We start from the raw sequence: 72,089 nt of genomic DNA on the forward strand, positions 1-72,089 counted from the left end.
ACAGTCGAACACGCGCTCGACCTAACACACCACTGAACTTAATTCATGGCTAGAATCCCAACCTGATTTCCCCAAGTTCTGCTATCACGCACCGAGAAGACGCGATTCACATGCTGGGGAGTTTACCGAACTCCCAACTCACACAACACTCAAACCAAGCAGCCACTAGGGTCGTCTTCCCTCCTGAAAATGATGCGAAACTTATCCTAGTTTCAAAACCGATCCTGCTTTTGCATTCCGGGACGATTCTCCCCCACTTAGATTCAACTAAGTCTTCACAATACATGAAATTTTGAGAATTCCCAATCCTTTTCACTTTCCAACGATCGATCTGATGACCACCAGACCTTTCCAACTAGTACTCCTTTACTAGCCAACCCCAAATGATCACACGCTTCTAACAACTAGATGAACACTTTCTGAATCCCAGGGGAAACCAACAGTCCCTAAAGCCCGAATGATCCCACACCCAAATCTTGAAGTCCAAAAATAGATGCTCCAACTAATGTCTCAACAATAAGCTACTTCCCTTGGCGCTTTCCCCTGCCAGTCAATAACGGTTACTAAAACCACTGAATCCTGACAATGTTGAATAACCATCCTGTGGGACCCTGTCCGCAGACCTCCCACATAATACCCTTCTTCTCAAAGTGTTCCAACAATCCTCCCGCTCTCGGCTCTAGAAATCATATCATTCAGGGCCTCGCACCCTGTCTCACTCACCAGCTCAATCATCCACAACTGAACTACAAACAACCTTTTCCCCAAACCGGGCTACAACTACTCCCAAGACATAGTCTACAATCCCAAAAGTGCAATACATCGCACAATAAATCCTTACCGCCCGATACAATAGATCCAAGGCGAAGCGGACCTCACAACACACTTATGCCACATCGACCCACCTGCGCTCACCGGCGCTGAAATGATGTTGTCTATCCCTACAACCAACTAACCCCGAGCTGGAATACAACTCGATCCTGGGGTCACAAGCCTGCTCACTCCTTTGAGCTCGAAAAAGATGAGAGGGCACAGTTCTTTCCCTACAAAACGACAATCCAATCCATCAATTAACCATTCCACTTCCAACTGCAAAACCCCAGCTGAACATAGTCATCCCTCCTTTCCGGAGTCCCCGCGACTCTCATTCCGGCCTCGAGCAAACCCCCGAGCCTAAAATCTAGAAACTCATGTACTAGCCTCTCCCGCTCAACCCGCGGAAATATAACGAGTACAGATCATCTTCCTGATCCCAGATAACTGCAGCCCTCTGCTCATCAGAATACGTCCCAGTAACAAGTTCCCACCAGCCCTTCGCCCTGAACCTCAGCAGGTTCAGAGCGTGCCTGACCTTCTGGTCAGTAGGACATGAACATGTGAAGCAATATCCCTCCATATCATATGGACACCTCATGGCTATAACTGGGTCCTAAACCCTACCGAAGGTCGGGGCTTCGCGTTATCGAAGTCCCGATACTGGAAAGCCCGACTGGCTCCTCCCCCTGCCGACGTTACAGCTGTTGAAGCTGCTGCGGCAGCCGTCTCAACAATGGTTGCATAGCGCTCGTCGAAATACTCAACCGTGGCAGTATTGATAGACCCAAACATCTCCAGCAACTGTCCCCGGACAGTCTCAATCACCTCCTCCCGGATCATCTCACTGACACAATCCTCTGACAATGTTGGCCTATCCTGGCTGCCAGCTCCCGATCCTAACCCGGATCCGTTCTCAAGACGTCTCGTAACCAACATTCTGGTAAGATACCAGAAAGATCTCTGATAACCCATATAATGATAGGGGATCAACTCCCAAACCCAACCCTAGGGGTTGTGACTTCCTTGCTACACGTATGGGTCCTATGCTTTCAGTAGTATGGGCCCATACTACCTTCCACACCTACCCATATTTGTCTCAAGTATCATCACAACGCCCTAACAATATACATAATCATAGTGAGCGCTCAATCCTCACTCCTAGAGGAATTCTAAATATCTCGTAATTGGCCTATCGGCCTCACACAACCCACCCACCCATGAAACTTCCACCAACCCTGCAGCATTAGTGTATGCTAGCCATACATAACGCTGGACCCTATAGACTTTCGAATATCCAATCCTACCCTAAGCTCCCAATCAAACAAGAACAGAACATAAGGCCAAATCAAACATTCTCAGGCTATAAGATCTTAATTATGTATAACCATGATGCATACACTAAGCAACTACAGTAATGATGTCAATCTCATGTAAAGGAAACCCTAGGCTAGCAGGCATCATGTAATCAGGCAATTCTATCATGCAATTCCTGAAGATCCCTAGCCTAGTACTAGCATGCTGTTCTAACATATCGCAATATCAATTAACTGTATGGTATTTTGGGGTCTATTTACTGGCTCCGGCTGATCGTACACTTCGCATCCTCTTTTACATATTTTGAAAACCATTTAAATTTATTTTGAAAATCTTTCCTTGATTTGAGACTGGATTCACACGAGTGTTCCTCCAATTCACTCAAACCAAGGCTCTGATACCAACTTGTAACACCCGTAAAATTCAAGCCAATTTAAAACTTTTTAAAACATTTAAAACCATTAAGTTATTATAATTTGTTTTCAAAATAGTTTAAGCATCAGAGTATCCCCAGAATCAATCATGAAAATATGAGGAGGTGCACGATCACGCCTTCGCCTTCCTGCGATCATCAGAAATACCTGAAATAAAATCAACAACTGTAAGCCCGAAGCTTAGTGAGTTTCCCCCAAAATACCAACGCCATACAAATATAACCATATCATATAACAAATACAGACAGCATGCATAATGAGCCTTCATCCTGACTGGAGCACCTCGCAGGCCTTCAGTCTATCTGGACCGCTCTCCGAGCCTTCGGCACGTATGGACCTCCTCGTAGGGCCTACAGCCTATCCGGACCGCTCGTCGGGCCTTCGGCCTGACTGAATCCCTTTGCAGGGCCTTCAGTTTATCCGGACCGCCCTGGGTATATTGGCCTACAGCACAAAGCAGGACCGCCTCTACCCAACCCCCAACCAAACAAATATGTGTACATAAATATCATACGCTAGCTCATTTCATATAACAGTCAAACCGATCTAACAGATCACCAATCATAGCAACATCCCAATCACCGGGATACAGACCTAACTGGTCACTAACATAGCATCATCCTATAACCATGACAATCATGTGCACATAGATATTATATAACACTAGCATGTATATATATAACAATCAAACCGATCTAACAGATCACAAAGCATAGCAACAATCCTATAATCAGGATATCGACCTAACAGGTCACTAACATAGCATCTCACCATCCTAACTACCAGGATGTAAATCAGTAAGTATAACATGCAATAATCCGAATACAATCCATAAAGGGCCGGCCTTGGTGCCTTAGACCCTGTTGATATAGTGAGGATAACTCTCCTGGCACTGCTGAAGTCCCGCAGGTAAAGCTCCCGCTGCTGGTTGACAGGTTCCTGAACTGTCAACATCAAAAAATACCCAATTAATGATTGGGTTCCAAGCCCAAGGTCCAACTCACACTACAAAAGCCCAAAAGTCAAATCATGGCTAAAGCCCAACACATGGCCCAGTTTTCCAAATTGGGCCCAGACATGTACATGGTCTTACCTTAAGGCCCATCCATTGATTCTAGTCTAAACTCTTGGTACTCCAATGGCCCAATATCACATAATCATAAAGACCCAGTTATGGCCCATCTATGGCCCAATTTGCCAAATTGGGCCCAAGACTCTCAAATGGGCCTTGTCCTAAAACCCATATAATTATTTAGTCCATTTGCTTATTCTTGGAAAGCCCATTAATAGTCCAATCGCCAAAGCCCGATAGAAAGGCCCAACACAAAGTCCAAGTGAAATTAGGGTATCACATAAAATGACAATTAGGGTTAACTGTTTCTCACTTAACCCATTAAGGACTTAATCCATTAAGTCCCTTACTTTACTACATAAGTCATATGGTGTGATTGGGATTAATGCACAATTCCATTCCAATGGCCCAAATGTGGGTCCCGATAAGTCCAAGCCCATAATCCCAAAATTAGGGTTTTCTCATGAAATGATGATTAGGGTTAAGTGTTTCTTACTTAACCCATTAAGGACTTAATCCATTAAGTCCATTCTTGCCTTAAGTTAGTTTGCCAATGATTATTAATTATTATTTTAGGTTTAATAATTAATTCTCGTGTGTGTCCCAAGCAATTCCCACATTTAGGGTTTTATGCTCTTAGGGTTTTCCAAACCCTAATTTGGGTTTTTCCAACCCAATACTAGCCCATTAGTCCATTGGTTGGGCTTTTAGGTCACATTGGGCCTTATTGGCCCCTTAGGGTTCCATTGGGCCCACTAGGGTTTCTTTGGGCCCATTAGGGTTTCATTGGTCCCACATTGTCCAAACATCCCCCAAACGAGATCCAAACGCAGACAATGCATACCGCCACCCGACACGGTGGCCGGTGGCGGCAGCCACCACCTTATGGTGGTGGTTTAGAGTTCTCTTACTATCCCGATCGGTTACAAAGTTACAACACGATATCCAACACACACGACACACACTACATCACACTCACAGTAAATAAAAACACGCACATCCAACCACCTAGCGGCGGCAGGCAGTGGTAGATGGTGGTAGCCTTGGATTTCCGGCCACACAAAACAGACACTCACAGAACCAAGGTCGCTCGTCGGCGGCTTAATCTTCAACGGCTGCAGTGTAGCGGCGACAACAACCCCGTCGATCAGATCTCACGCATCGACGTTTCCCACTCCGCCTACAGTCATTAGAGGGTTCTCGGGCGTCACGATGGCGAAGCAACAACGCGTTCGGCGGTCTTGGTTCTCAACTATGGTGGTCGCACCTCCACCGGAAACGACCACAGCGGTATCACTCCTGGTTTACCCATCAGTCTTCGGTATCTCCGGCCATGGCAGGCGTCATTGGCGGTCTTGGTTGGTCTGAACAACAAGCGATTCGAGTGGGAAGGTTGGTGGCAACCGGTCGATGGAGGAGGGAGAGGGTGGCGGCTGGAGGGTGAAGAAGGAATGGGGGGTGGCGGCCGATGCATGATTAGGGTTAGGGTTAGGAGGCGGGTGCTAACGTTATATACCAGCTCCCCTTGAAACTTTGAACCATAATGACAGGATTAGTCCCCCCCCCCACCATATTCTTTCGAAACAAGTCCTTAATTTACCAATTCGACCCTGCCCTCTTAAATTCCTTTCAAATCAAACCCACAACTTACACTTCAGCCCCTGACCCCATAAAATCTTTTCAGCTTTAATCCAATATTTACCAAACATACCCTTGCCTTCAAAAATCCTTCTCAATTCAACTTCGTAATTTACTAAACAACCCCCAACTATCAAAATTCTTCACAAATTAGTCCGGGACTTACATTTATTAATTTATTTAAATAAACGGGGCGTTACAAACTCCTCCAATATAATATCCCATAAACAAATCCCAAGCAGTATCTCCGGTCCCGTGTGCCAAACTCTCTCAAATAACACGAAAACTCTCGTGTTTATAGCCAGACACAACTCACGTCATGACCACTTAGGTGTCACGTCGTGAGGATCTTATGCACTTTGATCTCTACACATATTCTACTCTTTTGCAAAGTGTCTCGTTGATCTGACTCATCTCATGTCATGACCATGCATGCCTCACGTCGTGAGGGTCAATAGGCTTTCTTTTTGACACGTATGAATCTCGAACGTTCTGATGACTCATTACTCTTCATGTCGTGACAAGCTTACTATCACATCGTGACATACTCAATACCACGTTGTGGAGAACATTTATTCACGTCGTAGGAGTCAAAAGTTTTACCTTTGAATTTGACTCCGTTGACTTTCTCAAAATAGCAATGTACTTTCATCTAAACTTCACACAGTCATAACTTTCTCATACGAACTCCGTTTTCGATGATCTTTATATCCATGGAATCCTCTCAACCAGCTCTACAACATTTCTTAACTATCGTTTGCTAAATAGAAATTCTCAATTTAAAGTAACTACATGCTCTATTCGTCATACTTTCCTCACATCATTTTATATCTTCTATGATGATGTTTGATCACGAAGGACAGTTATTACAGTCCCCTTATCATATCGATAAACTTATAGGGCCTCGTTTAATATTGTTGCATATTTGCACCACTTTTCCAATCGCACTTGAAGTTTATAAATAAGTCGTTAAACTCCATGATAACTTTATTGCTATTCCTCTATTTCAAGTAAAATTGATATTATTTTTTCGGTAGTTTCCACGCTTCATTTCAGAGAGAAAAACACATTGTAACTTTTTTATAAAAAAATAGGCTCATTTTGGTCATTAAAGATCTTTAGGTCTTCCGAAACATTAACCCATGCACGTGTAAATGCTCTCTCTTCCTATGTGGTCCAAGGCATATTCGGTGTCTTTCTATTTTCTTTGGGATCGGAATTAGTTTTAGGTAGGATATAGAGTTGGGGTTACGATAGGGTTTGAGTTTGTTTAGGGATTGGAGTTAGGGTTGGAATTGGAATTGGAATTGAGTTTATTGAACAATCTCAAATGGGCTACAATCAATTTGGGATTGGAATTGGCTAGGATAATAGAACGCAGGCGATGAAAAAATAGGACGATCCATTTGAAGTTAGTAAAAAATAGGTGATGAAGGGTTTGAATTGTTTGTGTTTGGATTTTTTTTTTACTTGTGGAGAATTATAGGAACGATAGATTCTAAAATGTAAACATCATAAGAAAGATTTGACAGGATGAACACAAAGAGGTAAATAAGATATGTTTGCATTAATGGATAGGAAGAACAATTCGATACAATGTGATCGTGCAGAACTATTCTATGTGCCAAAAACTATCCATTCTACCGACTAATGCTCCTATATATAGGCGTCATAGGAGCACTAGAAAGGAATCATAAGTCGACAGTTCATAACTTCAAACCTAAGATTAAATACATACCGAAATCGGAATTACAACTACATATCTCGGAATTAAGAAAAGAAAATAAACATAACAACCAAGCTGCAAACAACACATATAACTAGACACAATATATTTCCGAAACCTAACAATATACCCCTTAGTGTCAAGTTGTTGTTGCGGTCTTTTCTTGCTCTTTCTTTTCAACTACAAACACCTTCAGAATAGTCTTCAATAAAGTCATCTAAATGACAGTCCACCATTTAATCATACCAGAAACACACTTTACATCTCCTTCATTATTTGACTTGTTCGCTTCTGCTTTTGCAAGGATTTGATTTAAAGTTGATGTAGAAAACAAATGCTTATCTCTTAAGAACATCATACAATGCAACACAATTTCATTTTCTTTCATCTTGTAAGCCACTCCCTAATGATCTTTTTCAATAAAACCAAACTTGAATTTTTCCAAATTCTCTAGAGGAGGAAATGGCTTCAAAATAGGCTTTCTTCTAAGAACATATGCAATTTTAATATCCATCTTCGCAAGTTTAGGAATATATGCACGTATCATACTTCTTAAAATTTGATAGTGGTGGTTGTCGAGGCCAACAAAATAAATACCCTAAATATTACACACTAAAATAGTGTATAGTGGTAAAGGGATCGTATCCACGGAGATTGGTTCAATTTACGTCTCTATGTAAATCACTTGTTCAAGTACTTGTAAAACAAAAGTGAAAGTAAAATGGAGGGGGGTTTAATTCTTTTGGATTGTTTGACAAAATTAAAACTAGCTAGAATGTAAATATGACAAGTAAACAAGTAAAAGATTTGATTAAAATCAATGAAGTGCAATTGGTTGATTTTGGGATACACCACACGAATGACATAGTTGACTTATCATTAGACTAAAAGGAACAACACTTGTGAATTGGTTTAACTTGGCTATAGTAATTCATAAGCACAAATTACCTCAAATGGGCTACAATCAATTTGGGATTGGAATTGGCTAGGATAATAGAACGCAGGCGATGAAAAAATAGGACGATCCATTTGAAGTTAGTAAAAAATAGGTGATGAAGGGTTTGAATTGTTTGTGTTTGGATTTTTTTTTTTACTTGTGAAGAATTATAGGAACGATAGATTCTAAAATGTAAACATCATAAGAAAGATTTGACAGGATGAACACAAAGAGGTAAATAAGATATGTTTGCATTAATGGATAGGAAGAACAATTCGATACAATGTGATCGTGCAGAACTATTCTATGTGCCAAAAACTATCCATTCTACCGACTAATGCTCCTATATATAGGCGTCATAGGAGCACTAGAAAGGAATCATAAGTCGACAGTTCATAACTTCAAACCTAAGATTAAATACATACCGAAATCGGAATTACAACTACATATCTCAGAATTAAGAAAAGAAAATAAACATAACAACCAAGCTGCAAACAACACATATAACTAGACACAATATATTTCCGAAACCTAACAATATACCCCTTAGTGTCAAGTTGTTGTTGCAGTCTTTTCTTGCTCTTTCTTTTCAACTACAAACACCTTCATAATAGTCTTCAATAAAGTCATCTAAATGACAGTCCACCATTTAATCATATCAGAAACACACTTTACATCTCCTTCATTATTTGACTTGTTCGCTTCTGCTTTTGCAAGGATTTGATTTAAAGTTGATGTAGAAAACAAATGCTTATCTCTTAAGAACATCATACAATGCAACACAATTTCATTTTCTTTCATCTTGTAAGCCACTCCCTAATGATCTTTTTCAATAAAACCAAACTTGAATTTTTCCAAATTCTCTAGAGGAGGAAATGGCTTCAAAATAGGCTTTCTTCTAAGAACATATGCAATTTTAATATCCATCTTCGCAAGTTCAGGAATATATGCACGTATCATACTTCTCAAAATTTGATAGTGGTGGTTGTCGAGGCCAACAAAATAAATACCCTAAATATTACACACTAAAATAGTGTATAGTGGTAAAGGGATCGTATCCACGGAGATTGGTTCAATTTACGTCTCTATGTGAATCACTTGTTCAAGTACTTGTAAAACAAAAGTGAAAGTAAAATGGAGGGGGGTTTAATTCTTTTGGATTGTTTGACAAAATTAAAACTAGCTAGAATGTAAATATGACAAGTAAACAAGTAAAAGATTTGATTAAAATCAATGAAGTGCAATTGGTTGATTTTGGGATACACCACACGAATGACATAGTTGACTTATCATTAGACTAAAAGGAACAACACTTGTGAATTGGTTTAACTTGGCTATAGTAATTCATAAGCACAAATTACCTCAACTCTTCTTAGATATTAAAATGGTTGGAGGAGCTCTAACACATTTCCTTAATTAAAGTCACAAAATCAATGAAGCATATAATCTTGTGAAAATCAATTAGCTTTGAGTTCTAAGAGTTACTAAGTCCATAAGATAATCAAATGCTTACATTATCATTATGGAGGAAACATTACCATGGTTTAAATGAAATGAAAACAAACATAGAAACCATTTGTTGCTTACCAATCTCAAAGTCTATTACTTAACCAAGAAATTGATCAACAAAAATGTATATTTATTCATCTAGGCTCATGATCAAAGATAAACAAACATAAAAAGATGTTTAACTAGAAAACATTTCCATAAACTTCAAACACAAGGTAATAATAGTCTTCAAAACAACCAATCATCCATGGGATTAAACCGTAATCAACCAAATGAAAATCTAGCCCAGCATGGCCAAGATAAAAGAAATACAAGGTAGTTTAGAAATACCAAACATTGTTCTAAGTGAAAGATGGAAAGAAATAACACCAATCTTCAAATTCTTCAAATTCTTCCCAAGTGTTCTTGAGAGCAAAAGAGTAGTTTCCCCAAGAGATGATGTGAAGAAATGCTTCCAATCTCCAGCAAAAAGATGCTTATTTCCGGATTCAAAAAGTTCACAAAAGCCATCCACCAACCTTCCCAAAATAGAGTCAACAAGTCAAACCCTGGAATTACCTCAGCACCATTCACGCGGACCGCGTATGGATCCATGCGGACCGCGTGGGTCTCGCTGATTGAATGCTTTGGCCCATTAAAAATACAATCCAGCCCAATATTCTAATTTATGCTCTAGCCCACATGCATAACTCTTGAAAGCCCAATTGTGCTATTCCAAAGCCTCCAATGATGATCCAACGCTCCTTCAATCTTCCATAGCTCGAGTCCTTGTCCAAAGATTAAGCCCAACGCGCTTCTTGCTTATATTGACACCGATCCCAATTGCACCACCTCAAGTTCACAAGCAATCCACAAGCCTCCAATTGTCCCGTACTCCTTCCATACCTCTAGTAATGAATAGTCTTCAGTAAATCCTGCAAAATAAGCTCAAAAGACTGGAAAGCACCCGGTAAAGGAAAAAAATAATAAAAAGAGAAAATATGCATGAAGCTTAACTAAAATGAGATGGTTTTAACTAAAAATAAACTATGAAAAGAAGTAATAAAAACAAAACTATCAGATAGATAGGATCGTACTTCACAACATCCTTTGCAACAATATTAAACAAGGAAATCCAATCATAAGGATTCATAAATGAATATCAGCCAAAGAGAATTCATGCACCTCATGATTATGACTCCTGAAAACCTTAAAAGTGATATTTGTGAAACCATCAACAACTATAGGTTTTCCAACTTTCAATACAACGATCCTTTTCAAGCTCCAAGATTCGTATTGAGGCTTGGAGTTATTCACATAAAAACTAAATAGCTTCTTGTTTATTGATTTGTTTGCCAAAGGAACTTTCACAATCATATCAAAACATCATAATAGAAATGATTTAGCAGTAATTGGAAAATCCAATTGACAATCCATTTTATTCTTAACTGAAAAGAAGTCTGAGGCTCTAACCAAAACATATTTGGATTATCAATTGCTTCTTTCTGAATCCGGTCAACAGTCCACTCTGGAAACATAGCTTTCTTTGAAGAAAGAATTACCTCAAAATTCTTCTCTTCAGCTTCTTCTGCTTCAATTTTTGCTTTTAATGCATTCAAATCATCAAGCTCTTTGTCACATTTTTCTCTTTCTTTCAAATCTTTTTACGATACATTAGGATTCATATCATCATCTAGTTCTGAAACAATATTAACCTTTCCTTTCCCTGATCTAAAAGATACATTACCCTTCCGACCAGTTTTCACATCTCTAGGATTTGTCATCTTTTCTGTTAAGGTTTGTTTTTCTAGAATAGCTTTTGCAGCATCTAACTTAGCCATTTTCCAAGTTTCATAAGAATTTCTCAAATTAACTTCTGGAATCTCATCCTTATTAATAGGAATTTCATCTTTATTTCCTTCTCTATCACCTTCATTTCCCTCTTGTTGTCCTGTAGCCAAACTATGTGTAACATCTAAAACTTCATTTAACTTCGCAAGAATAGGATTCATCTTTCCATCAATAAGTTGCGAACTGTAATTAGCATATGGGGTATCCTTGGTTTCAACAATTCATACAAGACATTGATTAATCTCAAAATTTTGACCTTTCACCAAAAGTAACTCTTTACTCATCTGGGCAAGTTGAAGTGAAGCATTCCTCAATTGTTCCTTGAGAACATTCACCTTATAAGTGGATTCAGCAAGAGCCATGATTCTGTTTTCATGAGCAAGATCATTATGCATTCTCAAGATAGAGTTTGCAATAGACGTATGATGATCTGCATTATCACGTTGAAGACCAAAGCGAAGACTGGATAGAAATTCCTTCTCAGTTTGAAGAGATAAATGAAATCCTCCAATCACTTTATTAACTTCAAAAACATTCTTATAAGAGAATTTTGAAAGTCAATCATGAACTTTTACATGTTGGAAGATATTTTCTTAACCTCAGAAAAAACTTTTTCAATCTTCTCATTTGATTCCACAATCTTCTTAGCTAAATCTGCTGCTAATGTGTGACATCCCCATTTTCTCGGCCAGAAAAGACCGATTTCATTTATGCTTTTTAAAATAAAATCAGAGTAATCTTTCAAAAGGTGTTGCGGAATTTGTCCCCAAAACAAAATATGATAAAAATTTATCAATGCATTTCTTAAAGAAATGTATTTTCATTGTATTATAAAACCTTAGGATGTCATGTTCCGATACAGATCAAAAGCATAAACAGTACAATATAGGCCTTACAACATTTATTTATATCTACTGGCCTATAATCCAAAATCCCTCGCCATCTTCCAACTATGCTCTTGTTCCACTATCAGTAATATAGAAAACTAAGTAGATCAGACTTGGGAGCCTGGTGAGCATATAAGGTTTTCAACCCACAATAAATAAATGTATTAATTTTCATCAACCAACAATAAATTTATTAATTTCATCAACCAACAATAAATTTATTAATTTCATCAACCAACAATAACCGTGATTACCCGTTCTCGTTATCCTCACTTTACGTCCTTAAACACCTATACAATGGACCTAGCGTAAGGATTTTCATCGGGGTGACAACACTGCTTTTCCTTAGCAATTTATGTCAAATAAGGCAACCATCGGGGTGACAACACTGCTTTTCCTCAGCAATTTATGTCAAATAAGGCAACCATCAGGGTGACAACACTGCTTTTCCTCATCAATTTATGTCAAATAGGCACGAAGTACATCGTCGCCAGGGTTTATACAACAGGCACTAAATTCATAGCTGCCAGGGTTTATACAACAGGCACTAACTCCATAGCTGTCAGGGTTTATACAACAGGTGCTAAGTCTATAGCTCTCATTTATCGACAACATTATTCACGGGAATCCACCTGCAATGCATGTCAATGGGTTTTTAGAGTACATCTGATGAACATATAGTTCACAGCACCTACAGGTTGCGAGCCTGCTAGTGTTCCACAGACCGTCTAGAATACTCCATGGTTGTCATCCATACTCTGCTGAATGACAAGGGCCAACGTTTGGGTAAAGGATTTTCTCACTTTTCACCTCTCACCCTTATCTCATGATCTATATCACCTTTCTTCTCATCATCCAACTCGTTTTTCATCACACACCAACTATTTCATCTACCAATGTTTTACCCAACATATATGTAGATATGAAATACATATACAGTTTAAAACCTGTACAAAACATTTATTCAACATTCATCTCAAATAAACAAACAACATATATACACATAGCAAGTATTTTATATAAAATACTTCATATCTATGTGTAAGATGAAAGTGACTATACACTCACTTGATAAGACGGTGGTGGGACAGCACTTCGTCCCTTAAAACTATCTTTTTCGATGAAACCGGGGTTTTTTCTCAAAAACCGGGCTCTACGCGGTCAGAGTTTCGACTCGACAAACTCCTTTTCTTGGAGACTTCGGGGCTCCGCGCTTGCTTCAGGTGCTAGGGGTGTTCCCGAGGCTTCGGGGGGTGTAGGATAGGCTAAAAGTGGTATAGAGAGTGAAAGAGAATAAGATTTGTAAACAAAAATCTGGAGGTCTCGCTTGCTATTTATAGGAGGTTGATGCCTCGCATTACGATGGGCGTAATATCCTGGTACGCGGGGCGTACTGCCTTGCGAGCCACTATGCTGGGCGTACTTCGGTACGCTGGGCGTACGAAGGGATCATCTCGGACGCGTCAAGGCTACGAACACGTGTGCACCATGCGGAGGAGTAGGCGATGTGGCTGACTCCGGATCGAATACGTGCGAAGTACGCTGGGCGTAATATTTATGTACGTTGGGCGTACTCCTTCGGACCAGCCTCGAAATTCGTGCCAGAACTTCAAAAATCCATATCTTTCGCATACAATCTCCGTTTTCGACGTTCTTTATATCCACGTGTAGGTGAGATTATGCTCTACAACTTTCGTTTAGACTCTGTCGCATAATTTTGACTTTATTTTTAAAGTTATATTTTTAACAGGCCGGGACAGGAAAAGTCCGTTAAAAATTCATAACTTCCTCATCCGACGTCTGTTTTCGTCTGTCTTTTTACCGTTGAACTACTATCAACAAGATCTTCGATTCTCGTTAAGGCTGTGTTAGCTAAAAATCGTCGATCTCATATTCGAACTTCGGGCTGCATACTGCTAAGCCGAAACTTAGAAAAATCATAACTTCCTCATACGAAGTCAGATTTGGGTGTTCTTTTTATGCACGCTCTTGGTTTTACGAACACTACGAATTTCGTTTAGATCACTAAGGCTAAAAAGCAATTTATCGTAAACTTATATTTTACGTCACACAGCGTCGTGACGGTGCTGTCGCGAAACTTCGACATGTCATAACTTCTTCGTTATAACTCGGATTTCGGTTTTCTTTATATCTCCGGAATCCTTGTTTCAACCACTACAACTTTCTTCATAGATACCGGGTTCATCTAAAATTTATTTTCGGCGCTTATTTTTATCCTTAACTTATTAAATTATAATAATTAAGTATAAAGCACATAAATTCACATAATTTATTCTTATTACTTCAAAACACGTTACAATAGTTGACCTAGACTATTACATCGTCTTTAATGCTTAGCCCAGAAACACGGGCGTTACAATTCTCTCCCCCTTAGAATGATTCCGTCCCTGGAATCATATATCAACAAACAACTGCGGATAGCGACTCATCATGTCACTCTCCGTTTCCCAGGTGAGATTTGGTCCATTCGTATGTTTCCATCGCACAAGCACTAAATTGATCATCTTGCGTCGTAACTTCTTAGTCTTACGGTCAACAATTGCCTCTGGTGCTTCAATTAACCTCTTGCTTTCATCCAACCTTAATTCAGAAATTGGAATTATGTCGGGAACTTCTCCCGTGAACTTCCTCAAATAACACACATGGAAAGTGTTATGAATACCATCTAGTTCTTCTGGTAGTTCTAGCTTGTAAGCTTGGTTCCCAATCCTCTGAAGAACTTTAAACAGTCCAATAAACCTTGGACTCAACTTTCCCCTTTTACCAAATCTTATAAGTCCCTTCCATGACGAGACTTTAAGTAAAACCAAATCTCCAACTTCGAATGTTATCGGTTGTATTTTCTTGTCAGCATAGCTCTTTTGACGATCCTAAGCTGCTAACACACTTTCCCTAATCACTTTCAGCTTTTCAGCAGTCGGATGGACTATCTCGGGTTCCATAAACTGCTTTTCTCCAACTTCAAGCCAACATAACGACGTTCGACACTTTTGTTCATACAAAGCTTGATAAGGTGCCATCTTGATGCTCGAGTGAAAACTATTATTGTAGGAAAAATTCTACTATAGTAGACTGATGGGTCATGTTCTAATGACCTCCCATCGTATTATGTACTGCTTAGACTCAAGTGTTTTAGATTCAAGTTTCTGAACATAATATACCTTCCTTCGTGTTCCAATGTGATCACATTCTAACTTGTAGTACTTCTAGCTACAAGCCTCTTACTTTAATAATGATTGGGATACTTCAATCTTCCCGTTTGAGTGGGATACTACATCGGACTTGGTTCTCTGAACCATATGACTAACTCATATTGGTCGGACTCGATTCGATATAACCTCTTGGGTCGGAATAACAATCATCTTCTTAGTCATTACCGAAACGATGGTAACGACAGACTAGAACAAAACAGAATCAATTACTAGCTCCTTGGTAACCACGTGACTTTCCCTGATCCAAGTGCGAGTCCTGTGCTTCCGGTAGTATAGGCCTCTACTACCATTCACACCTACTCATACTCGTCCCAAGTATTGTCTCGCAGTTCTCCAAGTCACATTACAAGGATTCCACATAGTCATTCAATACATCAGATAACAAAACCAGGGTTTGTATTATTTCTTGAAACGATTACACAGAGGTTCAAGTTTACCCTATATTATGCCTCTAATAGGCTACACCACATGTTACTATTTACATTGCTACTTCATAACTTGTCTTCGGGTATCAAGTCCTTACTTCTAATTCTTAGCGTTGTTATTTGCTTCATCGAGGATATTCTGAAATTCCCTTGGCGTTGGCGATGCGCTTGGCCTTGCTACTTCATTTTTCTTCGGGCATTCCCTAGAAATATGTCCTTCTTCCCTACATCCGTAATACACTCTCTTGGGAAACATACACTCATCGGCGTAATGCCCAGTCTCTCCACACTTAAAACAATTCACCTTCCTGCCATAATTTCCAGAGTGTTTATTTTTTCACTCCCCGCACCATTTTCCTTTACCTCCTCTTTTACCAGACTTTGAGAACATGTTGCTCTTGTTGGACCTTGAAGACCCCTCAAATTTCCTCTTCTTGCCAACTTCAACCTTGTTGGTGGTCCTGTCATTGATCATTTCTTCAATAGACTTAGCAACCCAGATAGTTGCCTCAAGAGCAGATGCCTGACGTACTGGCACAGTAAGTTCGTCCTTACTTTGTTGAAGTAAACATTTTGTCTCTTCCATCTGTTGATCCAACATCGTACGCACCATTGCCTGTACCCCTGCCATTGAAATTGGCTCGGGCTACAGGTTATCGATTCCCAATCCACTTTGAGTGCTTGCCATTTCGATCTACACACCAAAGTAGGTGAATTTAGATCTTTATTTTTGATAGACGTTTAAATCTTCGTTATCACTCCGAAACGTTTACATGCTAGTTCTAATATCGTAGTCATACGTTTAGAATCCTGAATAAATAAGGTTTCCAGATCTGGTCGGCAACAGACCGTAGATCCAAACAAATAATATCATATATGGCAAACATATAGCATTTAGCACATAAAAGCATTTTAGGCATCTTTCCTAAAATATACTAGTGCTCGTGTCTAAAATATAGTAGACACTCATCTCACAATCATTGCTTAGCATTCCAAGTTTAAGTCTAGAAATCTTACAAATTTCCTAGTTCGCTTAAACTAATGCTCTGATACCAACTGTGGCATCCCCATTTTCTCGGCCAGAAAAGACCGATTTCGTTTATGCTTTTTAAAATAAAATCAGAGTAATCTTTCAAAAGGTGTTGCGGAATTTGTCCCCAAAACAAAATATGATAAAAATTTATCAATGCATTTCTTAAAGAAATGTATTTTCATTGTATTATAAAACCTTGGGATGTCATGTTCCGATACAGATCAAAAGCATAAACAGTACAATATAGTCCTTACAACATTTATTTATATCTACTGGCCTATAATCCAAAATCCCTCGCCATCTTCCAACTATGCTCTTGTTCCACTACCTGTAATATAGAAAACTGAGTAGGTCAGGCTTGGGAGCCTGGTGAGCATATAGGGTTTTCAACCCACAATAAATAAATGTATTAATTTTCATCAACTAACAATAAATTTATTAATTTCATTAACCAACAATAAATTTATTAATTTCATCAACCAACAATAACCGTGATTACCCGTTCTCGTTATCCTCACTTTACGTCCTTAAACACCTATACAATGGACCTAGCGTAAGGATTTTCATCGGGGTGACAACACTGCTTTTCCTTAGCAATTTATGTCAAATAAGGCAACCATCGGGGTGACAACACTGCTTTTCCTCAGCAATTTATGTCAAATAAGGCAACCATCAGGGTGACAACACTACTTTTCCTCATCAATTTATGTCAAATAGGCACGAAGTACATCGTCGCCAGGGTTTATACAACAGGCACTAAATCCATAGCTGCCAGGGTTTATACAACAGGCACTAACTCCATAGTTGTCAGGGTTTATACAACAGGTGTTGAGTCCATAACTCTCATTTATCGACAACATTATTCACGGGAATCCACCTGCAATGCATGTCAATGGGTTTTTAGAGTACATCTGATGAACATATAGTTCACAACACCTACAGGTTGCGAGCCTGCTAGTGTTCCACAGACCGTCTAGAATAGTCCATGGTTGTCATCCATACTCTGCTGAATGACGGGGGCCAACGTTTGGGTAAAGGCTTTTCTCACTTTTCACCTCTCACCCTTATCTCATGATCTATATTACCTTTCTTCTCATCATCCAACTCATTTTTCATCACACACCAATTATTTCATCTACCCATGTTTTACCCAACATATATGTAGATATGAAATACATATACAGTTTAAAACCTGTACAAAACATTTATTCAACATCCATCTCAAATAAACAAACAACATATATACACATAGCAAGTATTTTATATAAAATACTTCATATCTATGTGTAAGATGAAAGTGACTATACACTTACTTGATAAGACGGTGGTTGGACAGAACTTCGTCCCTTAAAACTATCTTTTTCGATGAAACCGGGGTGTTTTCTCAAAAACCGGGCTCCACACGGGCAGAGTTTCGACTAGACAAACTCTTTTTCTTGGAGACTTCGGCGCTCCGGACTTGCTTCGGGTGCTAGGGGTGTTCCCGAGGCTTCGGGGGGTGTAGGATAGGCTAAAAGTGGTATAGAGAGTGAAGGAGAATAAGATTTGTTAACAAAAATCCGGAGGTCTCGCTTGCTATTTATAGGAGGCTGATGCCTCGCATTACGCTGGGCGTAATATCCTGGTACGCGGGGCGTACTGCCTTGCGAGCCACTACGTTGGGCGTACGAAGGGATCATCTCGGACGTGTCAAGGTTACGAACATGTGTGCACCATGCGGAGGAGTAGGCGACGTGGCTGACTCCGGATCGAATACGTGCGAAGTATGTTGGGCGTAATCTTTATGTACGCTGGGCGTACTCCTTCGGACTAGCCTCAAAATTTGTGCCAGAACTTCAAAAATCCATATCTTTCGCATACAAGCTCCGTTTTTTACGCTCTTTATATCCACGCATAGGTGAGATTATGCTCTACAACTTTTGTTTAGACTCCATCGGCTAATTTTGACTTTATTTTTAAAGTTATATTTTTAACAGGCCGGGACAGGAAAAGTCCGTTAAAAATTCATAACTTCCCCATCCGACGTCCGTTTTCGTCTGTCTTTTTACCGTTGAACTATTATCAACAAGATCTTCGATTCTCGTTAAGGTTGTGTCGGCTAAAAATTGTTCGATCTCATATTCGAACTTCGGGCTGCATACTGCTAAGCCGAAACTTAAAAAAATCATAACTTCCTCATACGAAGTCAGATTTGGGCGTTCTTTTTATGCACGCTCTCGGTTTTACGAACACTTCGACTTTCGTTTAGATCGCTAAGGCTAAAAAGCACTTTATCGTAAACTCACTTTTTACGTCACACAACGTCGTGCCGGTTCTGTCGCGAAACTTCGACAGGTCATAACTTCTTCGTTATAACTCGGATTTCGGTATTCTTTATATCTCCGGAATCATTATTTCAACCACTACAACTTTCTTCATAGATATCGGGTTCATCTAAAACACGTTACAATAGTTGACCTAGACTATTACATCGTCTTTAATGCTTAGCCCAGAAACACGGGCGTTACATAATGTCTTTTGAGCTTCAAAAACATTAGCATTGGAATTTACTAACATTTCGATGGTTGCTTGATGAGTAAGAACCATATTTACCCAATTTGTTGTGGAAAAAGTATTTGTATGCTTAAGAATTTGATCCATCTTTTTGTTTAACTCAGGAAATTCACCTCGAGTTATTAGAGCAGATAAGTCAACATCATCATCACTTTTAATTCGAAAATTGAAATCAGGAATAGAAAAATCATCAAGAGAATCAAGTTCATCACTAACAATAAAATTTGCATCAGGAGACACAGAAGTCAATGTAGGTTCTAAAACAATCACACCAATGTTGACATTTGAGTCCACATTAGATGTGTTCTCACAGATGCCTGGAGTTCTATTCTCCTCCTTATCGGATTCGAAAGTAGAAACTTCTAGTGGAGTATATGTGGTTGGAGTAGCTTGTGACACAGAAGGATTAAAAACTCAAAATTGCTTGTTTCTTCTTGGAGTCTTTTGGTTTGATGGATAGTTGGAGGAAGCCATTTTCAAGTTTGGATATTAAATGTTTGAGTGAAAAATAAGAACAACATTGAAGGTTTTGGTGTGGTATAAAGATAATAATTTTTGGTATTTATATTGGTTGAAAATAATTTATTTTTTTGAATTTATGGTAAAAAAAAATAATTTTTTGAGAAGTAAAAAAATTAAACTGTTTTTGGTAAAAGTGTTTCTTTATCAACTTAAACTCGGTACTGAGTTTGTGTACTTTTTTGAAAAGAGCATGGTGTTTGTCAATCTAACTTAACTCTTGTTGAGGCAATGTTGAGCCGATTTCGCATAGCCTGAACTAGGGATGAGCATCGGTTTGAAACCGGGAACCGGACCCAGCTAGATCAAAATGGAGAACTGGGAACCAAAACGAATACTCCGGTTCTGGTTCCAACCGAATCGATTCCGTTTCTGTTCGATTTTACAAGCAAGCTTGATCTTTAAAGATGTGTGTTGTTCCGGACCTAGCCTGAACCAGACCTAGAACTAAAAAACCGATAACCGATTTAGTGAGAAACTAGATTATGACCCGCGTTAAACGAGGGGAACATAAATTAAATACATATCACATTAATATGTGACTTTGTCTTAGGTTGAATTTTAATAAAAAAATATTAGTTACATTCATTTTTAGAGTTTTCGAACTAAACTTATTAGACAAAAATATTTAATATTTATATTAGAACAATTTGGTTTTTCAATGCAGTAATTTTTTAGCATAAATGATCTATGTGATCTTTGTTTTATCACAACATAATGCGACTTCTTGATTAAAACATGTTGTGTAGTAGCTTTATGAATTGAATTTGTTCGGTGTACCAATCCCCATGGAGGCTCATATGGTTCTTTTCATATTGGCCCTGTAAAACCAAAAGCAACAATAAGTTGTTACATGTACCAGCAACATTAAATTCTGCAAAGAAATTCGATAAACATTACAAATAAAGTGAATTGTCATAACCATAAACATCAAATTCAGACATTGTAATTTGGTCGATTTCAAAGTATTTTTTCCTTATAAAAATTAAAATATGATTTTTCAGGCTACACCCGATCACATGTACATATCTTCCGATCAAATAAATTATTACAAAAAAAAACATGTTATGAACAAAAATATAATATTAGTTTCATAATTTGCTAAATTTTGGGAAATGTTAAGACCTACTGAGATATGAGGGAATGGTCTGTGAGGCTACAGTTGGTTTCTATAGGGCAATACAAATTCAAAATCGTTAGCACATATCTTTCCTACCTGCTTTAATTATTAAATTTAGATCAAAGTTGTCAAAATCAAATTATAAAAAAACAGATATGTAACCTAACAATCAAACAACATATTTTTCATTGAAATAAATATCATAAATCCAAAATTTACACTTTATATATTATTCTTCAATTATATATTACCTTTTCATCTTTAATGGTCACTAACATTTCTTTCTGCCTTATTGTTGTGACACGCATCTATATCGAAAATAAGAGAAAGAACTATAGAGAAGAATGTTGACAGAGTGATACCTCATTGAAAACACAACAAAATTCTTCTTAAAGCCGCTAGGATTCTTCTATAAACCGCTAGAAGGTCTATATAGTGACAACCGGTGTGGCATCCATGAAAACGCACCACTTAAAATAACAATTTTTATTAATGTAAGTGAAAAATCATTTAGAATGCTTACCAGTTGTGATTGTTTCCACTTGGATGTGAACATTAACATTCTTGTAGAGAAATGGAACTTCAAATGAACCCTACATAGTCAAATCAACAAACATGACAACACAAAAGGAAGCCTAACTTGGCATATAACCAAATTTCCAACAAATTTCAAATTTTTAAGGTTTTGCTGAACAATTTTTTCAATTTATCAAAATTTTATTTTATTACAACCATATATGAGTAATCAAGAATCTAAATCAAGTGAAAGAAGTAATTGTTCATTTAAATCCATTAAAAAAATTACAATATTGTGAAATTGCATATAATTTACATGTTTGCTTATTCTCTTGGAGGTACCCGACCACTTGGATATGTACAATTATTTGATTAATTAGTGCATAAATTATGTTATAGAATATGAAATTTAACGATTGTTGAAATTCATTTACACTTGATTTAACAATAGAAAATTGACAAATTTATAATCATAAAAGTATGCTTAATTCAACAAATTTGTTATCAAAATTAATAGAAAACTGAGTTTCTTGAAGTAACAAATCAAATATACAAAAACGAATAAAAAACAAAGAACATTTGAAGATCATGTCAGAAAGGCTAAAAGATTTATAAAAGTTTATAATTTCATAAAAAGTTGTTGTTTGCTAATATTTATAAAAGTTTATAATTTCATAAAAAGTTGTTGTTTGCTAATATTTATATTGAAGTTGTAATGAATAACATTGTAACAATGCTGACAAATTCACATTCAAACGGAATAATAAAGTAAAAAATGATTAAAATTCTAAATACATATGAGTTTAAACCCAAAAGGCAAATAGATGAATAATTCAACATTTCATAAAACCCAAAATGTATTTAAATGATCAAAATTCTAACCCAAAAAATGAATAGTATGAAACAAAGTAATCAAAAATCACACCCGAAAACCAAATAGTATGTAAACATAATATGAAATCAACCGTACTCAAATCACCCAACTACTCATATAAAATCATGAAACTCATATATTATTTTTCTTTCTTTGGAATTAATAGTTTTGACTTGCATTCTCCAGAAGTACGATCTGTCATTGATGTTAATGATTGTTTGGTTGAGGAAATTGTTTCTAGATTATCAACATCGTAAACATCTTGCAAGTTGTGTTTTAATTCTTAATGTCTAGACACTTTTTAAAAGGAGGTCTACTTAGTTAGTGGACTTATTGCAATACTTTTATCAATATTCGAAGCGGGTGTGACGTTATCACCAGTAAACGAAACTGCATCCTAAATATAGAAAATAAATTCATATGTCAATCTAAAAGTTAATAATATTTTAAAGTATTTAAAATATTAGATTTAGTTATATAATATTTAAAACCTTCAAATTTAATGTGTCTTGACATCCGAATTTCGCCGATAAAACGTTAAACGAATCGGATTACGGCACCTATATTTGTAGTACATAGAAATATGTTAGTTGATCAACTAAAATATAAAAAACGAATCTAATAAGTGTAGTGTTTGTAGTATGTTTCGTAAAAGAATGTTAGCTGTTCAATGTTAATTTTTTTTTTCCAATTCAACAGTGATTTTATTATCAACATTGAAGTTTGAGATTGCATAACCATCAACATTGTTCTTCAAATTATAATGAGGAATTTGAATTTTGAATGCCAACTTTTTATCCAAAAGTAATTTCAAAGCAAACAGAAAAATCTTTATATTACCTTCCTAAAAATGAAAAAATTAACGGTTATATAAATAGACAGACAAAAAGTAAAAATTAGTTTTATTTAAATGAAGTTAATATCGATAATCTCATTAAACTTTTGAAGCAACTCTTTTGTGTTTTTTTCCAGAAGTTTCTTTGCATCACGATCAAATAACGTAAGTGACACCACGCCAGTAAAGTCTTGTACTATAATGATGATTTTGAAACTAAAACCATTGATATAAACAATTTCAATAATATAAAATTAGAAATTTTAATCGAAGATTATAAGAATATGTATAAAAGAGTTATTGAAAACCTTGGAACAATAGATACGTCTTTGTTCATGCAAGTTGAAGTGTAACAATAAAAAACTTCTTTATCCTGCTTTTGCTCCGTTCCACTAGCTTTGCCATCATGCATTAAAACGACTTTTATGACTTTCTTTTGACAAACATAGGTCAACACATTAAAAAATCGATATAAAGGGTATAATTTTGTTTCTGTAACTAAATGAATGAAACTAATATGTTTAAAGTAGATTGATTAATTTTTTTCATGACCTCTCAACAAGAACAAAGTAATAACAAATAATAAGAACATAGTAAATGCAAGAAATTAAAGAAGAATAAGGAGAACAGAGTAAAGTAAAAGCCTGGAAAAAAGAATCGGAGAAAGATTGCTCAAGAAGAACACTGTAATCATAGGACCCAGTCCAAAATCGTAAGAATAACCACTTCAGTGTAATCGTATATAGTGTTTTTGAATAAGGACATGATTATCTTCTAAAAAATTTGGGATCGTAAGATATCTTGGAGATTTTCGGTTATTCATCTGAAAAAAAAGAAAGATATCAGCTATATAATTCAAAACTTCAAATTAATTGACTTTTTTATTTAATCAGTTTAAAATTCAAACAGTTATTTCAAATTGATTCATTTTATATGGGATATACTGTGATATAAATTATGAATAATATTGACTTTAATTTTGACTCTTAAATATTTTGCTATAAATAAAGGAGTTAAATTAGGAACAATATTAATTAGAGAAACTGATATCATGTATATAAATAGAATGATATGTTTCAATTAATAAAATAATTACTGATTTTAAAGATTCTATAATTATTACAGATTCTATAAATAATGTAATTGTGTTTGAATTTTATTTGGGGAAGATGATGTCAGCAATTTGATCTAATGGTGGAAAACATAGGATTAAAACACAATCAAGGGTCATGATTGCTTCATTGGTGAATTAAGGGTTATCTTTTAATAATATTTAGAGATATAGAACCAAGAATCGGACCGAATACCTTTGGCTGTTGTTCTATTTTTTTTCATGTTTGGTTTGATTCCACCGTATCAAATCCTCGTCCCTTACCTAAGAAAGTCTTCTAAAAATATCAAATGTACATTTGAATTTTCCGATAATACGTCAGCAAAAAGTTTCCATTTATGTTTACACAGTACATAAGTTATGTGCCAACTTTGTAATCTTTACAAAGTTTGGGGGAATATATGAATTTACAGAAACATACACGCAGAAATCCATACCTGCCTCCCTCGTATACTATCGTTTTTCAAAGCGGTCTCTTCTCCACTCCTCCCTTGCTTGGTTGCTCCAACTTACCGGCGATCATCGATTCCGTTGCCAACCGATCTTCCGGGGACGTCCATTTTCCTTTGGCCTCCCGTATGCCGATCTCTTTCTTCCGGTGAAAGGTAATTTATAGTCTTTTACACGTCAACATCTACGATGAGTTTTTGGTAATTTGATCTGTTTGAAGGTTTAATTTTTGCGTTAATTTGATCGTTTTGCTATTTTTCGACTCCTTAGCTCATCTGAACTTTAAATTCGAATGTTGAAACCCTAGTTATTGGGAACCTAAATTGGATTGTCGTTTGTTCGCTTTAACTAGCTCAAGTTGGCTCATTCACACGATTAGGGATTGTTTTATTTGATTCCGAGAAAAGAATTCTATAGAATTGGTTCTTGATGACAGAATTCTGTGGACAAGCATTAATCGTTCTACAAAATTGTAATTTTGTAATTGGTCTCACGAGAATGTTAACTTAGTACTAATTCATATACACATTGTTATCACTACTATTCATGTTGTTTTTTCATAAACCGAATCCCTGGTTATTTGCAATCAAAATCGGATTCTTGATTGTTCTCTCTTTCTAGCAATAGTTGCCTCATTCATGTAATTAGGGAAAAATGCTTTTTTATGAAAGTCATGATCTTCTTTTAGTAACCATTCAATCATTATCATATCCATGGTGCTCTTCTTGCAGAAAACATCTTGTCTCTCAATCCAAATCAAAATTGATCACTAGATTTTTAACATTTTGACCTAAAAAGATGGGTTCAAGAGGACATGGACCACCCTATGGAGGGAGGTCAACCACTGAAACACCTGGGATGATGCGCCATGGACATGGTTCATACTCCTTGAGCCACACCATAGATCCACTGCCACACCACCTCCACCCTGAGCGTGGTGGTGGTGGTGGAGACAACAAACTGGTGGCTCAGTCATCTGAAATAGAAAGACTTGCTGGAGACAACAAAAGACTTGCAACTACTCATTTGGCTTTACACCAAGATTTAGTTGCCACTCAACAAGAAATACAAAAACTTAGGGCCCACATTGGAAGCATCCAGACTGAATCTGACATCCAGGTTTGTATTTTGCTTATAACAGTGAAAGTTGCTTTGCGTTTAGATGATATTGATATAATTTTGTATATTTTTAAGGTTCGTATTTTGTTGGAGAAAATTGCAAAAATGGAAGTTCATATAAGGGCTGGTGAGGATGTGAAGAAGGATCTTCAGAAGGCACATAATGAGGCTAGGGCTTTGGTGGCAACTAGACAGGAGTTGATTGGTCAAATTGAACAGGCGACTAAAGAATTTGAAAAAGTCCATGCTGACGTGGACAAAATTCCAGAAATGCAAGGTGAACTTGATGGATTGAGGCTTGAACACCAGAAGTTAAGGTTAGTCAACTTTACTTGATGGACAAAAGTCGGTTGAATTTTCTAAAACTAGAAAATGTATTTATATATATTTTTTATTGTTATCTTATTTGGATTTTAATCGACTCTTTTAGGTCAACATTTGAGCATGAAAAAAGAAAAAACACTGAAAAAGTGGCACAAATGGAAATAATGGAGAAAGACCTTGTGAGGATGGCAAGAGAGGTGGAAAAATTACGAGCCGAGGTTTTGAACGCCGATAAAATCCCACATGGTATTTATTCCTATTTTACCCTTTCAAGAAACTTTCTAGCGCTATTTTTGACAATGAGCTTCCGAAGGGCATTCATGTCATTTTCACACACAAGAGACCGAGAACAAGTCCTTGTCACGCCTACCTTTTTGATCATGACAAAAAATTGCAACTTTTGTCTTGTTCCAGTGACTACAACTTGTTCTGTCATGTCATGTTCTGCACAGTGCATACCAAACACAAAACACAGTACAACTTGTTATGGTATGTCATGTCAGTTATACTTTTATATGGTGAAAAAAATTAATATTAATGTTTATGATGTGTGCAACAGCAAATGTGTATGGTGGGCCCTACATGAACCCGGAGTTATACCCTCCGCCGCCTCGTATGCATAGTGGCGGCTATGTTGATGGGTATGGAAACCATCATAATCATCATGTCCCGATGGGTGGTGGTGTTGCTGGCGAGGGAATGATTCCTTATGGTGGAGTTCATCATGGACCAGCTGGTCCAGGTGGCTATCCACAATGGGGGGGACCACAGATGGTCCCCTACGGTGGAGTCCACCATGGACCTGCTGGTCCAGGTGGCAATCCACAATGGAAAGGACCACCATATGATAACTCTTACTCTAGGACTTGAACATGTTACATGTGACTTCTCATTTGTGCCATATGCAAATTTCACCCCCTCCCCTATTAGGTATAATTATAGTTTTATAGAAGGGTTAGATTTTATAGAATCTTGTTTGATTCTAAATTGTTGATATGAGTCAATGTTATTTCATCTACCTTTTGGGTAAAAAAAAGTGTTAATTTTGGTTATTACTCTAATTGTTAGTTTTTAGAAGTACATTATCATTGTCATTTATGATTGGTTCTTTTTATAAAACTATCAAAGAGGAGATGAGGGCGAAGTAGTCATTTAGCATAGAAGGTTGCACCTTTGACATGCTACATGACAACATTACTAACACTTACACTTTAATTATTTCTTATACAAACCTCAAACTTTCATGTATGTATGTATAATTGCTCCGGATAGTAGCTTTTGCAACACTTTCAACTAAAATAAGTTTTCATAATTGGCCATCGACAACCGGCAATCAATACGATTTTTAAACTACTAGAATCGCAAAAATTGAAAGAACAAAAAAACACGAACAGTAAGGACTTTTTGTGTCTGGTTTGTGTACGATACTTTTCAATTTTTGAAAATTTATTTATTAATTTGTAAAAGTTGTCTATTGTGTTGTTTTGTGATTTATATAGAGAGCTACAAAATAAAAATAAATAATCATTTTCTTAGTTAAAAGTATAAGTTCCATTACAAGAAGTACAAGCCATTAAAACAAGATAACATTAACAATAAGAGAATCGCCTTACTTTATTAGTTATTATAAAAAAAGATGAAACAAATTAACAACAAAAATCCAAGTTTAGATCAACTAACAACTCCTAATAAATAATTATTGGATAAGTGAGTAGACAAACTTCATATTAAGGATTCCCAAGATATATATAATATTATATAACCCTTACAATTACCAAATGAACATTATATAACCCTTACAATCACCAAATGAACATTAATTTCCCTGTTGCTTTATAGATAATATGAGGCAAAATTTCACCATAAGGCATGTGTACCTTAGTGGTTTGGTGGGTTACATTCAACCTTGATGTCTGATGTCTAGGGGAGTTAATGTTCATTACCAAAATAATGAACATTATATAACCCTTACAATTACCAAAATAAAGAACATTAACTTCCCAGTTGCTTTATAGATAATATTAGGCAAAATTTCACCATAAGGCATGTGTGCCTTAGTGGTTTGGTGTGTTACATTCAACCTTGTTTAAAGTTTAAACCTAAGTATATCTATTCTTTTTAGGGATAATGACTTAAAAAGATAATATGCTTTTTGATTTGTGATACGTGTGAATATACTAGTTTTAATCCTAACTCACTTAACAAAAACCAACACCCGATAGACAGTGTACCTAATCGAATAGTAGTTTAGTGTAGGTAAGTAAGGTATCGAACACAGGAAACGGTAAAACAATTAAAACTATTACTAATGTTAACTAATTAAAGCAATTAAAGAGGGGGTTTTTCTCTAGTTTTGCAAAACTACAAACTTATACAAGCACTTAAACACTTAGCAAAGAAACAATTAACAACTAAATGAAGAACAAAAGATGATAGAATCAAGAATATTAAAGAGCTTTCCATTTAGATACGATTCACTTACTCCTATGGCTGATTTCGTGGCAAGTGCAATGGATTAATGTGTCATCAGTTACCGATTTCTAATGTGATTAAGTTCATGTTCACTATTACTAATCTTTTAGCAAACAAATCAATTCAAGCAGTGATCAATTGATTAAACTAACAAGTTTTCTAGTATTAAGTTCGAATTATGCAAGACTTGTAATAGTGATTAATTTAATTGGTTGGTTAAATTAATTCATATATGGTTGGTCATCATATATAGCTCACACATTAATTTACTTATTTTCTAGTTAACCCTAGGTTATGTTTACAACACTAGGCTTACAATCTTGATGGTCACAAAATCATAAGAGGCAAGTAATCAAGACATATGTTCATACAATCTCAATAAACTTAGTAATCAACAGAAAATAATTATCATTAACACATTAGGTTCTTTTAACAAGCTTAGCATGATAAATAATCAAATCAACATAATCCAAACCACATAATCAACACATAGTCATAAGATCCTCTACTCTAAATGAAAGCAGGGTTTTTAGCCCATGACTTCAGCAAGAACAATGATAAAAACGAAATTCAACATTTCAAACATGATGTAAACAAAAGAATTAAGTAAAGTGGATGTGATTTTGCCTTAGATCTCTTCAAACAAAAGCTTCTAGTCGAATTCTGTAATCCACAACTCCTAGGGATGTCTCTGGCCTCCAAAAGTCGCTAAAAACCTCCAACATTCGTTAGGTTTTCGAATAGAAACGATCCTTAAATAGATTCTGAAAAACGGTGCAACACAGCGTGTTTTAGGACCCAACATGCCGTGTTTTTCATTAAAAACGCGTGTACGGCAAGACACTTTTCCATCAGGATTTTCCATCTCAACACGTCGTGTTTAGAGATAACATGCTGTGTTCTTCTTTAATTTCTTATTTTTCTTCAAAATCCAAGATCCAAGCTTCCAAATTGTCAATTCCGCTTCCTTTTCCTTCCGAGCATGTCTTTGTTGCTGCAATTTTTTTTTAACTAGTTAAGTACCTTTTGTTCAATATTTGAAACAAATACAACATAAAATATTAAGATAATGCAAGAATTATATGATTAAATATGCCAATATCAATTTGTATACATTTGGTCACTGGTTTTTTTTTGTCCGCATTTGACCATTTAACTTGTTTTTTGTCCACATTCAGTCCTTATAACCGACTACTCCAGGTTAACCCGAGAAAAATGACTTAATAGGGTAATATATTTTTCAGTTTGTACATATTTAGTCCTTAATGTTTTTGTACACATTTAGTCTTTATGATCGATTTCTTCAGATTTTGCTCACGACATCCTACGTGGGACAATCATTAAAGAGGTGTTCTCATACATAGCTCGTCCTTCACTTATATCAGTAACCTAATTCACGATTCGATCAAATAATATTGGTGCCCTAGTTTTCTCCAAGCAGAAGATGTCTTCTTCTCCAGTTTCATCTATCTCCATAGGAGTCAACGTGACCTTGGAAGTGCAAACTTGAGTTGGGGGGAAGCAATCACAAAGAATCTCGTTGTTTTCTATGGAGATAGATGAGACTTTTTGCTAATGTGTTCTTTTATTTTGGAAGTGCAAATTCGAGTTTGGAGAAAGCAATCACAAAGAATCGCGTTGTCTGCTATGGAGATAGATCAAATCGAAGCCGAAACATCTTCTGCTTGGAGAAAACTAGGGCACCAACATTATTTGACCGATTCATGAACTAGGTTATGGATATAAGTGATAGACAAGCCACATATGAGAACACCTATTTAATGATTTTCCCACGTACAATGTCGTGGGAAAAATCTGAAGAAACCGGTCATTAGGACTAAATGTGTACAAAAACAATAAGGACTAAATGTGTACAAACTGAAAATTATATTACATATTAAGTTATTTTCTGGCTTAACCTGGAGTACCCGGTTATAATGACTGAATGTGGACAAAAAAAAAGTTAAATGGTCATATATGGACAAAAAAAACTCAGTGACCAAATGTGTACAAATCAAAAAGTATATTACCCTTTTAAGTCATTATCCCTTTTTTTATTACTTTTCCGTGGGTCATAAAACCCGCCCAACTTCAACCTCAAACCCAAGTCAGCCCCGCCTAAGTCAAAACCAACCCACCCAAGATTCTAATTCAAATATGGCCCCAAATCTTCTTTTTAGTAATTTAGCCTCGTTCTTTTTTTTTACGAATTTTGGATGACGACAAAATTATCAAATATTGAGAGTCTTTTTTTTTTCAATTCAATGGGCCTATTCGAAAACAATGAGCTTTGCGTAATATAATTTTACTCTTGACGCATCGTGTGGGTTGCAAACCCTAGTCTACATATCAAATAGGTAATACAAAGTTAGAAGAAGGAACATATTTCCCAATTTAGCAATTCCAATCTAATCCAATACAACCACTCTTCGCTAACTCCTTATGCTCTTACTTTCTCCAATATTTTCGAATAGTGTTATACATATCTTTATATACAAGAGGCATTCCTCTCATAATTGGGACACATCAGAGACAACAAAATTTTTCGCTCTCGATTCATTTCCCTGATCACCTGAACCCATCAACTAGCACATGACCCGCCTATATCCAAAGAAAACAGACCCTTGATCTCATCCCAAGGCAATCATACAACAAGGATCCTCTAGTGCATTCTCACACTGCCATACGGCCGCCAACAACCAGAACCATCCATCCCCATGTTGGGTCTACATCCCAACTCTAAAAGTCACACGTCTACTCCCTCTTTCCCCCAAACAAGGACATAGCCTCTGGTGCAGATAGTGACATTCCAATCCATCTGTCAATCACTCTACCTCCGACTGCAATCCTTAAGCAAATCAAAACAATCGCTCCCTTCTTGAGTCCCGCGACTCAACAGGCACTACCATCGAGCAAGGCCCTCGAGACCTCCAAATCAACTAACTCACCTAGGTCTACAACATTCCAACCCAAACAGGTATGGCTACTAAAGCCCAAACAATCACCATACTCAACGTCAGCCTGAACAACCATAACCAAAAGATCGACAGATACAAAAACACTATCACAAATCATGGTACCAACCATGTCATCTACCCCCAACTAGGTCCTTAAAATCCTTGTGACTTCCCTCAATTCAAGTATAGATCCTATGCTTCTAGTAGTATGGGCCCAATACAACCTTCCACACTGTGACAACCCGAAATAATTGGATCAAGCAAGATCTAAATTGCAACCCGATTACAATGAAAACCTTGAAAGCTAAAAGGGCATAGGTGCTTGCACATGAAAGTGTACACTTTGGAAGCCACAAAAAAGGTAATCTATTGAAAGTAAACAAGTTTATCAAGGCAAAAACTAGACAAATGGAATTGGTTAAGAATCACATGAGATGGATATAAGAACTTATGTTATGTTGCAACTTTGAATGCTTGAACTTTAAGGCCATCATTTTGAGCTTTCTAAGCACTAAAAACATATACACATTTATAAAAAATCATCCAACACATAAACACACTTAAGGATACCATCTAAGACCATAAAACCTTGTCATTGGGCCATGTTTGGCCGTGAACACCGCCCTAGGAAGGATCCTAGGGCGTAAACACCCCTTAGTGGACCTTATTGTTGGATTAGGTGTCTAAGCCCATAACTATTATTGGTATGTATTCGACCCGAGAGTAGCATGGTCCATTTGGGTTGCATATCATCAGGACAATTTGTTAGGATGGACTTTTGAGAGAAGGTTATTTATGGTTTATTAATATATTATAAGTAATAATATATTAATATGAAATCATATGTTTTAATTAGTAGTGATCAAGAATTAATTTGGAATTAATTTAGTGGTCGAAAGAGACTAATTAAATCTATGGGGACTAATTATGATAATTAGTTATATTTATATGTGTTGGGCTTATGATCCATGTTGGACCAAGTTTATGTATGGATACATAAAGAGTTGGGCCACATGAACCATGGATCATAAAACCCATGGGTATGGATTTGGGTTATATCCATGACCCTAGAAATCTCACATATAAATAGATACTTCATTGCCCAAAATCGCCACTTGTATCTTTTTAGAGTTCATGGTGTCTTTTGTGTGCATGGAATTCTCTCTCAAGTTCATCCTTTGTCCATGGTGTGTTGTGATTCCATTTGAGGCTTCCACACTATTGGGGCTAAGCTCTTTAAGGCCAAATACACCAAGAATTCAAGCTCCATCAAAAGGTATGTCATGCTAACTAGTATATTATAATTTTATGTTAAATGCATGCTAGTTGTAAGATTAATTTCTTGGAAACCATTTGCATGTATAATTAGTGAAAACATAGATCCAAGGTATTTAGGGTTGTATGTGCACCATAGGATGTTGTAGTATACCAAAACCCAACAGTGGTATCAAAGCCATGGGTTGTTTTCAATTATACTTGATGCAAGTTGCTGAAAAAAAAACTGAAAAAAATCGAATTTTTTGTTGTCGGGACAGCAGACTCGACGAGTCCAGTGATGGACTCGACGAGTCCATGAACAAATTCATCCAACTCGTCGAGTTGGTTCATGTACTCGACGAGTTGGACCCCCTGACAGCTTATCTTCGAGTTTTTTGGCCTGTTTTGGATTAGAATCATTACCGCAAAGTGTTTTTGTTCATAAAATTTGTTTTTTGATACTATGGTAATGTTTATTCTCATCCAAATAAAGGATAATAATCAAAGTTTCAAGTTTTATACATGTTTATATGATGCTTGAAAAATGTTGATTATGAATGTTCATGTTTATGAGTTTGTTTAGATTAATAGGAAAAATTATGAGATAGTTGTTTTCAATCCAAATTAATCTTGAAGTTGTTCATAATATGTGTTTTTGTAACTTGTCCTCAAGTTACATGAAAAGTCACATTTATGAATTTTAAAACCCATAAAAATTCCATAAGTTATGAAAAAATGAAGAGTCACATTTTTAATGCTTTTAAAGTCTTCCATAACTTGTCTACAAGTTATGGAACTTGAAGGGTTTTTTCCATTATACCACTTTAAAATTCATAAGTTATGGAAACCATAAGTTTTTTGAATTGTTCAAAACTTGTCCTCAAGTTTTGGAATTTGTAAAGTCAAACCCCATATACACTTTAATTCCAAACCCAAGAATTTTAAAAGTTAAAGTTCAAACTTTATGGACTTCATTAAATTAAGAGTATAGTTTAATTAATAGATTAAACCACCAAGTATTTTAAATGTTTAAAATACACCCTTATACTATTATAATATTAATAGTTAATACTTATATATATATATATATATATATATATATATATATATATATATATATATATATATGTATAAGAACAAAGTCAGTCTTACCGTTAGTAGGCCTCATTCACGAAGCCGGTCTATAAGGGGGGTATAAGATTACTGCCTATAAAATGGCAGTTTAATGGGTGTCCACTCTCACCCACCGCTTCCTTGACCGGTGGAGGGTCGTTAGCCGAACGGGTAGGACAAGGACTATAATTCTCCCTTCATTAAAAGTATTAATGATAAATACTAAGTAACTAAACCTTTTATAAATACCCAATCTTAGTTACTTAGGAAAAAGTGAATAAGGTGCTAATCCATGAAATTACACTTTGCACTTTGTTTAAGTCGGTTAGTGGAGCGTGTGTGGTTAACCGGCACACTAACTCGTATTTAACAAGGTAGGCAAAGGGTAACCTAATGTTTATCATAGTATCGATGGAGCGTGTGTGGTTAACCGGCACATCGATTGAGGGGTAAACACTTAAGGGTACCAAGTAATTTGCATGGTTACTTCACACCTTGTTTTGTGATCCTCGGCATCCCAGTCACAAAACCTGAAGGGCACACTCGAGATTGAAACATGTCATTGAACAGTTCAATGAATCTCAAAGATCTAGGAGTTTCAAAAACCAATTAAAACCTAATAATATATATTTCGTTTTCATGGTGGAAATTGGTGAATCGTCATTCGCCTACCTTCAAATATTTTATAGCTTGGATTACGACATCCCTCTTCCAAGTTATAAAAGTATTGTGTTGGGTCCTAGCCTTAATATTTCATATTGGGTGTTATATTAAGGACTTTAAATCAGCTATCTTGAGTATCTCCCAAAAGATGTCTGGTTTAGACATTTATGATCTTCCCAAATCTCTTGAAACAAGCTTTCCTAAATGAAGATGATGTCCCATGGAAATCATACTTCTTTCACCTCCTCCAATTATTCTCCCTAACCCACAAGTTCCTGAAAAGTTTAAGGTCACTCAAGCCCTATTGGCAAGCAAAGGTCTATATGTGATCACATCTTGGAGATGTAGTCACATATTGACAAGCCGGGAGAGTTGGGTGTCAAAGTCTTGAGAAAGTTGGTGGCTCAACTACTCTCTAAGTCACATAGTGAGTTCTTTTGGAACACCTATGAAACAGACTATGACAAGACCCTTAATGATCTTATCTATTTGCTAAGATCAACTTCCTAAAAACTTTATGGACATTGACAATGATGACACTTGGAATCCAAAAAAGCATTCTCTTCCCAATGGAAATGGATCGGCCATAGTCAACTCGGTTGACCAAATGGTAAAGAGAAAAGCTAAGTCTGAGATAGTCCCATTACCAAAGGGTCCATATGTTTATATTGCCAAAGAAAGGGGCATTGGTTGCGAAGCTGCCAAATTTACCTAAGGATGTTAAAGTCAATAAGTTTGACTCTACTTCAGGTAAAGTCCACTATATAACTCTGCTAAGTTTCTATTCTGAGATTCTTGATATATGATGTGACTGGGTCACATGTTGATGTTTTAAGAATCAAAGAAAAGTGAAGAAACTTAAAGAAAGAATATGTTGAATCTGATCGCGTAGATGGATTTCTATCGCATAGTTTGAAGATCGGATTCTTGAGCTACTTCTTAGGAGTTATGATATTTTGCTTAGGAATAGATAACAACAAGTTTTCATATGGATTGTAAGGATAAGTTTTTCCGCAAAGTTTTAAAATAAAAGGTAAATCTTTTGATTTTATTTATTTTAAAATATCCTTACAATGGCATTTGTGAAAATCTGTGTTGCTTATAAGATTCCATTAAGAGCAAGAGTGGAAATATGAATTTGATTCTTTCATTTGTGGTAGTGTCTAAATTTACCAAATAAGGAAAGATTTTCATCACCCAAGTTTCAGTTGGATAGAAACTTGGAATCATGCAAGTTGTATAGCATGATGAATGAGAACTTTCGAGCATTGGAAAAATTAAGACTAACTACTTGTTCACATGGGTGTGTGAGTCAAGTGAAGGACTAAGGGATCGGGTACACATTCTTGTGCATTGGTCAGAGTCCACCACAAAAGATCGATAAGACTATTCGTCATAATTTACTATAGATCAGTAAATATGGTTATACTTACAAGCTTAAGTGTAATTCTGAGACATTGGAAAAGGTTCCAATGTATGGCAGAGCGAATAAGAAGAATCAATTTAGGCAGAAAGATAAAAGTTTCTCAAATCTGAAAAGATGGGAGAGTACTTTAGTATCATGTTTTAAGACCATCTTAATGATTTTGAGACCTTATCACAATTCATCCTCTAAGTGCATTCTGATAGTTAAGAAGAGGAGTTATGAATTATTGAAGTGGTTAAATCAAGAAGATGATTCATACTTCGTTCCAAAAACAATTCTTAGAGTTATACTCTAAGATTGTAACTTGAGTGACATGTCTTAAAGAAGGTTTAAAACACTTATCAAATGTAAGAGTAAAAGTTTTCTACTCTTGTACATTTGAAATTGGTAAGTTGTGATGTTTTGGATAAAACAAAGACCAACTAAGGCCAATTGTGTGAAGTGTTTGTCTTGATTAGAATCCACAATATCTCTTGAATATCTGACAAGAAAGTCTTATATGTCAAGAGGACAGTGGGAGTCTTAAAGGTCTTGAAAGTCTCAAGAACTAATCAAGAATAAAACCTGAAGTTCTTCACTAGCACACGACTTGAGGTTTATAACCTATCGTGTTGACATATTCTGTGCCCATTCCAGTTAAAGTTGGCTTTGCATATGAGTTCTTAGAGTTCTCAATTGGTTGCACAACAACTTGGAAGCAATGGCAGGCCCTTGAGCTGCCAGGTGGCAAGAAATTAAGATTGAGTTCAGTCCATATGAGTTTGGATTTGTCATTATCCTTGTCTTGTGACTATGGTTTTGACAATTCACATGGATAAGAACACATACACCATTAAATCTAAGGGTCATAAGGTTTCTCTCCGATTCATGAAAATGATGGTGAGGAAACACTTCCACCAAGTAGATTTGAAGTAGATAGCAATTGTGATATTTGCATTCTCAAAGTCGTTAGTGGAGCTGTGTGGTTAACTAGCACACTAACATGGACTTGTGAGAAGTGGCAAAGGTCTAAACAATTGAGACTATGATTACGGCTTCCCTTTTCATAGTTCTGAAATTGTTTAGACACACCTGTGAGCTATCTAAGATAAGGTGTATGATATTGATAAAGTTTTATCAAAGCAATCTAGTATCAGAAATCTAAACTTTGGTAAGAAAGTCAATAAAGTATTGTTTTTTCTAGAAGTTCAACTGATTTCTGAGTACATGTCAAAGCTAGTGGGAGCATAAGTGTTATGCTAATAATCATCATGTTAGTGGGAGCATGATAATTATGATAAAGGTTGCAAGTTAGCAATGTTAATTATAGAAAACAAAAGGTTTCAATTGGGAAAAAGTTGTTTTGCTATAATTAAGGGAGAGGAAATTATACTTCATCTCAAATCTAAAAGCTTAGATTGAGGTTTTAATCGTATTTAGTCAAGTATATGTATGAATGTTATGTTGGAATGGCTCAACATAAGAAAATTCTAATATAGGGTCCATTATTTGCGTTCTAAAATTCGATTATGATTACGACATCCCTTTTCATAATCTGAATTATGAGAACTTGACAAATTGAAATGGAAATATTATAGCAAAAGACTGGTTTAGTCTTTATATGATACATCATGAATCGTGTCCCATATGCTTCGGATATAGGATCGATTGCATGTGCTATATTCATCCTTTCTAAAATTTTCCAAATGCATGGGGCATTAAGAAGGGAAAAGGTCTAGAATTGGATATGACTACAAGGATTAAACAATTGTCGAGGACAATCTAAGGTTTACCAAAGATTGGTTGCTCAAGGACAGTTGGAAGTATAATGATAATTTTGGAAGGACCATATTGACATAATCTGTAAGTAGGAAACTCTTGTTCAGAAGTGATAGTTAAAATGGAATATGGAAATGTTTCAAAGTTAGAAATTATTCAATCTGTGTAAGATTAGGAAACTTAATGCAAGAAGGATGTTTCCAAGGAGTTGATCTCCTTTGGAATGCTCTGTAATGTTTGTTGTCAAGTCTATCTGACTTTGTGCATAATCATTACAAGAGGATCAATGCATATAAGTTTAGAATCTAACAGATTTCAGTAAATGGCATGAATTTGGAATTCTTGCATTTGTAGTAAGGATTTGGGACTATGAAAAGAGGATCATTGGAGTTATGTTCAACTGATCTATTTCACAAAGTAAAGATCATAGACAAACATAGTATGCATACTTGGTGTATGGCATGACTAGTGTTTAGAAAACATAGTGTACATGCTTGGAGCATGGGACAACTATTGTTTTAAATTCAAGAATAAAGTTGATAGCTGAAACAGTATACAATGAATAATGTGTAATCATATGGTGATAGATAAAATGTGTTTTATTTATGTTCATAGGTTTTGATACCATATTCAATTCAATTATTCTTGTGTTTCATTTTGCATGTTTTGACTTCCAGAATAAACTAGGTCATTGTTCTGGATGACTAAGTTATTCAAACCATCCACAGTCGGTCATATGTTGGAAGTAGATATGAATTAAGACTGTCATGGGTTGGCTTGTAGAGGTCTAAGATGTTGGACAAAGGGCTACAACACTCATGAGTGCTCATAAGTTCTGAGTATTGGATTCAACCCGCGCTCATTGGAATCACTTCATGGATTTTATCACGAGTGATCATGAGACGATAATATCTTATATTCTTCAAACCTAGAGATATGAGTTATTACTATGAGTTGGTTATACATTGATTGCACGAAAACGCATTGGTAACTCGATGTTATAAAACGTGCCTTTGTGTATGATTCAACAAGTAGTAGAACAAGCCATATGAGTCGAAGTTTATCCATTCCTTTTACCTTCGGGATAAAAGCGATATCTGTGGGCCCCTCGATGATTTGATGATGAAAAACGTAAGTGCTCGGCCGGGCCTGGACTGATTTGATTTGTTCAATTAGTCAGTCGTCATAAATCGGAAATCGGGAAACAACAAATGGACAGAGAGAATGATTATAATCCATGTCTCAGTCCATATGATATCTAGAATGGAGGAATATATGATCCCTTATCTAATGGACATGTCATTTGATTTGTTCAGAGTTTGACAGCGGCTTTAAGAGCTACGATTGCTAGTCGGGATCTTGGAGTCATACTTGAATAATAGTTTTAGACTTATCCAAGTGGGAGACTGTTGGATTAGGTGTCTAAGCCCATAACTATTATTGGTATGTATTCGACCCGAGAGTAGCATGGTCCATTTGGGTTGCATATCATCAGGACAATTTGTTAGGATGGACTTTTGAGAGAAGGTTATTTATGGTTTATTAATATATTATAAGTAATAATATATTAATATGAAATCATATGTTTTAATTAGTAGTGATCAAGAATTAATTTGGAATTAATTTAGTGGTCGAAAGAGACTAATTAAATCTATGGGGACTAATTATGATAATTAGTTATATTTATATGTGTTGGGCTTATGATCCATGTTGGACCAAGTTTATGTATGGATACATAAAGAGTTGGGCCACATGAACCATGGATCATAAAACCCATGGGTATGGATTTGGGTTATATCCATGACCCTAGAAATCTCACATATAAATAGATACTTCATTGCCCAAAATCGCCACTTGTATCTTTTTAGAGTTCATGGTGTCTTTTGTGTGCATGGAATTCTCTCTCAAGTTCATCCTTTGTCCATGGTGTGTTGTGATTCCATTTGAGGCTTCCACACTATTGGGGCTAAGCTCTTTAAGGCCAAATACACCAAGAATTCAAGCTCCATCAAAAGGTATGTCATGCTAACTAGTATATTATAATTTTATGTTAAATGCATGCTAGTTGTAAGATTAATTTCTTGGAAACCATTTGCATGTATAATTAGTGAAAACATAGATCCAAGGTATTTAGGGTTGTATGTGCACCATAGGATGTTGTAGTATACCAAAACCCAACAGTGGTATCAAAGCCATGGGTTGTTTTCAATTATACTTGATGCAAGTTGCTGAAAAAAAAACTGAAAAAAATCGAATTTTTTGTTGTCGGGACAGCAGACTCGACGAGTCCAGTGATGGACTCGACGAGTCCATGAACAAATTCATCCAACTCGTCGAGTTGGTTCATGTACTCGACGAGTTGGACCCCCTGACAGCTTATCTTCGAGTTTTTTGGCCTGTTTTGGATTAGAATCATTACCGCAAAGTGTTTTTGTTCATAAAATTTGTTTTTTGATACTATGGTAATGTTTATTCTCATCCAAATAAAGGATAATAATCAAAGTTTCAAGTTTTATACATGTTTATATGATGCTTGAAAAATGTTGATTATGAATGTTCATGTTTATGAGTTTGTTTAGATTAATAGGAAAAATTATGAGATAGTTGTTTTCAATCCAAATTAATCTTGAAGTTGTTCATAATATGTGTTTTTGTAACTTGTCCTCAAGTTACATGAAAAGTCACATTTATGAATTTTAAAACCCATAAAAATTCCATAAGTTATGAAAAAATGAAGAGTCACATTTTTAATGCTTTTAAAGTCTTCCATAACTTGTCTACAAGTTATGGAACTTGAAGGGTTTTTTCCATTATACCACTTTAAAATTCATAAGTTATGGAAACCATAAGTTTTTTGAATTGTTCAAAACTTGTCCTCAAGTTTTGGAATTTGTAAAGTCAAACCCCATATACACTTTAATTCCAAACCCAAGAATTTTAAAAGTTAAAGTTCAAACTTTATGGACTTCATTAAATTAAGAGTATAGTTTAATTAATAGATTAAACCACCAAGTATTTTAAATGTTTAAAATACACCCTTATACTATTATAATATTAATAGTTAATACTTATATATATATATATATATATATATATATATATATATATATGTATAAGAACAAAGTCAGTCTTACCGTTAGTAGGCCTCATTCACGAAGCCGGTCTATAAGGGGGGTATAAGATTACTGCCTATAAAATGGCAGTTTAATGGGTGTCCACTCTCACCCACCGCTTCCTTGACCGGTGGAGGGTCGTTAGCCGAACGGGTAGGACAAGGACTATAATTCTCCCTTCATTAAAAGTATTAATGATAAATACTAAGTAACTAAACCTTTTATAAATACCCAATCTTAGTTACTTAGGAAAAAGTGAATAAGGTGCTAATCCATGAAATTACACTTTGCACTTTGTTTAAGTCGGTTAGTGGAGCGTGTGTGGTTAACCGGCACACTAACTCGTATTTAACAAGGTAGGCAAAGGGTAACCTAATGTTTATCATAGTATCGATGGAGCGTGTGTGGTTAACCGGCACATCGATTGAGGGGTAAACACTTAAGGGTACCAAGTAATTTGCATGGTTACTTCACACCTTGTTTTGTGATCCTCGGCATCCCAGTCACAAAACCTGAAGGGCACACTCGAGATTGAAACATGTCATTGAACAGTTCAATGAATCTCAAAGATCTAGGAGTTTCAAAAACCAATTAAAACCTAATAATATATATTTCGTTTTCATGGTGGAAATTGGTGAATCGTCATTCGCCTACCTTCAAATATTTTATAGCTTGGATTACGACATCCCTCTTCCAAGTTATAAAAGTATTGTGTTGGGTCCTAGCCTTAATATTTCATATTGGGTGTTATATTAAGGACTTTAAATCAGCTATCTTGAGTATCTCCCAAAAGATGTCTGGTTTAGACATTTATGATCTTCCCAAATCTCTTGAAACAAGCTTTCCTAAATGAAGATGATGTCCCATGGAAATCATACTTCTTTCACCTCCTCCAATTATTCTCCCTAACCCACAAGTTCCTGAAAAGTTTAAGGTCACTCAAGCCCTATTGGCAAGCAAAGGTCTATATGTGATCACATCTTGGAGATGTAGTCACATATTGACAAGCCGGGAGAGTTGGGTGTCAAAGTCTTGAGAAAGTTGGTGGCTCAACTACTCTCTAAGTCACATAGTGAGTTCTTTTGGAACACCTATGAAACAGACTATGACAAGACCCTTAATGATCTTATCTATTTGCTAAGATCAACTTCCTAAAAACTTTATGGACATTGACAATGATGACACTTGGAATCCAAAAAAGCATTCTCTTCCCAATGGAAATGGATCGGCCATAGTCAACTCGGTTGACCAAATGGTAAAGAGAAAAGCTAAGTCTGAGATAGTCCCATTACCAAAGGGTCCATATGTTTATATTGCCAAAGAAAGGGGCATTGGTTGCGAAGCTGCCAAATTTACCTAAGGATGTTAAAGTCAATAAGTTTGACTCTACTTCAGGTAAAGTCCACTATATAACTCTGCTAAGTTTCTATTCTGAGATTCTTGATATATGATGTGACTGGGTCACATGTTGATGTTTTAAGAATCAAAGAAAAGTGAAGAAACTTAAAGAAAGAATATGTTGAATCTGATCGCGTAGATGGATTTCTATCGCATAGTTTGAAGATCGGATTCTTGAGCTACTTCTTAGGAGTTATGATATTTTGCTTAGGAATAGATAACAACAAGTTTTCATATGGATTGTAAGGATAAGTTTTTCCGCAAAGTTTTAAAATAAAAGGTAAATCTTTTGATTTTATTTATTTTAAAATATCCTTACAATGGCATTTGTGAAAATCTGTGTTGCTTATAAGATTCCATTAAGAGCAAGAGTGGAAATATGAATTTGATTCTTTCATTTGTGGTAGTGTCTAAATTTACCAAATAAGGAAAGATTTTCATCACCCAAGTTTCAGTTGGATAGAAACTTGGAATCATGCAAGTTGTATAGCATGATGAATGAGAACTTTCGAGCATTGGAAAAATTAAGACTAACTACTTGTTCACATGGGTGTGTGAGTCAAGTGAAGGACTAAGGGATCGGGTACACATTCTTGTGCATTGGTCAGAGTCCACCACAAAAGATCGATAAGACTATTCGTCATAATTTACTATAGATCAGTAAATATGGTTATACTTACAAGCTTAAGTGTAATTCTGAGACATTGGAAAAGGTTCCAATGTATGGCAGAGCGAATAAGAAGAATCAATTTAGGCAGAAAGATAAAAGTTTCTCAAATCTGAAAAGATGGGAGAGTACTTTAGTATCATGTTTTAAGACCATCTTAATGATTTTGAGACCTTATCACAATTCATCCTCTAAGTGCATTCTGATAGTTAAGAAGAGGAGTTATGAATTATTGAAGTGGTTAAATCAAGAAGATGATTCATACTTCGTTCCAAAAACAATTCTTAGAGTTATACTCTAAGATTGTAACTTGAGTGACATGTCTTAAAGAAGGTTTAAAACACTTATCAAATGTAAGAGTAAAAGTTTTCTACTCTTGTACATTTGAAATTGGTAAGTTGTGATGTTTTGGATAAAACAAAGACCAACTAAGGCCAATTGTGTGAAGTGTTTGTCTTGATTAGAATCCACAATATCTCTTGAATATCTGACAAGAAAGTCTTATATGTCAAGAGGACAGTGGGAGTCTTAAAGGTCTTGAAAGTCTCAAGAACTAATCAAGAATAAAACCTGAAGTTCTTCACTAGCACACGACTTGAGGTTTATAACCTATCGTGTTGACATATTCTGTGCCCATTCCAGTTAAAGTTGGCTTTGCATATGAGTTCTTAGAGTTCTCAATTGGTTGCACAACAACTTGGAAGCAATGGCAGGCCCTTGAGCTGCCAGGTGGCAAGAAATTAAGATTGAGTTCAGTCCATATGAGTTTGGATTTGTCATTATCCTTGTCTTGTGACTATGGTTTTGACAATTCACATGGATAAGAACACATACACCATTAAATCTAAGGGTCATAAGGTTTCTCTCCGATTCATGAAAATGATGGTGAGGAAACACTTCCACCAAGTAGATTTGAAGTAGATAGCAATTGTGATATTTGCATTCTCAAAGTCGTTAGTGGAGCTGTGTGGTTAACTAGCACACTAACATGGACTTGTGAGAAGTGGCAAAGGTCTAAACAATTGAGACTATGATTACGGCTTCCCTTTTCATAGTTCTGAAATTGTTTAGACACACCTGTGAGCTATCTAAGATAAGGTGTATGATATTGATAAAGTTTTATCAAAGCAATCTAGTATCAGAAATCTAAACTTTGGTAAGAAAGTCAATAAAGTATTGTTTTTTCTAGAAGTTCAACTGATTTCTGAGTACATGTCAAAGCTAGTGGGAGCATAAGTGTTATGCTAATAATCATCATGTTAGTGGGAGCATGATAATTATGATAAAGGTTGCAAGTTAGCAATGTTAATTATAGAAAACAAAAGGTTTCAATTGGGAAAAAGTTGTTTTGCTATAATTAAGGGAGAGGAAATTATACTTCATCTCAAATCTAAAAGCTTAGATTGAGGTTTTAATCGTATTTAGTCAAGTATATGTATGAATGTTATGTTGGAATGGCTCAACATAAGAAAATTCTAATATAGGGTCCATTATTTGCGTTCTAAAATTCGATTATGATTACGACATCCCTTTTCATAATCTGAATTATGAGAACTTGACAAATTGAAATGGAAATATTATAGCAAAAGACTGGTTTAGTCTTTATATGATACATCATGAATCGTGTCCCATATGCTTCGGATATAGGATCGATTGCATGTGCTATATTCATCCTTTCTAAAATTTTCCAAATGCATGGGGCATTAAGAAGGGAAAAGGTCTAGAATTGGATATGACTACAAGGATTAAACAATTGTCGAGGACAATCTAAGGTTTACCAAAGATTGGTTGCTCAAGGACAGTTGGAAGTATAATGATAATTTTGGAAGGACCATATTGACATAATCTGTAAGTAGGAAACTCTTGTTCAGAAGTGATAGTTAAAATGGAATATGGAAATGTTTCAAAGTTAGAAATTATTCAATCTGTGTAAGATTAGGAAACTTAATGCAAGAAGGATGTTTCCAAGGAGTTGATCTCCTTTGGAATGCTCTGTAATGTTTGTTGTCAAGTCTATCTGACTTTGTGCATAATCATTACAAGAGGATCAATGCATATAAGTTTAGAATCTAACAGATTTCAGTAAATGGCATGAATTTGGAATTCTTGCATTTGTAGTAAGGATTTGGGACTATGAAAAGAGGATCATTGGAGTTATGTTCAACTGATCTATTTCACAAAGTAAAGATCATAGACAAACATAGTATGCATACTTGGTGTATGGCATGACTAGTGTTTAGAAAACATAGTGTACATGCTTGGAGCATGGGACAACTATTGTTTTAAATTCAAGAATAAAGTTGATAGCTGAAACAGTATACAATGAATAATGTGTAATCATATGGTGATAGATAAAATGTGTTTTATTTATGTTCATAGGTTTTGATACCATATTCAATTCAATTATTCTTGTGTTTCATTTTGCATGTTTTGACTTCCAGAATAAACTAGGTCATTGTTCTGGATGACTAAGTTATTCAAACCATCCACAGTCGGTCATATGTTGGAAGTAGATATGAATTAAGACTGTCATGGGTTGGCTTGTAGAGGTCTAAGATGTTGGACAAAGGGCTACAACACTCATGAGTGCTCATAAGTTCTGAGTATTGGATTCAACCCGCGCTCATTGGAATCACTTCATGGATTTTATCACGAGTGATCATGAGACGATAATATCTTATATTCTTCAAACCTAGAGATATGAGTTATTACTATGAGTTGGTTATACATTGATTGCACGAAAACGCATTGGTAACTCGATGTTATAAAACGTGCCTTTGTGTATGATTCAACAAGTAGTAGAACAAGCCATATGAGTCGAAGTTTATCCATTCCTTTTACCTTCGGGATAAAAGCGATATCTGTGGGCCCCTCGATGATTTGATGATGAAAAACGTAAGTGCTCGGCCGGGCCTGGACTGATTTGATTTGTTCAATTAGTCAGTCGTCATAAATCGGAAATCGGGAAACAACAAATGGACAGAGAGAATGATTATAATCCATGTCTCAGTCCATATGATATCTAGAATGGAGGAATATATGATCCCTTATCTAATGGACATGTCATTTGATTTGTTCAGAGTTTGACAGCGGCTTTAAGAGCTACGATTGCTAGTCGGGATCTTGGAGTCATACTTGAATAATAGTTTTAGACTTATCCAAGTGGGAGACTGTTGGATTAGGTGTCTAAGCCCATAACTATTATTGGTATGTATTCGACCCGAGAGTAGCATGGTCCATTTGGGTTGCATATCATCAGGACAATTTGTTAGGATGGACTTTTGAGAGAAGGTTATTTATGGTTTATTAATATATTATAAGTAATAATATATTAATATGAAATCATATGTTTTAATTAGTAGTGATCAAGAATTAATTTGGAATTAATTTAGTGGTCGAAAGAGACTAATTAAATCTATGGGGACTAATTATGATAATTAGTTATATTTATATGTGTTGGGCTTATGATCCATGTTGGACCAAGTTTATGTATGGATACATAAAGAGTTGGGCCACATGAACCATGGATCATAAAACCCATGGGTATGGATTTGGGTTATATCCATGACCCTAGAAATCCCACATATAAATAGATACTTCATTGCCCAAAATCGCCACTTGTATCTTTTTAGAGTTCATGGTGTCTTTTGTGTGCATGGAATTCTCTCTCAAGTTCATCCTTTGTCCATGGTGTGTTGTGATTCCATTTGAGGCTTCCACACTATTGGGGCTAAGCTCTTTAAGGCCAAATACACCAAGAATTCAAGCTCCATCAAAAGGTATGTCATGCTAACTAGTATATTATAATTTTATGTTAAATGCATGCTAGTTGTAAGATTAATACCTTGGAAACGATTTGCATGTATAATTAGTGAAAACATAGATCCAAGGTATTTAGGGTTGTATGTGCACCATAGGATGTTGTAGTATACCAAAACCCAACACTTATTTGGGCGTAAACTACTTAGAGAATCATTGTTTTGGGCGTAAACTCCATGGCGGACCACACCTTGGGCGAAAACTCCATCCTAAGAAGCACTATGTCCGTAAACTCAAAAGGGAAGGCACAATTGGGGCGTAAACACGTTAAGGATGTGATGTTTGGGCGCAAACACCACCATTTTGTGGTGTTTACGGATAAGGATAGGAATAAGACAAATATGGTTGACTCTAGGACTTGATATCTCTCCAGTTTCCAACGATAACCCAATAAACCATGAAGGAAAACTTCACATCAACCTTAATTCCCTTATTTAAACGAGAACATCCTCACTAGATCTCCCCAATACCACATTTTACTCTCTGATTATTTCATACTCCTTCACTTCACCTAACAAACATTTCATACCTCCACAAGAACAAGCTTAGAATCTTCAAGTTCAATATTCTTCAAGTATTATCCCTAGATCCTTGTAAGTATTTCAAGTTTTGGCTAGTGATTCTACATATTATTTTGTTTATTTCATCATATTTACACATAAAATTATGTGATAATATTCTTAGGATATTCTAAGGTTCAAAGAGTTTATCAAACTCTTCAAGTGTTAGAACTTGGAAACATCTCAACATCTCTTCAGATCATCCACCAAACCAAACCAAGGTGAGCTTCATACCCCCATATTTTCAAGTTTTTCTATGTTTTAGGGGGGGGGGGGGGAATACAAGTCAAACTTTGTTTATTCCACAAATAACTATAAGTTTTCACCCTTATGTTAAGGATAAACTATTATTTGTACAAGTTATGGTATTTTCTAGTTTTGATATAAATATGGTGATATGTATATATTTATCAGCAAAACTAACATGATCAATGTTATAAAATCATAAGATGAGCTAAGTTCTTTAAACTACATGGCTTTTGGGAAATTTTATTGAAAGATATCTTTACTAGTAAACTTTGGTACAATATAGTCACTTACAAATCTAGTGGGTTTAATACCCAAGTAATATGTTTTGTTTTCATATTTTTCATGCTGGAACACACCTGTACATTTATATAAAAGGGTATATAAATCATTTCAAACCAACAAGTTAAACTATAATTGGTATAGTTTGGAAACCACGAACTACGTTTTCAAAGACACTTTTAATCATCTAAAGGTATAACTATCCTGCTTTTACAAGAAAAAAGAGTCATAGTTCACGTAAATCTGTTGAGGCTCTTGTGAGACGCGTTTAGTCGTACCTACCTAGCGTATGCGGTAAGTCCTGTTAGTTATAATCAGAGTCTCCTGGAGGGAGGGCGGGAGTTTGTGTATAGATCTATACGGGGTTGGCACCCCACACCTGAGCTGTTCGCTACAGTTATACTAAAAACTAGGGTGACAAATATCTGGAACGAAAATGACGCTTGAAAGACGGCAAGCCAGGCATATTAGTCATATTAGTATGGTTATAACGACTCACATAGGGGGTAAACAAAACGATTTTTGGTTTACGGGGAGCTTATACTTCAGTAGTTTTATTTAAATAAATGAAACTATAAACTATTTTCGATACGGTATACACTTCCATCTTGGTCTTGGGATTTTAAGACCTGGTTACGGAAAGCTTGTACTTCATTAGCTTTATTAAAATAAATGAGGCTATAAACTATTTTTCGTATCATACTTTCTTCCACTCGGTCTTGGGGTATTAGACCAAAGTTCACCTTTAATAAAATATTGGATTTTTCTGGAACTATACATTTGTACTTTACAAGTACACCCCATCAGTTTTATAAAATACAAAACTATGTTTCGTATATTATGTAAACTAATTTCACAACTCTGGTCTTAGGTTTTAAGACTACAACCATCTTTTCATACAGAAAATATAGGATTTTCTAGGAACACCTTCTTTCTTATACAAACAAAGGAAAACAAAGAACATGCATGCAACTATGCACGGATTTTTACAACGAGACTCACAAACTACTTTTTATAGAAAATATCGGATTTTCTAGAGTTTTACAACGTATTATGAACAAAGATATTACAATGTTTTACCTACAAATATGCTTATGAACTCACCAACTTTTTAGTTGACGCTTTTCAAAACGACTTGTATTCTCAGGGATCTAGCAGGCAGGTACTCAACCTTTCTTGAGGGCTGGCGACGTCATTTCATGTTATTTACTTTTCAGTTACTTGTATTCGACTTTCGAACAATTGTGTTTGTAAACAATGTAATACTCTAAATCTAAATGTATGAATGTTTGTGTTGCTATGTTTCATTACTATTCAACTGTTATGATACTGTACAAAGTCGTCAGCCGCCCCCAAACGTTTCCGCCGTCCTGGTTCGGGGGTGTGACAGATTGGTATCAGAGCATTGTTTATAGTGAACTGGTATATCAAACCATACAAGATATACAACTATAAATACAATGGGACTAAAACACTCTGACTAAAAGTATACTTTAAAAATATAAGTATTTTATAAAAGTATACATACTTACTAGAACAGTATCATAAAGAGAAGAAAACAAAAGTATTTAGAGGTTGGACACTACAGTCAAACCTTGGCAGTTATGTAATCATATCTGGGATAAATATAGCCCGATCAACTATATTTATTTGAGGTATGACCAACATGTGCTTGGGAGTGATAGTGGTGTTGCAACAAGCCTAAAACTTACCTATTACACATGCAAGAGAACATTAGAATCGAACATCAAATTTAAAAATACTATAGGAGTATTTTAAGACACCATCGGACCCTCGCGCCGAAATCTTCTACATACTTTTCATACCTCCATTCTCGCGCACACACCATGGCTGAGTTCCAGCACGGAGACCTCTACTACTAGGCCTTGGTGGCCAACGGATGGGTTGATGAAGAACCAGAAGAGGTTCAAGAGGAAAACCCAGAAGCAGGTCCCGAAGAACACGAGGTAATGAACTACAAGGGGGAGAATTCCGATGAAGAGTCAGACAAGGATGAAGGCACCAGAGGGATCCTTAGCGACCCTCACTCTTTGGGAGCAACATTGAACCAACACACAACACAAGAGGACCCTACCGACCGCCTACGCTCTATAGAGGAGGAAGTGACCACCCTAAAGCAGCAGCTCCTTGCAGCCGAAGCTAGGGCAGTTCAAGCAAAGCAGAGGGTAGATGAGACCACTCGTGAAATGAGTGAAATGGCCGAGATCCTTGTGTGTTATTTCGACATATGAGCGACACTACACTACTCGCACTATGTCTTAGGTTTATTATGCACTTCGTTATAACTAGTAGTATCTAATCAAGAGAGGTACGCCCTCCAAGAGCCCGTGTAATCTGAATTAACTAATTAAACTAATATATATATATATATATATATATATATATATATATATATATATATATATATATATATATATCCTCTTTTGTTAAACTTAACGATCGTCCACTATCTACTACTACATACTACCATTAATAAATCGTATGGAGGTAGGTCGAAACAATGAGAATCGTACAACCAAAACATGTGACTTATATGCGTGCATGCATAAGTGCATATCTATAATCATAAATGAGATACAACTAGAAGTGACCCCAGTTACTCACGAACCCGTTTCTCATCATGCAACAGAATCATGTCTCCCCATGAGAATAACCAGAGTACCGGCAAAACACCAATTCTACAGATCGACACCACAACCTTCCAAGCCGCTGTAACAGTTGTTGTGGCAGCTGTCATGGCGCAACTCAACGCCAATAACACAAACGGAAATTTAGACAGTGTCAACAATTCCAACCGTAGTAACAACCAAGGAGACCAACGAGTGACAACTTGCCAAGATACCCTGAACCCCAAATCTAAGATCATGAAGTGAAAGCAAGGGAACAAGAAAGGAAGCAGTTCAACTCAAGGGCCTACCAAAAGGCAACAAGCTGTAACAGCCTCTACCCCCACTGACTCTACTACCTCGACACCAAGAAAACCATATGTTGGAAACCTTCCAAAATGCAACAAGTGCAGCTTCCATCATAATGGAGCCTGCCGGGAGTTGCATTGCAATAGGTACAACAAGAAGGGGCACACCGCCCGCCACTATAGGGCCCCAGCCCCATGCGTCATTCCAACCCGAACCCAGAAGTAATACCAGTATGCCACGCATGCGGTGAAACGGGACATTTCAAGAGAAATTGTCCAACAGAGAAGAATGACGAAGGAGCAGGAGGGGCTTAACAATTGGACATGAAGAAGCAGTGAGGAACCCTGCCGAGATTTTTTGGTACGTTTCCAAACAACGAAAAATTAAACATCAAATCTTAACAAAATTTGTGCCAATTTAATATCATGGTCGTAAAATATTCCCTCGTCCGAACAAAACCACATCACTCATAGAAAAACTACAGATCCTCGTAGGGAGCTATGATGTCTTAGTTGAAATGCAGGTTCATATATAATTAGGACTCTATAGAGTTAGAATGTGAAATTCCACCTTAATACATGTTCCTTGTCTGGTTGTGGACTTGGGCAGGGCCACTTAGTCGACTGCCTTTTCGAACTTAAGTATATACGACTAGAATACACCAAAATAGCATGAAGAGACCTAGTAGAAACCACGAACTACATTTTCAATGACACTTTTAATCATATAAAGGTATAACTATCCTGTTTTTACAAGAAAAAGGAGTCATAGTTCACGTAAATCTGTTGAGGCTCTTATGAGACGCGTTTAGTCGTACCTACCTAGCGTACGCGGTAAGTCCTGTTAGTTATAATCAGAGTCTCCTGGAGGGAGGGCGGGAGTTTGTGGATAGATATATACGGGGTTGGCACCCCACACCTGAGCTGTTCGCTACAGTTAGACTAAAAACTAGGGTGACAAATATCTAGAACGAAACTGACGCCTGAAAGACGGCAAGCCAGGCATATCAGTCATATTAGTATGGTTATAACGACTCACATAGGGGGTAAACAAAACGATTTTTGGTTTACGGGGAGCTTATACTTCATTAGTTTTATTTAAATAAATGAAACTATAAACTATTTTCGGTACGATATACACTTCCATCTTGGTCTTGGGATTTTAAGACCTGGTTACGGAAAGCTTGTACTTCATTAGCTTTATTAAAATAAATGAGGCTATAAACTATTTTTCGTATCATACTTTCTTCCATCTCGGTCTTGGGGTATTAGACCAAAGTTCACCTTTAATAAAATACTGGATTTTTCTGGAACTATACATTTATACTTTACAAGTAAGGGATTTACACCCCATCGGTTTTATAAAATACAAAACTATGTTTCGTATATTATGTAAACTAATTTCACAACTCCGGTCTTAGGGTTTTAAGACTACAACCATCTTTTCATACAGAAATATAGGATTTTCTAGGAACACCTTCTTTCTTATACAAACAAAGGAAAACAAAGAACATGCATGCAACTATGCACAGATTTTTACAACGAGACTCACAAACTACTTTTTATAGAAAATATCGGATTTTCTAGAGTTTTACAACGTATTATGAACAAAGATATTACAATGTTTTACCTACAAATATGCTTATGAACTCACCAACTTTTTAGTTGACGTAGATACTCAACCTTTCTTGAGGGCCGGCGTCGTCATTTCATGTTATTTACTTTTCAATTTACTTGTATTCGACTTTCGAACAATTGTTTGTAAACAATGTAATACTCTAAATCTAAATGTATGAATGTTTGTGTTGCTATGTTTCATTACTATTCAACTGTTATGATACTGTACAAAGTCGTCATCCGCCCCCGGATGTTTCCGCCGTCTTGGTTCGGGGGTGTGACATATCGATACTTTCCTCAAGAATCATCCCGAGTCCTCTAAGTTATCAACTCGTAATAATACTCCCAAAATCCACTAAACGGTGTAGTAAACACACTAAAGCACTTCCTAGGCTCTCCTAGGATCCCCACCTCACCCTGCCATCAGCTGTTGAAGAACCCCTATTAATGTCAGCTAACCACTTCATGAATACAATTACATGCAGCAAAATTTAAATAATCGTTCGACTAAAAGACTCAACCGTACAACGGTTAGACTCAGATGAGAGCTGCGCAATAGGACCAAATCTTTCACTCTATGATTATTTAACCTTTGTAGCATGTAATTTTAACAGATTCATTTGATAGTTAACTCACATCAATATGAGTGCTACAAACCACATAGTAAGCAACATTCGAGCAGTGGAGTCGACTGGCACTAAGACATAATAAAAATCAAGCACACCCTTATATGAAATTCCCGATCACCAGGCCCAAGCATCTGGGATACACATTCATCCTGAATCCAATCTCTCAAGAGTGGCTAATCATTCCTCACGTTGGTCTGCTATGAACGGTACTCACTCCTGAAATTTTCACCAACCCTACAGCCACTCATACATGCTAATCATACATAAAGTTAGATCCCATAGACAGTCGAATACTTGATTCTACCCTAAGCCCTTTATCATACAAGAACATGAAAAAAGGCTAAATCAAACATTCTCAAGCTATAAAATCTTATTTATGTACAACTATGATGCACACATTAAGCAACTATAATAATGATGTCAATTTCATCTAGCATACAAGATATTCTCCTAGGTTATCAGACATCATACATCAGGAAATTCTATCATGCAATTCTTGAAGATCCCTAGCTTACAACTAGCATGCAGTTCTATCATAAGCATCATAAGCAAATAACAGTGTGGGTATCTTGGGGTAAACTTTCTTGCTCTGGCTAATCGTACACATCTCATCCTTTCTTGGTTACATTTGAATATAATTTGAATTTATGAAAATTGTAACACCGTAAATTTTCAAACAAAATTTTCATTTTTAATTTCACATAATTCTCGTAACACATTTCACAAAAATCCCATTAATTTAATTTACAAAACACAACTCCATAATTATTTAATTAATAATCCAGGATCCTCAAAACATAACTCTTTCTATGGTGTGTACAATCAAGCCGACGCCTTCTCGCGATCCTGAAAAGAACCTGAAACACATATCACATAACACTGTAAGAACGAAGCTTATTTAGTTCCCCAAAATACCACACATATGTTATTAGCCTCTCATTGATATAACTCAGATAAGACCTTCCGGTCAATGTGTCTCAGTGGGACCCTCTGGTCCCACAACTCGGGTGGACCCTCAGGTCCTAACTCATATGGACCCTCCGGTCCTAAGTCAGTAAACTCAGAATAATACACAACATAAATCACATAGACATAATGCAGGATATCACAGTACTCAATATAAACACATAAGACCCTCTGGTCACACTTAGGATACCACTCAAGGTAAGTATAGTGAGAAGACTCACCTCGGATGATGAACAGCCCCTATAAACGCTGCTGCTATGTGACATCCCCTAATTTCTCGGCCAGAAAAGAGCGATTTAATTTATGCTTTTTTAAATAAAATCAGAGAAATCTTTTTAAAAGATGTTGCGGAATTGGTCCCCAAAACAATACATGATAAAAGTTTGTCAAAACCTTTCTTTAAGAAATATATAATTTCCTTTTATATCAAAACCTCGGGATGTCATGTTCCGATATAGATCAAAAGCATAAACAAGACATTATAAGCCTTACAACAGTTATTTATAACTACTGACCTATAATCCAAAAATCACTCATCATCATCATCCGACTATGCTCGGGGTCCTCTACCTGTAATATAAACAGCTGAGTGGGTCAGGCTTGGAAGCCTGGTGAGCATATAGGGTTTTCAACCCACAATACATAATTCAATATGCTTAAACATCAATCAATCAACCGAATTACCCCAACCCCATTATCTTATTTATTTCTTAAGGGTTTACCCTAAGAATCAACTATCACTCCTTCCTAAGGATTCATCCTAAGGAATAGACACAAAGTCACCTCGTCACCGGGGTTTATACAACGGGAACTAAGTCCATAGCTGCCAAGGTTTATTCAACATGTGCTAAGCCCATAGCTCTCATTTATCGACAGTATTATTTACATGTATTCCCCCTGCAATACATGTCAATGGGTTTTTAGAGTATATCAAATGAACATATAGTTCATTACACCTACAGGTTGCGGGCCTGCTAGTGTTCCACAGACCATCTAGAATAGTCCATGGTTGTCATCCATACTCTGCTGAATGACGGGGGCCAACATTTTGGGTAAGTGATTCTCTCAAATTTCACCACTCACCCTCAACTCATGATCAATATTACTGATCATCTGCTTTATCCAACTCACATTTCATCACACCCACTATTTCATCTACGCATGTTTTACCCAACATTTTTCGTAGATAAAAATACATATACAGTTTAAATTATTTAAAAACCTGTATAAATCGTTCCTTCAACACCCATCTCAAATAAATAAACAATATATATTCACACAACACGTATTTTATGTCAAATACTTGATATCTATGTGTAAGGTGAAAGTAACTACACACTCATCTGATTTAATGAAAATCGGGCAGCAATTCGTTTCCTAAAACGATCGTTTCTAATAAAACCGGAAGTTTTATTGAGAAACCGGGCTCTGCGAGGGTCGGGCTTCGAAACCGAAAAGATAAATTTTCCGGGCTTCTCGGGCACTTCGTGGCGTATTCCGGGGGTTACAATCGATACCGGGGCTTCGGGGGATATGAAAATAGCCAAAATATTGAAAAAGAGGCCAAAATTGCCAATTTTCCAAATGTACCCGGGCAATCTCGCAAGCACTCTATATATAGGCACGAGGCTGCTGATCGGACGGTTGAGAAGAGTCCACACGGCAGCAGATCCGAAGAGGGCAGCACCTGCTCGCACGTGGGCTGCGCATGCGAAGGCTTCGCTGGCAGTTCTTGATTGGACCGAAGTCCGGGTCCGAGGTGGGTGGCTTGTGGCTCCTGCGAAGGCTCGGACGGATGAGTCACTACACACGCGTCGGATGGGAGGCTCGCCACCAAGGCACACGCGTCGGACTCTCGGCTGCGCACGTGTCACTCCTCGGATGCTTCCACGGCTTCGGATGACTCAGCATATTTCGGACACGTGGCATGCTCTAAGCGAAGGTGACGTGGCCGAAGCCACCTATGCGAAATTTCTCGGTTTTCGCGCCAAAACTTCTAAAATCCATAATTTTCGCATACGAGCTCCGTTTTTGACGTTCTTTATATACACGCGTAGGTAAAATTACGCTCTACAACTTTCTTTTAGACTTCGTCGGCTAATTTTGACTTTAATTTTTATATTATTATTTTTAACAGACCGGGACAGGAAATCCGTTAAAAATTCATAACTTCTTCATCCGACGTCCGTTTTCGTCAGACTTTTTACCGTTGTACTACTATTTACGAGACCTTCGATTCTCGTTTAGGTAGTGTCGGCTAAAAATCACTCGATCTAAAATTCGAGTTTTTAGCTGTCTACTGCTAAGCTGAAACTTCGAAAAATCATAACTTCCTCATACGAAGTCAGATTTGGGCGTTCTTTTTATACCTACTCTCGGTTTAACGAACACTACAAGTTTCTTTTAGATTACTAAGGCTAAAAAGTAGTTTATCAAAAACTCACTTTTTACGACATTCGGCACCGTGCCGGTTTATCGCGAAACTTCGACAGGTCATAACTTCTTCGTTATAACTCGGATTTCGGCATTCTTTATATATCCGTAATCCTTGTCACGCCTACTACAAGTTTCTTAATAGATATCGACTTTATCTAAAATTTAATTTTTGACGCTCATTTTTATTCTTAATTAATTAAACCCTAATTATTAAGCATAAAACACATAATTCACATAATATTCACATAATTCCTTTTCATTTCTTCAAAATGAGTCACAAAGGTTAACCTAGACTATCATGCCAATATTAATGCCTAGCCTAGAAACACGGGCATTACAATTCTCTCCCCCTTAGGATGATTCCGTCCCCGGAATCACACATCGACAAACAACTACGGGTAGCTACTCACCATTTCACTCTCCGTTTCCCAGGTGGGATTTGGCCCATTTATATGTTTCCAAAGCACAAGCACTAAATCGACCATCTTGAGCAGCTAACATCATTTCCCTAATCACTTTCAACTTTTCAGCAGTCTGATGGACTATTTCAAGTCGCATAAACTGCTTTCCCCCAGCTTCCAGCCAACATGACGGCGTTCGACACTTTTCCCCATACAAAGCGTAATAAGGTGTCATCTAGATGTTCGAGTGGAAACTATCATTATAGGAAAATTCTACCAGTGGTAAGTGTTTACCCCAGTTACCTTGGAATTCCAGGGTACATGCTCTCAGCATATCCTCCCAGGTTTGAATTGTTCGTTTGCTCTGACCATCGGTTTGCGGATGGTAAGCTGCATTCAAACACAACTTGGTACTCAATTCCTCTTATAAACTCCTCCACAACCTTGAGGTAAAACGGCTATCACGATCAGATACAATCGTTATTATAACACCGTGAAGCCTCATAATTCCTTTCACGTAAGAATTCGCAAGTTTATTCATAGACCATTTCTCGTTGGCTGCTATGAAATGTGCACTCTTAGTGAGGCGATCAACGACCACCCAAATCATGTCGTGACCGTTCCTTGTTCTGGGCAGTTTAGTCACAAAATCCATAGTGATACCTTCCTGTTTACCCATGGGTACAGGTAAAGGTTCTAAACTCCCATACGGTTTCTGATGTTGTGCCTTAACCCTAGCACAAGTTACACACTCAGCCACATACTTAATAACATCGAGCTTCATCGTCGGCCAACAGTAATAGGGTTTTTAGATCCCTATACATTTTCGTACTGCCGGGATGAATCGAGTACATGGTTTTGTGAGCTTCTTCCATCAGAAGACCTCTTACTCCTCCCGTCTTAGGTACCCAAATCCTATCTTTGAATACCTTCAATCCATGTCCGTTTGTATCAAACACCAACGTTTTTCCCAAACGTTCCTCCTTTCGGTCATTCTTTTCTAAAGCTTCCTCCTGAGCTTTCTTTATACTTTCCACAATTGTCGAGACAACTTCAATTCTCAACGCTCTTGGCCTTTTCTTTTCAAGATTTACCTTCCGACTGAGAGCATCAGCAACAACATTTGCTTTACCAGGGTGGTAAAGTATCTCTCAGTCAAAGTCCTTGAGTAACTCTAGCCAGCGCCGTTGCCTCATGTATCAATTCCTTCTGATTAAAGAGATATTGAAGACTCTTATGATCCGTGAAATGTTTACATTTGGTACCATAAAGATAGTGCCTCCATATCTTTAAGGCAAATACTACCGCTGCCAACTCCAAATCATGAGTAGGGTAGTTCTTTTCATACTCCTTCAATTGCCTCGATGCATTCGCTATCATTTTATCCCTTTGGGTCAGAACACAACCTAACCCAACTCCAGAGGCATCACTATAAAATGTGAAGTCATCAACTCCTTCAGGTAACGAAAGAATCGGTGCTTCGCACAACGTCTTCTTTAACTTCTCAAAACTTCCTTATGCTTCTCATTCCAAGTATAAACAGCTCCTTTGTGGGTCAAAGCTGTTAATGGAGTCGCGATCGAAGAAAAGCCTTGGATAAACCTTCGGTAATATCCGATGAATCTTAAAAAGCTTCAGATCTCCGTAGGACTTTCAATTGTAACCTTCGAGTTACAAAATAAATCCTTATTGAGGACTCCTTCTTCTTCTTAGAATAAGTATTTTCCTTCGTTTATTGTAACAGACCGATGGGTCATGTTTTAATGATCTCTCATTGTATATTGCACTACTTAGACTCAGATCTCATAGGGACAAATTTCGGAGTAAACTATACCTACCTTCATGTTCTAATGTGATACAATCACAATTCAACATGTATCATTTCTAACTACCAACTTCTTTAACAATGAGTGTGATACTTCTATTGATGGCTTTCATCATTTCTCACTTCAATCTTCTGGCTTAAGTCAAATGCTACATCGAACTTGGTTCTCGGAACCACGTGACACACTCATCTTAGTCGGACTCAATTTGATATGACCACTAGAGTCGGAATAACAATCATCTTCTTAGTCATTACCGAAACGATGGTAACGACAGACTAGAATAAGACGAAATCAATTATGAGTTTCTTGGTAACCTTGTGACTTTCCCTGATCCAAGTGTGAGTCATGTGCTTCCAGTAGTATAGATCTCTACTACTATTCACACCTACTCATACTCGTCCCAAGTACTGTCTCGCAGTCCCCAAGTCCTAAAATCACAAAACAATTTAACACATACGAATGTGTCCGATTAATCATAAAATTTTCCTAGACTCTACTAGGACTTCTTCCATGCGTATCTTCAATCATCAATTCTACTTCAACTTGGTTGGTGATGGAAATTCCAGACGATGGGACAACTTCAAGAATTACACCAACCTTTCCATTCATCAGATGACAAAACCAGGGTTTATATTATTTCCTTGAAACGATTACACAAAAGTTCAAGTTTACCCTATACTATGCCTCTAATAGGCTAAACCACTTGTTACTATTCATATTACTACTTCGTAACTTGATCTTCGGGTATCAAGTCTTTACTTCTACTTCCTAGCGTTATTAATTGCTTCGTCAAGGATATTCTGAAATTCCCTTGGCGTTGGTGGTGCACTAGGCCTTGTTACTTAATTGTTCTTCGGACAGTTCTTAGAAATATGGCCTTCTTCCTTACATACATAACACACCCCCTTGAGAATCGTACACTGATTGACGTAATGCCCTATTTATCCACACCTAAAGCACTTCACCTTCCCGTCACAATTCCCAGGGTGTTTATTTTTGCACTTCCCGCACCATTTTCCTTTACCTCTTCTTTTTCCAGAATTTGAGGATATGTTGCTCTTGTTGGGCCTTGAAGACCCCTCAAGTTTCCTCTTTTTGTCAACTTCAACCTTGTTGGCGGTCCTGTCATTGATCATTTCTTCAATAGACTTAGCAACCCTAATAGTTGCCTCAAGAACAGATGCCTGACATATTGGCACAGTAAGTTCATCCTTACTTTGTTGAAGTAAACGTTTTGTTTCTTCCATCTGTTCATCTAACATCGTACGCACCATTTCCTGCACCCCAGCCATCGTGATTGGCTCATGCTGCAGATTATCGTTTCCGAATTCACTTTGCGTACTTGCCATTTCGATCTATACACCAACCGTAGGTGAATTTAGATCTTTATTTTCGATAGACGTTAAATCTTCGTTATTACTCCGAAACGTTTATATGTTACTTCTAATTGATGGGTTTTTGAGCATTCTAACACTCCTATGGTGTACATGCAACCCTAGAAACCTTGGATCTATGTTTGACTAAGATACATGCAAATATTTTTTTTCCGAGGTTCTTATCCTAACTAGCATGGGATGGGGTACTTGAATCAAATAAAACTAGTAGAATTACTTACCTTGTAGTAGTAGTTGATTGCTTGGAGTTTGAGAGCCTAGCACCAATAATGTGGATGCCTCAAATGGAAGTCACAAATCACCACAAACTTGGAAACTTGAGAGAATAGTCACAAACTTCTTGAAATCGTCCCTCTTAGTTTACACACATCAACTAGTGCAATTTCAAGAACCAAAGCCTCCTTTATATAGTGTGGTGGATTAGGGTTACATTCATGTAAACCCTAATACCCATGTCTTTTCATTTCCATGAGATCCATGGGTTAAAGCTCCATGGAGTATCCATGGACTTTCCATGCAAGCCTAGCCCATTCCAAATAAGCATTAGCCCACACTATATAAATACAAGAGCCCATATTTAATTAGTCATACTTTTGATCTCTAAATTAATTCTAAATTAATTATAGATCAATACTAATTAAATAATATGATTTTATATTAATATATTAGGACTTATAATATATTAATAAATCATAACTTATACTATTCTCAAACGATTATCCATAAATTGTTCGGGTGAAGTGCAACCCAAATGGACCATGCCGGGTCGGGTCAAGTACATACCAAATATAGTTATGGACTTAGACACTATATCCAACACTAATATCGTAGTCATACGTTTAGAATCCTACACACATAAGGTTTCCAGATCCGGTCAGCAACAGACCATAGATCCGAACAAATAATAGCAAATATGGCAAACATATAGCATTTAGCACGTAAAAGCATTTTAGGCATCTTTACTAAAATAAACTAGTGCTCGTGTCTAAAATATGGTAGGCACTCATTTCACAATCATCACTTAGCATTCTAAGTTTAAGTCTAGAAATCCTAGAATTTCTTAGTTCGCTTAAACTAATACTCTGATACCAACTGTGACATCCCCTAATTTCTCGGCCAGAAAAGACCGATTTAATTTATGCTTTTTAAAATAAAATCAGAGAAATCTTTTTAAAAGATGTTGCGGAATTGGTCCCCAAAACAATACATGATAAAAGTTTGTCAAAACCTTTCTTTAAGAAATATATAATTTCCTTTTATATCAAAACCTCGGGATGTCATGTTCCGATATAGATCAAAAGCATAAACAAGACACTATAAGCCTTACAACACTTATTTATAACTACTGGCGTATAATCCAAAAACCACTCATCATCATCATCCGACTATGCTCGGGGTCCTCTACCTGTAATATAAACAGCTGAGTGGGTCAGGCTTGGAAGCCTGGTGAGCATATAGGGCTTTCAACCCACAATACATAATTTAATATGCTTAAACATCAATCAATCAACCGAATTACCCCAACCCCATTATCTTATTTATTTCTTAAGGGTTTACCCTAAGAATCAACTATCACTCCTTCCTAAGGATTCATCCTAAGGAATAGACACAAAGTCACCTCGTCACCGGGGTTTATACAACGGGAACTAAGTCCATAGCTGCCAAGGTTTATTCAACATGTGCTAAGTGCATAGCTCTCATTTATCGACAGTATTATTTACAGGTATTCCCCCCTGCAATACATGTCAATGGGTTTTAAGAGTACATCAAATGAACATATAGTTCATTACACCTACAGGTTGCGGGCCTGCTAGTGTTCCACAGACCATCTATAATAGTCCATGGTTGTCATCCATACTCTGCTGAATGACGGGGGCCAACATTTTGGGTAAGTGATTCTCTCAAATTTCACCACTCACCCTCAACTCATGATCAATATTACTGATCATCTGCTTTATCCAACTCACCTTTCCTCACACCCACTATTTCATCTACGCATGTTTTACCCAACATTTTTCGTAGATAAAAATACATATACAGTTTAAATTATTTAAAAACCTGTATAAATCGTTCCTTCAACACCCATCTCAAATAAACAAACAATATATATTCACACAGCACGTATTTAATGTAAAATACTTCATATCTATGTGTAAGGTGAAAGTAACTACACACTCACCTGATTTAATGAAAATCGGGCAGCAATTCGTTTCCTAAAACGATCGTTTCTAATAAAACCGGGAGTTTTATTGAGAAACCGGGCTGTGCGAGGGTCGGGCATCGAAACCGAAAAGATAAATTTTTCGGGCTTCTCGGGCACTTCGTGGCGTATTTCGGGGGTTACAATCGATACCGGGGCTTCGGGGGATATGAAAATAGCCAAAATATTGAAAAAGGGGCCAAAATTGCCAATTTTCCAAAAGTACCCGGGCAATCTCGCAAGCCCTCTATATATAGGCCCGAGGCTGCTGATCGGACGGTTGAGAAGAGTCCACGCGGCAGCAGATCCGAAGAGGGCAGCACCTGCTCGCACGTGGGCTGCGCATGCGAAGGCTTCGCTGGCAGTTCCTGATTGGACCGAAGTCCGGGTCCGAGGTGGGTGGCTCGTGGCTCCTGCGAAGGCTCGGACGGATGAGTCACTACACACGCGTCGGATGCGAGGCTCGCCACCAAGGCACACGCGTCGGACTCTCGGCTGCGCACGTGTCACTCCTCGTATGCTTCCACGGCTTCGGATGACTCAACATATTTCGGACACGTGGCATGCTCTAAGCGAAGGTGACGTGGCCGAAGCCACCTATGCGAAATTTCTTGGTTTTCGCGTCAAAACTTCTAAAATCCATAACTTTCGCATACGAGCTCCATTTTTGACGTTCTTCATATGCACGCGTAGGTAAAATTACGCTCTACAACTTTCGTTTAGACTTCGTCGGCTAATTTTGACTTTAATTTTTAGATTATTATTTTTAACTGACCGGGACAGGAAATCCGTTAAAAATTCATAACGTCTTCATCCGACGTCCGTTTTTGTCAGACTTCTTACCGTTGTACTAATATTTATGAGACCTTCGATTCTCGTTTAGGTCGTGTCGGCTAAAAATCACTCAATCTAAAATTCGAGTTTTTAGATGTTTATTGCGAAGCTGAAAATTCGAAAAATCATAACTTCCTCATACGAAGTCAGATTTGGGCGTTCTTTTTATACCTACTCTCGGTTTAACGAACACTACAAGTTTCGTTTAGATTACTAAGGCTAAAAAGTAGTTTATCAAAAACTCACTTTTTACGACATTCGGCACCGTGCCGGTTTATCGCGAAACTTCGACATGTCATAACTTCTTCATTATAACTCGGATTTCGGCATTCTTTATATATCCGTAATCCTTGTCACGCCCACTACAAGTTTCTTAATAGATATCGGCTTTATCTAAAATTTAATTTTTGACGCTCATTTTTATTCTTAATTAATTAAACCCTAATAATTAAGCATAAAACACATAATTCACATAATTCCTTTTCATTTCTTCAAAATGAGTCACAAAGGTTAACCTAGACTATCACGTCAATATTAATGCCTAGCCTAGAAACACGGGCATTACATGCTACGCACCGGCCACTAACTCTATGTCAAACCCACAATTATCCCAATTAGGAACTAAGTCCAAACTCTCACTCATTAGGTCTAAAGGCAGTCCACTAACCAGCCCATTAATGACCTAAAACCCGTTAGGCCCACCAAGGCCCAATAATAAATGGGCTCTCCCGAGGCCCAGCTGTGAAGACAGCTCCTGCATCTCGGGTGGTGCCAAACGGTACGACGCCTTAGCAATAGGAGCCGCACCCAGCACCAGGTCGATCCGGAACTCGACCTGCCTCTCCGGAGGTATCCCTGGCAACTCCTCCGGAAACACGTAGGCAAAATCCCTAACCACTGGAACCTCTGAAACCAAAATCTGATCTCTAACCCGCGTATCCACTACATACGCTAGGTAACCTGCATACATGTGCTGAATGTACTACCGAGCTCTGGCGGCTAAACAGAACCCATATCCCACTCTAGTGCCCTCCCCATATACGATCAGCTCTCCCCCACTTGGGGTTCAAACCACTACCCGTTGACCCTCACAATCAATCATGGCACCGAATCGACTGAGCCAGTCCATCCCCACAATCACACATACATCCCTAATGGGAATCAGAATCAAGTCTATCGGAAAAGGTATCCCGAAGATCTCCATCTCACACCCTCGGTAGACCGAAGAAGCAGAAACCCCGTGTTCGTTGGCAATAGAGACTCGCAACGGACACTCTAGCTCGCCTACTGGCACTCTGAACTCCCTACTAAATGTCTGAGATACAAAAGACCGACTCACCCCCGAGTCAAATAAAACCAAAGCAGGCAAGGAGTTCACTAAGAACGTACCTAACCACAGGTACAATAGATAAGCATAATACAGATATAATAATTGAGATAAAGGATAGAAACATACCCGCAACCACATCTGGTGCTACCCTGGCCTCCTCTGCTGTAAGCTGGAAAGCACGCCCCTGGGCCTTTGGAGGCTCTGCCCTAACTGGCCTCCTATCGGTAATCCTCAATGTAGCTGGCGCGGGGGCCTGCGCCGGCTTAGCGGAAAGTAACGGACAGTTGGCCTTTACGTGGCCAACCTGATCGCAGTGATAACATAACCTCATACCCTGAATTGGGACTGCCTGGCGACAGTCCTTCGCGTAATGCCCCTCCTTGCTACACCTATGGCACCCACTACCAGCTCGACACACACCAGAATGACCCTTGCCACACTTTCCACAAGTGCGATTCTGCTGACCCTCGGTCCTAGTATCAGCGGTCTTAGACCGCTTCGGCGCCGGCTGAGACTGTGTCGGGGCCTGCCGCTGCTCTCTCAACTGCAGCTCAATCTCCAACTCTCGCCGTCTAGCGGCCTCCTGTAACTCCAGAAGAGTATCACATCGCTGGGTAGACACAAACTGACGGATATCCGTCTTGAGCATGCTCAAATAACGGATCATCTGGACCTGCTCGGAAGCAAACTCCGGGCAAAACATCGCCCTCTCAGTGAACATACGCGTGATCTCCGTCACCGACTCCCCATCCTGCCTCAAACTCAGAAACTCCTATGACAACCGTTCCCACTCGACCCGTGGAATGTATCGGGCGCGGAACATATCCCTGAACTGCTCCCAAGTAACAGCAGCTCTCTGATCATCAGTGTACGACCCCGTCGCAAGTCTCCACCAGTCCTTGGCCCCGGACCTTAGCAGGTTCAGAGCACACCTGACCTTCTGGTCAGTAGGACACGAGCAGGTAAAGAAACACCCCTCCACGTCAGACAGCCACCTCATGGCTTTGATGGGATCCTGAGTCCCATCAAAAGTAGGGGGCTTCGTGTTGTCGAAGTCCCGATACTAAAAAGCCCAACCGGCTCCCAACCCTGCCGCTAATACAGCTGCTGCGGCAGCCGCCTCAGTGAGGGCTGCGTAGCGATCATCGAAATACTCCACCATAGCGGTCTTAATAGACCCGAACATCTCCGGCAACTCGGCCCTGAACAAAGCAGCAACCTCATCATGCAGGATCTCCCGGATCTTGTCATCCATCTCGTCTGGCCTCATCTGATCGATGGTCTCGGCGCTGTTGGCGCCCCCTGTTTGCCCTCTCCCACTCCCGATCCTGATCCTGAACCAGATCCAGTCACCAAGCGCCTGGTCATCACCATTCTGAAACATAACACAAGGTATCAGATAATCCATACGAAGAACTGGGAACCAACTCCCAACTAAGCCCTAGGGGTTGTGACTTCCTTGCTACGCATATGGGTCCTGTGCTTCCAGTAGTACGGGCCCATACTACCTTCCACACTTATCCATATTTGTCTCAAGTGTCACCACAACACCCTAACAATATACATAAACATAGTGAGCGCTCAATCCTCAATCTTAGAGAAGGGCTAACTGCCTCACAACTGACCTACCGGTCTCACACAACTCACCCATCCATGAAACTTCCACCAACCCTGCAGCACTAGTGCATGCTAGCCATACATAACGCTGGACCCTATAGACTTTTGAATATCGAATCCTACCCTAAGCTCCCAATCAAACAAGAACAGAACATAAGGCCAAATCAAACATTCTCAGGCTATAAGATCTTAATTATGTATAACCATGATGCATACACTAAGCAACTACAGTAATGATGTCAATCTCATATAAAGAAAACCCTAGGCTAGCAGGCATCATGAAATCAGGCAATTCTATCATGCAATTCCTGAAGATCCCTAGCCTAGTACTAGCATGATGTTCTAACATATCATAATATCAAATAACTGTATGGTATTTTGGGGTCTACTTACTGGCTCCGGCTGATCGTACACCCTGCATCCTCCTTTACTTATTTTGATAACCATTTTATAAATCCTTTTGAAAGCCTTTCCTTGATTTGAAACTGGATTCACATGAATGTTCCTCCAATTCACTCAAACCAAGGCTCTGACACCAACTTGTAACACCCAAAAATTTTAGCCAATTTAAACTTTTTAAAAACATTACAAATCCATTAACTATTACAAAACTTGTTTTCAAAATGTATAATATCAGAGTTTTCCCAGAAACATAAACAAAACATGAGGTGATGTACGATCACGCCTTCGCCTTGCCGCGATCCCCTGATGTACCTGAAACAATAAACTGAAACTGTAAGCCCGCAAGCTTAGTGAGTTACCCCCAAAATACTGATACACATACAGTCCACATAATCATGTCAGCAACATCAGAACATAACAAACTGAACAGCATATAATGGGTCCACAGCTTTACAGACTGGATTACCCCTGGTCCCACAGCGTGAGTCTGGATTGCCTTCCGGGCCCACAGCTCACATCTGCATTGCCATCGAGCCCACAGTATGAGTCTCCCTTAGCACGTATCTGGAATGCTCCTAGGGTTTGTTGGTTACCGCACGGAGCAGTACAACCTCAACCCATCCCACATAGCATATAAATCATATAACATAACTACTAAGCATGCAATAATCATATAACATCACCGGTGGTCCTACAGATCTACCTAACTGGCATAACCACTAGCATACAACACTAACTCATAATCAACATACTCACTGCTAAGATAACATATCCAATGGGCCGGCCTTGGTGCCTTAGACCCCTTAGTATAGTGAGGATAACTCACCTTGCAACTGTCGACTCGCAATATAAGCTCAAGCTCTCGAATCACTGCCACCAACTCCACCACCTATTATCATAATAGAACCATACTCATAAATTCCCAACTCTCCAAAGTGTCCCATAAGTCAACTAGTTAACACTTGGTCAACGTCCACGGTCAAGGTCAACAGTCCATGTTGACCTTAACTCGTCAAGTACCTTCAGATACTCGCCGAGTTCCTTGAAATACTTGCCCGCTCGCCGAGTCACGTGAGTGACTCGTCGAGTTCCTAAGGCTCGCGATCGAAGCTCTAAGACCACTCGTCGAGTTTTCCCACTTGCAACTCGACAAGTTCACACGCATCCGCAAATTAGGAAAAAACCCTAACCGACTCGCCGAGTCTTCGACTGACTCGCCGAGTTCAACGCAATCTTCAACGGACTCGCCGACTTGTTCATCCAACTCGTCGAGTACATGGCCATCTTCATGTGGCTCGCCGAGTTGACTATGCAACTCGCCGAGTCCCTTCAGACCTTCAACCATACAGACACTTTTTATGCCATGCAGCGGCTCCATATTGCAGATCCAAGCTTCTAAGGCATGTTTATCACGTAAAGTTGCAAACTTTATGTTCATGCATGGCTCTAAAGGCTCTTAATGACAAATCCAAGCTTACAATGGAGTTTTACACTCAAGGAAGACTTCATACATGACCAAGGTCAAAACTTTATGAACCTAGAACCCAAGAAGGGTCCAGATCTGAAGTTGCAACTTCAGATCTAGCTCATACACCACAATATCATCATAATCAAGCCAAAAATAACCCTAAACCTCACCCAAATGAGATCTAGAAAGAAATGAGGTAAAGGTGACGACTTGATACCTTCAAATGATGCTAACTGAGGTAGATTTCTGATCCCCACACTTTCCTTGCTTCTAGTCTTTGCCCTCCAAGCTGTCCTTTTTAAAGATTCACTTTCCAAAGCTTAAACCACACAAGAATGTAGCAACACACGGATTAGGGTTTTCTGGACTCTCAAGGGACTGTAAAGAGGCTGAAGGAGGCTTATGATTCTTTAAATAGGGTGCAAAACCCCTGGATTTAGGGTTTCATCTGCCAGCTCCTACTCCTCGAGTCCCTTATTGGACTCGGCGAGTAGGTCACTTAAAATACGTGGACCAATCTGTTGCTACTTGACGAGTAGGGTAACCAACTCGTCGAGTAGACCTTGGAGTCAAAGAAATTCTTATTTAAATCAATACCTGAGAATCGGGGCGTTACATAGCAGCAACTCCTAGGCTAAGGCATCACAAATCAGGCCACTATAGTCCTAAAATATGAAATACCTAGCCTACCCTATAGCATGCATAACATTTGATAAAGTATCTCCTAAATATCTCATAACACAAAAGTAAGGGTATTTTGGGAAATCACCGTTCAGGCTCTGGCTAACTGTACACACGGCTCCAACTCGTTTTCTTTTAAACTCTTTCTTATTTTAGAAAAATTTATCTCTTTTGAAATTTTTTCTCAAATCCTTAGTTTGAGTCCAAACACACCCGGAGGTGCATCTGAATCCCTCAAACTAAGGCTCTGATACCAACTTGTAACACCGTAAATTTTCAAACAAAATTTTCATTTTTAATTTCACATAATTCTCGTAACATATTTCACAAAAATCCCATTTATTTAATTTACAAAACACAACTCCATAATTATTTAATTAATAATCCAGGATCCTCAAAACATAAATCTTTCTCTGGTGTGTACAATCAAGCCAACGCCTTCCCGCGATGCTGAAAAGACACTGAAACACATATCACATAACACTGTAAGCACGAAGCTTATTGAGTTACCCAAAATACCACACATATCTCATTAGCCTCTCATGGCTATAACTCAGATAAGACCCTCCGGTCAATGTGTCTCAGTGGGACCCTCTGGTCCCACAACTCAGTTGGGCCCTCCAGTCCTAACTCAGTAAACTCAGAATAATACACAACATAAATCATATAAACATAATGCAGGATATCATAGTACTCAATATAAACACATAAGACCCTCTGGTCACACATAGGATACCACTCAAGGTAAGTATAGTGAGAAGACTCAACTCGGATGATAAACAACCCCTATAAACGTTGTTGCTACGCACCGGCCACTAACTCTATGCCAAACCCACAATTATCCCAATTAGGAACTAAGTCCAAACTCTCACTCATTAGGTCTAAAGGTAGTCCACTAACCAGCCCATTAATGACCTAATACCCATTGGGCCCACCAAGGCCCAATAATAAATGGGCTCTCCCGAGGCCCAACTCTCACATCAAAAAGGCAAGCCCAACTCAAGGGCCCAAAACACATATATAATTATTCCTCTGGTCCAAAACTCTATTGCAACCGGCCCAACTCTAGGCCCAACACTCAAGGCCCAAAATAAGACTTAACCCAAAAGTCCACAGTGAGGTTATGCGGGGCGTACCTCCCTTGGTACGCTCAGCGTACTCACGAATTCAGTTTGGCCATCGGGGACACTCGGGCAGTACGCGGGGCGTAGTGGAATTACGCTCAGCGTACTTCCCAGATTCACTCTTTCTACTCATTCGGTCTTAACCCGTTAAGACATTAACTCAAATCCCAGATCTGAACTCCATAATGGCTCTTACTCCATAAAGTCAGTGACTTTAAGCCTTTGCGTGGCTGATAAGGTCACAAATACACAAAACTCTTACTCTCTTAACTCAAAATGCTCATATCTCATGCATGGGTTGATTCTCACGTTCAAGACCTCATTTTTATGGATCCTTTCCACTAGAAACACTTAAAAGGACAGATATTAAGCTCTGGAGTGCAACAACTCTTAAAGCCTCAAGCTTTGGGACCAAAAACCCTAAAATGGACCATATCATGCACAAAACAAAAAGGATGGGAAAGCTTTGAGCTTTATACCTTCAAATGATGCTCCAACCACAGAAAAGCTCAGATCCAAAGCCTGGACTCCAACTCTATTCTCTTCCATGCTCCTTCTTCACTCCAAAAATCCCACAAGAACACTTATAAGCTCACAATGGTCACACACAAGCTCGAGAACGAGGATTAGGATTTGAGAGGGTTTATTGACTGAGGATGGTGGCCAGGAATGAGGCCATCTCATTCTTTATATAGGGACACTCCTCTCAATTAGGGTTTTCCTTCTGTGCCTAGTACGCCCAGCGTACTAGGTGGCTCCGCTTAAAAGTCACGCACATGAGTACGCTAAGCGTACACACATGTACGCCCAGCGTACTCAGCTGCCACCTTTCTCAAATAAGGGACTTATCCTGCCAAAACTTCAAACTTCCATTGCTTCCTCGATATAACTCCGTTTTCAACGAACCTCATATCCACGGAAAGGTGACGAGATGCCCTACGCTTCTAGCAACTCGTCGCAACCCCGAGAGTTCCTCATGCTCGGGTTGCGGCCGACGAACCCTGATCTCAGACGATCTGAAATAGGATGTTACAGCTCTCCCCCACTTGAGTTTGATTTCGCCCTCGAAATCGCTCCTTATCAACAGATAGATCAAACCCAATAAAAATTCCCAATCCCAAAAATGGACATACTCTTCTGCCGCTCTGGTACTCATTCTGTCTCTTCAGAATTTGTAAACTCTAGTGGCCTGTCTCCCTGCCAGACCACCCTTGCAAAATATCATCTTGTTAGCCGCTCATCGAATAACAGACTCTAAGAACACTCTATCAACTCTAATTCTCTAATTGACCCCGGTCGCAACTCAAAAGGAATGAAAAGGTCATATCCCACCAAGGAACCACCGCCTAAGAAGCTATCAGAACTCTTCTAAAGGAATGATCCTCAAACTCCCATAATCATAAGCCCAAGTTCCTCTCAAATGTTCCTTCCGACACTGAACACCAGGTCAACTCTCGACCCGATGGTTGGACCTTCAAGGCTACTCATTTCTCGTCCAACCAGTCATTCTTTATAACTCCCTTTCACACTAGCTATCTCAGCTCTTCATGTGAAACGCGAAGTCACGAAGTTCGCCTTTCCTCAAGCGAACACTACAATCCCCTCCTAGAGTCACCTCACTCCCGACCTCGGTCGTCTAATACTTACTAGTTTCGTGTGTCTCGTGGTCCTTCCCAAACTAACGAACTATCTCACTCAAATCTAAAACATCAGACGGAAACATATCTCTCTCAGAATGAGATCCACCCGAAGTCTCAACTGCTCGTCCTCCACACAGATAGAACCAAACTCACCCACCAGAGTCTGTTTCGACACAGAATTGGAATCACTCGTCCCATTCTAGCACTCAACTCATGACCCATGTTCCACGATTATACGCACGCATTACACCTCAATCTGCCCGATTCGCGACAACCCCTATTTAACTCAAAACACAACGGTTTTCGACCACTGTCGAGTTCCCAGTCTTGCCCTTGGTTCGGCCCCCAGATTCTCACAGACTCTTCTGGTAAGGCTACCCATGCCTAAGAGTCGCTTTGTGTCATATCCTGACTAATAAGGCTGCGGCTCTCTGCAGTTATACAACACTTTCTATCACTTACAAACAAGTGTTACGGCTCCCCGTAGTCCTATGACACTCTCTCATTGCCTCGCAGATGCTACCACCCCCCCCCCCTGCAGTCTTGTGATATTCTCTCTGCCTCTCTCTCTCTCTCTGGCTCA

General features: G+C 37.8%; 1 protein-coding gene across 1 annotated transcript; it reads left to right on the forward strand.

Moving 5' to 3' along the window:
* The first annotated feature begins 24,803 nt into the window (after positions 1–24,803).
* Positions 24,804–27,373, forward strand: LOC145126206 (protein FLX-like 4). Its single transcript, XM_079061606.1, has 5 exons — positions 24,804–24,987; positions 25,564–25,951; positions 26,027–26,268; positions 26,382–26,521; positions 26,835–27,373. The coding sequence occupies exons 2-5, from the start codon at positions 25,631–25,633 to the stop codon at positions 27,143–27,145; spliced, it is 1,014 nt and encodes a 337-aa protein (XP_078917732.1). The 5' UTR covers positions 24,804–24,987; positions 25,564–25,630; the 3' UTR covers positions 27,146–27,373.
* The last annotated feature ends 44,716 nt before the right edge of the window (positions 27,374–72,089 follow it).

Source organism: Lactuca virosa, chromosome 7 (genome assembly GCF_052849685.1).
Source record: "Lactuca virosa cultivar CGN04683 chromosome 7, Lactuca_virosa_CGN04683_v6, whole genome shotgun sequence".
Classification (NCBI taxonomy): domain Eukaryota; kingdom Viridiplantae; phylum Streptophyta; class Magnoliopsida; order Asterales; family Asteraceae; genus Lactuca; species Lactuca virosa.

Bases quoted from the DNA above. Each gene is read 5' to 3' on its own strand.
- LOC145126206 (XM_079061606.1), top strand. From the start codon at position 25,631: ATGGGTTCAAGAGGACATGGACCACCCTATGGAGGGAGGTCAACCACT. The intron at 26,269-26,381 runs GTTAGTCAACTT...CGACTCTTTTAG, and splicing joins CTTGAACACCAGAAGTTAAG to GTCAACATTTGAGCATGAAA. The intron at 26,522-26,834 runs GTATTTATTCCT...TGTGTGCAACAG, and splicing joins CGCCGATAAAATCCCACATG to CAAATGTGTATGGTGGGCCC.